Here is a 72,089-nt window from a genome sequence, read left to right as displayed (position 1 = left end):
TTGGTACCGCAGTCTTTGTCAGGAGGACGAAGTCAAGGACATGCAACTCTGCGTAGTCTGCGGGAATTTCTACCATGAAGAGTGTGTTGGCCTCACTGCTGCTGACAGAGCATTTTTTTTATTTGTCCAAATTGCGACCAGTAATTTGCTTTAACAATCTCATTTTTGTCTTGTACTCTTCTCTTCAATGATTTCACATTTTTGTTTTTTTTCAAATATGTAAATTGTAATGTCAACTTTGTAAATAACTTTTTAATGAAAAATCCTGTTTTAAATCCACTTTTGAATTACAAAAAGGATTATTTTGTATCATGCTTATTCCTTTTACACCAAAATTATTTAATTTTAGCTGAACTGCACTATGAAACTGAAACAAATCATGATTTGTATAACATAGAACAAGGATGGCCATATCATGTGCACACGTTCCTGATATGGCCACTAGGTAGACTTTTGAAATTTCGTTTTTTTTACCAGTAAAACTATTTTCATGGAGAATGTATTTTTTTTTTTGTGAAAGTCCATTAGCTTCAGAACGATTAAAAAATTGTTTTGTTTTCTTTTCCAAAATGGCGGCTAGAAAAATTCTCACACCTTAGCATGGCCATATCAGGGTCACCCACCTTACATCACGTATTGTAGTCAGCTAATTTTATGACTGGCTTGCAAAATATGTAGAGATTTTCAAATGTTACACTGCACAACTGTCAAAATACCCTCAATAAATAAAGTTAGGGGAGAATAACTGGATATTGTTATTTCTGAGAGGCCTCCCCGATGGCGTAGTAGTACCGTCGTCGCCTTGTAATCAAGGGGTCCCAGTTTCGATTCCCAGTGGATGTACAGTCATGGAAAAAAGTTCTTCCCCATAAGGCTTTAATAGGAGCAAGTAATGCAGGAGGGTAGGCAACACATATTGCACCCTTCGATGATCGGGTGATTTTGCCTGTCTTAACACCGAGAAATGTGTTCCACGCGAAGGTCAACATGACAGGAAAGCAAAGAGGGTCACGTGACTATTGGTTACGTGGAGTGTTGTGCTTCTCCACGTCCCCAGTTCTTGATCCACATTGCAGAAAAAGTAGAGCTGCATATAATATATGAAAATAGGTTTTTTTCAACTACACGCTTAATTATGATTTTCCCAATTGTAAATCTATCAGACGTGTCTCCCGATTTAGTCGGGACAGTCTTTTACTTTGAATTCCTGTTTGTCATAGGCGTAACTTGACGGGAGCAGAAAGGGCATTTGTAACCCCCCCCAAAAAAATCAGGTTTCTTAAAGCTGCTAAAACAGGAATTAAATACTATGATTTGACGCGTCCAAAAAAAGTATTATATTGAAAGATTTTTCCCAAATACGTAGATAGCAATTTAATACTTTGAAAGTGTCTCAGATTTGTTTATTGTCACAACTTAGTTTGGCACAGGTCTACTACAAAAGTGGAATTTCGTAACAGAAATATGAACCCACTCCTTTTATTTCGCAGCCGATTTCATCTTGAATCTGAAATTAAGAATATTAGTTAACAATGTCATTGGTAAACAATAAAAAAATGTGTTAGACCCAATTCTTTAATACCTTATCATAATCTTTATCGCAAGTTTAAATTTTGTTGTAAGTCCACTTTATGCAAAAAAAAAAAAAAAAAAGGTAAAGTTCTCACCTGTGCTTGGCGCTACGCCATGAAGGCGTATAGGCGGTGTGGGGGTAACGCCCCACACTTTCTTGATTCGTTCGTGAGTGGGGGTGATGTGATCAGCATCACGCCCCTGGCCGCCTTTACCCCCAGGTACCCATGTCATTCGACGCTGGGTGGGCGCTGGGGCCGCTTCCAACGTTAGAAAAGTTCCCGGGCTTGAACCGGCCGGGAATCGAACCCAGGGCCTATAGCATGGTAGTCAGACGCGTTACCGACTGAGTCACCGGCACAGATAGACTAATCTGAAGTGCATACAGTTTAAAGTGGGATCCGAACCACTATGTGCGATCACCTGGTATCGTACCCCAGACCCCTTGATTACAAGGCCTTCCACTACGCCATCAGTGAGGCGCACACAATCTTTGTATTTCGACCTTTTTAAACCTATAGGATGTATCATATAAGAGGTTGTTTAACGTTGCTATGCCTCTATGGATTATATTTAGCCAGTATTCGAGCACATAGCGTCAGATTTCATAGTATATAAGCTTCTCTTCCATGTTTATGGTTTCCTGTCTGCAGTAGAAAAACTGGCAGGTTCCCATAGCTTTTCTTTCAATAGTCTTACAACGGTTGCATATCATATCACTCAAAATTGATTCCTTCCTTTCGAACACAATCCCCGATGGAGCAGTGGGATCGTCGTCGCCTTGTAATTAAGGGATCCCGGGTTCGATACTCGGTGGAATAACATAGTGGTTCGGATCCCACTTTAAACTGTAGGTCCAGTCACGATTAACCTAACAGAACATAAAGTGGACTTAAGACACCAAATCAAGCAACCAACACAATCCCGTTATTGTCCAGATTATCGAATCCAGAACCTTCATCGCGAATAACATAAGCAGGAAGACAACGTGAAATAACCGAACAGAAACAGAACCTAAAACCTACATCGGATAGATTGGATTAAGTCGACGATATAGCACGGGTTCTGAAATGAAAAAGAATACGAAAGTTGAATGACCTCTATACGCACCCACTTTTCCTCCCCTCAATGGGGAAGATATCCTTCTAGCTGAGAAGCCTTTACGTAGGAGTGCCCTGAGGGAACTTCAAGGCCACGACGATAAAGTGCAATGACGGGACCAAAACATACGTCAGATAGCTGTGTTCCTCCTTATTTCGTACGCCATTGATAACTGGAACACGTGACCTCGTCTTTGGTAGAGCAGAAGCCTGTTTGCTTGCCACCACCCTTTAGTTCAGTGACCTTCGCCCATAGTCAGCAAGAGTGAATGACTCACCATATACTTGTTGTCTGTGAGGCTACACAAGAATAGATATTTCGTCAGTGGCTGTAAGTATTGTTTCATCTGCAGTTATATCAGTTAACATTTCAATAGTTTCCTTCCTAATGGTTACGTTAGTGATAAACATGTAAATTAGTTCTCGAGAGTGAACGTTTTATCTATTTGAAGGGGGGATTTTTATACAGCCTGCATGTATTATTTTTCCTGAAACAAGAAGAAATTCGAAGACGCAAAAAGAGTTGTATAAGAGTAGTTAACAAAAGGAAAAAAGAAGAAGAAAACGAAAATGTAAATGCTGAAATAAATTATGGTAGAGATAGAGTGAATAACATTTTGTCATGGGGCCTCCTCGATGGCGTAGTGATAACGTCGTCGCCTTGTAATCAGTGGATCCCGGGTTTGATACACGGTGGATGCACATAGTGGTTAGTATCCCACTTTAAACTGAAGGTCGAGTCCAGATTAGCATATCTGTGCACCAAACCAAAACTAAGAAAGAAATTGTCACAGTGTAAGAAAATTTCATGTTCAACCACATACGAAACAAAAGGGAATAATATATTGCAGGTTGGGGTTCCATCTGTAGCATCCAACCAGCACAATTATGAATCGCAACATATCGTATCAGATCCATTTTTATTATACATGTATGATAATATAAGAGAAGTAGAGGAAAGAGAAAACCAAGCGAAACACGGACGCCTTCTCCAGAATTTCAAATCTCGTTACATAAGGTTCTGGGTTGGAGTCCCGAACAGGCATGACTTTCTTATTCTTGCCCTCTTATCTGCTTCATTTCATCATAATTCATCGTTATGGTTTACCTGCAGGGGAAGAATAATGACAATAATTGCCAATACAAAGCCAATGACAAACAGAACAACTCGATTACGGAGTTGTCAAGAAGAAATGAGACTTGACAGTGTCTCATTCTCTCGGTTTGTCGAATTGAAAATTGCTCTCCCGTTCTCGGTCTCGACTATAGTTAAATATAGAAATCGAAAACGTATGTGAATGAATATACATGTATTTTATATATTCCGGTTTTGTAGGAGATTTCGTGAGAGATGAAATAAGTACTCTTCCATCGTATTTATTTTTATAATTTTTATTCCCTGTTCGATGATCTTGACGATAAGTACGAGTGACCATTACATGAAATTGATGACGAAATAGTCAAACACCCCCGACAAGGACGGTACTCAAACCCGGGAACTTTGGCGACGATATCGAATGTCAATCACTTAATGAGCTTGACCACCGAGCCTGCTTAATGTTGTTTCTGTCAGGTAATTCGTAATAATATCCCACATTCACTATCATTTGCTTCATAATTTATCTTATTGTTGTGATTAACCTGAATTCAAAGAATTAGTTGAAAGGCAAAAATGCAAGATTGAATGTCTCTGATGTTACTTCGTGCCGAATAATATGACGTGGTATTATGATATGAATTTTTTAATCATATAATATGCCTATTCATTCCATTGATTGATCCCAATTGCACACACAAAATATGGTATAATGTCCACTCCATGGAGGAGTGGTTAGCACAGCGCGCTACGATGCCATGGGTCCCAGGTTAGAATCTCGACTTGGGCGTGGGTGTCCTTGGTAAGTGTCCCTTCATCAATTTCATCATAGCATCACTCATCTTCATCGTCGCTATTTGCCAAAAGTGAAAGAATAGCAAATCTAAATAACAAACATCCAATCAAATCGAACATCTCTACCGATTTAATGCTATACGGTACCGAATTCCCACTTTATTACTGCATCTTAAGTCATTTTACAGCATCTCAATTGTTTTCCGATTCGAAAACATTTGGAATGTTGTTTTGTGCAGTTGATTGTGCATTGTTTCGTTGTTTGGATTGTTTTATTAACGTCGCATTAATTAGTTTTAGACCAATCGTGACGGGGGAAGCAAGAGCACAAAGAAAGCGAAAAAGACAAGGAAGAGACCACGGCTTTCTTTAAACATAGCATCCCGTGAATACAATTCAAGTGGCTGCAGAATATTATGAATAAAATTTATTTCGCTTTTTCCTTTTATTCCTGTTTCAGTTATTTTACTTCGCTTTTCTTCTACCACTCGCGTTACTCGAGTCGGTGAGGAAGAATTATAAACTCGTGAAATGGACGATGGTACAAAAAAATATATGCCTCTCCCACGGTTCGATTTGGTTTGGTTTGATTTGGTGTTTTAAGTCCACTTTATGCGCAGTAAGGCTAATCGGGACTGGACCTACAGTTTAAAGTGGGATCCGAACCACTTGTGCCTCCACCGGGTATCGAACCCGGGACTCCCACGGTTCGAAACTGTCAGTACAAAATATTGTCTTATTTTTAAAATTTACGGGCAAATATGGTTTGTCACGTAGCAATTTTCGCTTATATCTTTCTCAAGGGGTTCCATTGCCTCTCTGATGTCGTAGTGGTAACGTCTTCGCCATGTAATTTGGTTCGGATCCCATTTTAATCTGTAGGTCCAGTGCATGAACTGGACTTAAACAATTAACGTGTGGCATGTGGTCTGTGATGAGAACCATTATTTAAGCGAACCTTCTTGACAATGACTCTAATATCACTTGAAAGAATAGTATTTCCTTACGAGTAGCTCTTGTCAAGAAACCAGTTCCTGAAATTTTCTTCTGGAGGCATCGTAGCACCCAGCTGTTTGTTGTGGCTGGGGCACGAGTCATGTGACTCATGCTATCAAAGCTCAATCCTTCCCGAGAACTCGGAATCACCAGGCAAACTTAAGCGAATATTTTGTTATTTGGGTTGCATAAACAACAGGCTTTAACACGTTACGAAATTCTACGTCCCGTGGCCCAGGTATTTTTTTCTAAGACTGTACATAGTGGTTCGGATCCCCCTTTAAACTGTAGGTCCAGTCCCGACCAGCCTTACTGAGCATAAAGTGGACTTAAAAGAACAAATCAATCAATCTTATTTCTGAGAAAACGTACATCTTAAATGATGTGCCACATGACCCCCTTTCCTACCCCTGGAGGTAATTCCAATATGGTAGCTTTCAAAATGTCTGCCGTGATGCATACTGGTGTACCCCCATTACCCATATCCGAAGTTTGATCGTCCTCCGTCAAGCCATTTTCAAATTAAAAGGTGGTGTTGGGCTTTTGGCTCACCCTGTAGATTGTCAGCATATATAAAGAGTACGTATTTATTTATTTCGTCTTGGTTTTCATGACGACGTTAAGGCTATGGATCCTTTTCTTCCACTTAACCATGCTTACATCTACATTTTTATGTATGAAATTGAGAAGTCTGCAATGAAGTCATTGCATAAAGGGAAATATTAAAGAGATAAGAATATAATAGAATTACAAAGAAAAGATACAAACAAGTCCAACCTAAACAACGGACACCCCCCCCCCCCACACACACACACACACTCACGGCACACATGCTCACGTATTCTTGACAATAATTTGGAAATTGGAATATTATGTTGATTAATGGGTTTCAGTGTTTTCCTCCTATTTAAGCGAATTCAATTTGTGCCCAACGTAAGCTTGCACTCACGCATTAACCATTTGTGCCTATAAGAAAATGTTTTTCTTGCTTCTTAAAAAAAAAACAGATTTTGAAGACGAGAAATGAAAGATTTCCAATATAAATTTGAATTATGCACGACAATGAGTTGACGAGATTTCTCGTACTTTGTATCCGTCCGGGAAAATATATGCAACGAGAATTGGCGATTTAAGTTTTTTTTTGTATTGTCCTTAATTTACGTCTTTTCTGTCTCGTTACACTTTTCGCGACGATGAATGTTGATTAGATGAAATTTACGAGGGAACACACACACACACCAGTAGTCGAACCTAGAACCGTCCGTGGCTAGATAATGAGTCCGCCGATGCGACGAGGATTGAGGTAAACAGGGGGACCCCCCTTAATCTGCATAAATCCCACCTTGAGTGTGTGTGGGGGGGGGGGGGAGGTGTGCATGTGCATGTCAGGCTTAGTATAAAATTACTTTTGAAATCCTTAATATTAGATGCATCTGAAAAACGTGAATTATCCAATTTTCAAAAGCTTAGAAGCTTAAGTAGGTAAAATGCTGACAGTATTTATTATATTGTGTGACTTGCATTGCAGGACTAATGGGCCTGGTGTTCTCCAGGCTACAGTCGAGGATCCCAGCGGTGACCAAACAGAGAATGTCGCTGATACGGGACTTTTTGGTTAGGATGAAACTGACCAAAATGAACTCTTGTGAAAGCTTATTCGAGAGAAAGGTCAGAGGTGTGAGAAAGTAAGTTTAGTATAAAGCAGGGAATGTGTAACTAAGGTCGTGTCCAAATTCAATAGAGCTCCGCGTAAGGAGAGAAACTGCGAGTTTATTTATTTATTTATTTGCTTTATTATACTTCGCCTTTTGTGCCACTTTTGGCTAATTTGCAAAGATGGGGATGAGTGATGGCATGATGAAATTGATGAAAGGAAACTCTTAAACATCCGTGCCCAAGCCGGGATTCGATCTCGGGACCCCTGGCGTCGTAGCGCGGTGTGCTAACCACTCCGACAAGGGGGAGGGGGGGGGGGTGCGGCAGACTGCGAGTTTCAAACAAGTAAATTATGTTTTGCCTAAAATTGCCTATTTCGATTATTAGCTCCTAAAATGTTTTAAAATTAGAGCAGAGGATACAGTACAGTGGAATGCATAAGTATTGCCGGCCAAATTGTTCATCACTATTTTATTTTTCTCTTTCATCTTACGTTGATTGATTGATTTGCTTTATTTTACTTCGCTTTTTGTGCCACTTTTGGCTAATTTACGAAGACGGGGATGAGTGATGATATGATGAAATTGATGAATGGACATTCACAAACATCCATGCCCAGACCAGAATTCGTAGCGCGATGTGCTAACCACTCCGCCACAGGGTCCGGCTCTTCTGTCTTACGTGTTGTTAAATAATGGAATTGTATTGATACCGCTTCTCTGCGTTTAGTTTAAATTTGTAAACCTGAGATTTCCCAAAGAAAGCGAAAGAACATGGGGATGGACAATTTGCTTGGTGATATAATACTTATCCATGTAATGTACTTATGTAATATAAATGTTGTTATTAAACACGAAGGAAGAAGACACGAGATTTTGTGATGCAAAGTAACTTGCAGATATTGTTGCAGTACAACTGTTCTATTAGACATAATTCAGAAGGTTATAGAGCAGAGGATTTGAAACATATTTTACAGTTTTGAAAGCCAATAATATACAACTACACAATGCTGGTTGTTTCTGTTAATGCAAAAATGTATAACCTTCTGCGCAATTTGGAAATGTTATGTTATGTTATGGCACCTATAAATATTTTAAATGTGAGGTTCACAATGTTTGACTTTTCATTACTCACAATATTACAAGTTACAGATTGATTGATTTATTTGGTTTATTTTACTTCACTTTTGGTTAGTCACGAGGATGAGGATGAGTGATGATATGATGAAATTGATGAATGGACAACCATAAAGAAGACCCATACCCAAGCCGGGATCCTGGCGTCGTAGCACACTGTGATAATTTACTAATACCTACTTACGAGTATGTGCATTTCCTCCAGATTTTAGTGCCAATTATCGTGCATTTTTGCCCGCCTATTTCGGTAGTTTTAAGGGTCTACAAATTCGCCTGATTCTGGCAGTTGCATGCAGAAAGCAACTATGTAGTGACCACGCCAAGGGGGTGAAGGGAGATGACAAATGTTCCCTGAACAACTAGTCTGCCCCAAACCACACTCCAGTAAATGTGTTCAAATTTGAAGACAGTTTAATAGTTTTTTTTTGGATTAACAATTAGTCAACTGAGAAAAATGACTTCTTTAAGCCCATTAGGCACCCTCTTTAACTCACGGAAAATATCTTATTTCAAACGAAGCGGATAAGAAAAATGTTTAGGTGTATTTCTTGAACAAGTGACAATAATGTTAATTTTAATAGGGCGCCAATACTTTCAGGGGATACTTTCCATTTTTTGTTTCTTTTTAGGCGCCAGGGACCTTCCTTTCCCTTAGATACAGTTCTCTTTCTTCTGAGTTAGCAAAGGAAGTTCATTTCAGAGAAATTATATTTTGAAGTATAAATTTTCAGACAAGAAGTGCAGCTCATTCACCAAGTGGGATACTGGAGAGCCGTGAACCGCAGCGTGTCCTTGAGCCACGCCAAGATAGTTCTTCTGCTGACTTTCTTCACCTACTCAACCAGCGGGAAGATGTTCGATGCGAGGAAGGTAGAGTATCAAGTATAGGGTTACCAGATCGCTGTAAGGGAAATGTAGGACATGCTGTCCCAAAATGTAGGACATTAAGTCAAAATGTAGGACACAAAACATTCTCAATAAATAATACGCATTTCTATAGAGCACGTTAGAAAGTAGTTGAAAAATTACACTTTTCAGTTTAAATAAATGAATTCCTAATGAATTTTTGAATGCAAAATTTCAAGACTTGCAATCATACTAATCAATGCACCTCTTACTACATGATTTAAGTGGTACTTCTCTGAGGAGACAATTTTTATCAAAATTTCAGGTTTAGTCAAACTATATTTATGTTAGAGTGGACAGTCAAACTCTTTGAAATTATAGGGACCATAACAGACATTTTACAGACTTTATGAAAAAATAATTTCTCTCGTTAGTCTGTTAAGCTGATGGTAATAAAAGTACTCTCTGAACATTTGAATTATGACCTGTAATGTTAATCAAATATTCAGCAATTACCGTAATTTAAAATTCGAGAAGTTTCATTTTGGGTAGTCTTTAGTTCAATAACAGGGTGTCTACCAAAATAACACATCCAGAATTATTGACTTTTTCTGGACTTTTCTAGACCTTTTCCCCGTCTTTCTTAACGTTTATTTATCCGACCCCTACTTAGGTAAAATTGGAAATTAGTAATTAAGAAAATAAATATTTATTTAATGAAAACCCCTACCAAAGGGCCAGTTAAGATGAAAACTGAAGCTGAATTTAAGAAGAGAATGAGATCTTCTGTCTCGTATTACTGCATCCTGAACTGTGTTTTTCAGACAAGCAAAGGCTTTGGCGTCTGGACTCAAGCCAGTATAATCTTATGTGGGGCTTGTGTCGGTTGTCCCTATATGTTTGTTACTGTCCCTTCATCCATCTTACCTTACCGCCATTCATTATCATTTTCGCGATTAACCAAACGGACAGAAAAATGTGAAGTAAAATAAACTAAATCAACCAATCAGTCATTATGATAGCAAAAATTCTTGACCACAAGAATAATTTATTGCCTTTGTATTGACTTCTTGACCTATTTGTTGATTTCTTTACTTCTTCTTGACTACCATGACTTTCTTGACTACCATGACTTTCTTGACTGGCAGACACCCTGAATAACTTTGTTCTCTATACCCCTGCTTTACAATCAAATTATATTGAATAGTGAATAAGAATGGGCAACACCTTGTTCCATCAGTATAAACCCTAAGGCAAGAAATTCTGCTCAGGCATTGAACAGTGACGTTATCAGAAAGTGGTCCCAAAACTTTGTTTATTAATTGCTTCCGTTTTCCCGTTTGTTTAATAGCAGGACAAACTTTTTCTTTCTTTTTGGGCAATGACTGAATCAAAATAAATTTCACTATTAAGTTTGGAAGCGCAGTCCATAGACTTGTAACTTGCATGTTTTTTTTTCTGTTACGTATTTTCCTAATTAATATTATGTGACGCTCAAAATGTAGGACATTTATGATATTTTTCAAATTCCTCCCGGACGCCGGACATAAGGCTAAAATGTAGGACATGTCCGGGAAAATCCGGACGTCTGGTAACCCTAATCAAGTATGAATTCTCAAGGTTTCGTATATCTATTGCTGCAGAGCCTAGGTGGTTGCAGGGCCTGGAAGATGCAACATGCAGCTCGTCTGCGTTATGGCCAAATTATACGGAGCTAGATTTCTTACTTGAATGCCCATGTTGGCGCTGGACTGGCTACCAGGTGGGAAATGATGATTGTCAGACTGGCAGGCTAATTTTGCCGACCAAACCGTGTTTTAATTGCAACTTGCTTCTCTGCTCGACAGTGGAAGCACATAGTGGGTCGGATCCCACTTCAACGAAAAACACAAGTCTCTGCTCGGTGCTGTGGTAACAACCAATTCGAGCGAACGTTTGGTGATGTTAAGATAATCTGTGGGTTTGATGAAAAAAGAAAAGCTATTTTTTCTGTGGCTCTTGAGTGTGCGTTGTGCAATTTCTGTTGTTTGTTTGTTGCTTATGCCAAGGTCAAAGTGGTGTAAAGTATTGATAATTTAAGAATTCATCCATAGCAATGAGATTTTTACACAACAGGTGTGATTACCCAACAACATTTTTATTATTACAATTGTATTAAATGTTTGGCATACAGGGTCCGGCGGAATGAATAGCCTGATTTGAGTCACGTAGTACGGCGTCGCTGTTGCGCCTGCGCAACGACGTGTGTGCGCGCTGCATTGAGGAAGGACTGCCATCAGTGATGCCAAAAGCAGGGAAATTTCCCTCGGCACAGGGAAATTTGAGGGTGAAAAGGGAAAAGGGAAAAGGGAAATTTAATGAAAAATAGCCAAAAAAAAGGGAAATTTAAACTCACATTGTCGTTTCATTCTTTTAAAAAGTTCGAAAATATTTTCTTTTTCAGCGTGTACTTTTTCCAAATGAATAGTTAGCAACAGTGACACTTTTCAGTAAGCTTTCTTTCTCCCTGTTATAGTTGACCTTGACCGGTCAGTCTTATATTTGTCGCGTTTGCTAGAAAGGCCTCAAGGCACTGCACCTGGAAAGAATTTGGGACGCGATTTTCAACTTCTTTCCTTGTTCCATCCATCATTTCAGAACGTGTCTTAGTGGCTGTGTGTGTGACTTTGTGTGTCCTGTGTCGTTCCAAGGAGAATGGAAGAAGTGACTGATAGGAAGCTACCTGCAACTCCCAAAAAAGTTAGAAAACGTCGTGGGGATTTATCTGCGGATGAAAAAATATCTGTGAAACACGTGAAAAAATTTCGTATTGAGTGGCAGGAAGACCCGCAGTTCAAAGGCTGGTGCATAGCATGCGATGTTGTTTTAAATTGCGGAAAAAGTGATCTGGAAAAGCATGCGAAAGGACAAAAACACAATGTCAACGCGAAAATGCTGAGAAGTACACGCTCAGTGAAAAGTTTTATCGTCAAGTCCACAACCAATAATCATGATGATGATGTGAAGAAGGCAGAAGTTAAAATTTCTGCATTTTTCGCAGAACATAATGTGGCATTTCAAGTTGTGGATCATCTCGTTCCAATGTTGAAAGATGTATTATGGGACTCCAAAATTGCCGCGGACTTGTCCTTAAAAAGAACGAAGTGCACATCTCTTGTGAAAAATGTGGTGGCTCGTATTGAAACGGAGAAACTTACAGACATTTTAAAGCAAATTCCGTTTTCGGTTTTAGTTGACGAAACCACAGATATTTCATGCGAGAAGACAATGTGTGTTATGGCACATTACGTGTCACCTTTTAATGGTCGTGTCAAAACACAACTTTTAGAACTTGTGCAACTTGATGCTACGAATTGCTCTGCAGAAAGTATTTACAGTGCCTTCAAGAACTGTCTTGAAAAAAATGACATTCCTATTAGGAATGTAATAGGATTAGCATGTGACGGGGCAAGTGTTATGGTTGGCTCGAAGAAATCGTTTTCAACTCCGCTGGAAAAAGATTGTTCGAAGCTAGTTCTTATGCGTTGCATTTGTCATTCATCCACACTCGTGGCAAGTAAAGCATGCGCAAAACTCCCACGAGCTCCAGAAGATTTACTTCGTGCAATAAGCTCATATTTTTCTGCCAGTGCCAAGCGTTGTGCTGAACTTGTCGCGTTTCAGGAATACATGGAATGCGAGAAAAAAACAATTTTGAAATTCTCTGGAACGCGTTGGCTATCTTTGCAACAGTGTGTTTCCAGAATTTTGGAAAACTGGACTGTTCTTCAGAACTATTTTCGTGTTGCAGTTTTTGAAGACAAACTGAAAACAGCAGAATTTATTTTAACATAACTGAATAATAAATACACGCAAGCTTATTTCCTGTTCCTAAAGTATGTTTTGAATTATTTCAATCGATTTAATGCACTTTTCCAATCCAGAAAAGTTCTTGTTCCCCTTTTGGCTGACAATTCAAAAAAACTGTTCGGCACTTTGACGCAAAACTTTTTGAAGAACCAATTTACGAGTGACTATGGAGGCAATGTTGCGGACCCTAGGCGTTTTCTGCCATTAAATGAGGTATTCGTGGGACAAGAATGTCAAGATTTTTTAAAAAATCTTCCTCAGGATGGGGTACAGCAAATTCGTGTACGCTGCTTGGACTTCTACATTGTGGCAGCGACAGAAATCCAGGCCCGGCTACCCATAACCAACCCACTTTTTAATGAGATGGAATTTCTGCAGTCACGTGTCGCCTTCAACGCTAAAAGAGGTTCTGAAGATTTGTCACACCTGCGCAGTCACTTTTGTGAGTACATTGATACTAACGACGTGGTAACTGAATGGAAGGATTTTCCTCATTCTTTTAATGAAGAAGAAAAAACAATTTATGTGCGATGGAAATTGACGAAATGTGGAACTACATACAGGCCCGTAGCTAGAATTTATCTCTAGGGGGGGCTCACGGTTTATCAGGGGGGGCTCACGGTTTATCAGGTGACTTTAAAAAAAAAACGTTTCACATTAAATAAAGGTAAGCTGTTTTGTGTGTGTTAAGGGGGTCATTAAGTTAATATAAAACATTAAAGAAATAGAAATACAATACAAATAATATCCTCTTTTTCAATATCTTCTAAAACACGGTCATTTCTCGAAGTGTTAATTGAATGCTACTGACCTCATTCCTTACTAAACACTTCATACACTTTTGATTACACAAATATTTGTATCCCATATGAAAAATGCATGTTACTTCTCTCTTCATAAACTTTTGTCTTCTCGTTTTATATCTAAGAAACTAAAAGTTAAAATATACAAAACAGTAATTTTGCCTGTAGTATTATATGGATGTGAAACTTGGTCCTTTACATTGAAAGAGGAATATAAATTGAGAGTATTTGAAAATAAGATCCTTAGGAAAATCTTTGGACCTAAAAGGGATGAGGAGACAGGTGAGTGGAGAAGGTTACATAATTTAGAACTACATAATTTGTATTCATGTCCAGATATTATTAGAATGATTAAATCAAGAAGACTTAGGTGGGCAGGCCATGTGGCACGAATGGGAGAGGAAAGAGGAGTTTACGGGATTCTTGTTGGGAAACCTGATGGTAAGAGACCTGTAGGAAGGCCAAGACGAAGATGGAGGGACAACGTTGAGATGGAAAAGACACTTATGCTCTACTTGCTGGCATAAGAACTTTTGCATGCAGTACAGCGTTGTGTGAATCCACTTTCTCTGTGTTAACCCGCATCAATAGCCCTCAGAGACTGTCAATGTGCAGGGATGGAAAAGAGTATATGGATCTTGCTCAAGATAGGGAAAGATGGAAGGCCTGTGTTGCTGCAGCCATGAACCTTCGGGTTTAAGAAGGCTAGAGAGTTAGTTAGTTAGTTAGTTAGCATATGAAAAATGCACAATATTCAATAATAGTGACTACAGTACATACCTCTGCCTTAAAAAAGTTGGAGTCGGCGATTCTTCATGTTGTTGAACCTGTGAAGCAGTCTCGACATATCTATGTTCGATGCTCGTTTCTTCTCAAATGCCAGAAAAACAAGATTTGCCAGGCGCTTGCTGCACATTGACAGTCTCTGAGGGCTATTGATGCGGGTTAACACAGAGAAAGTGGATTCACACAACGCTGTACTGCATGCAAAAGTTCTTATGCCAGCAAGTAGAGCATAAGTGTCTTCGTAGGCCATTCTAGTTTTGTACAGTTCTTTAAAAGTATCAGGGGAATCCAGTTTCTTGAGATATGCATTGGCAACAGTTAGTTCCTCTTTTGACGGAATGGTGATTCCAAAGGCTGATAAATATTCAATGTTGCTAAATTGAAGGGACTCAGCCGATGATATAGCCTCCAATAAGTCGTCGTTATTGGTAAAACGTCTATTTATTTCTGTTAGCACAAGATCTAAACATTCGTAGAATATTTGTGTGAGAGATGTGAGCTTTTCCTCTCCTAGGACGTCAGTGATAACGAAGTCTTGCAACTGTGTATTTCGTTTTCTCTTTCTTGTGGGGTGCTCAACAATATCTTCATGAATTCCATCCTCTTCTAGCAGTACATTACTTTCTTGCAGAATGCCTTCGTACACATCTTCCTGACGCATGCTCCTTAATGTTTCTGTGGCAGCTTCAATCATCTTTCTACCAGCATCCAAATGAACATTACGTGCTTGAAGCATTTTATCAACTGGGCTTAATATTTCAAGGATATTTTTCATGAACACTAAGCAAAACCGAAACTGAGGTTTGCTAATGACTACAAGCAAACCAACACTTGCTGCTACGTCATCCCCGTTAAAATTTCCATTTTTCACCAACTGCAAAACATGAATTATATCTGTGTAGTTTTCAAATATTGTTCTCGCCATTTTTAAATGTCCTGACCAACGTTGTTCTAAAAGTCGCGAAAGACTTCTCCCCTCGTATAAAATGGCAACTTTTCCCTTTTTTAGAAAATTGTGCAACATGGAACTCTGTTCGAAAAAGTGTTTAATTGGAGAAAATTCATCCACACATTTAACAATTACCAGATGTAACCGATGGTTAAAACAATGAACGTAAGGAATTAGACGCCCAAGCCGTTGCTGGATTAAAGCTTGCACACCACCTTTCTTCCCACTCATAACTGAAGCCCCGTCAAAACACTGGCTGAGCAATTTCGCACTATCCAAACCATATTTCTGCAAAATATTTAGTGTCAGATCTGCAAAAGACTCTGCATCAAAAGCTGACAGTGTTTCTATGCACAGAATTGATTCCATGACTGTCCCATTCTTTACATAGCGGATTCCTATGGCTACGTTTTCTCTGTTGTTTTTATCTCGTGTACCGTCTTCAAGCAAAGTATACAAAGGAACATCTGCACTATTAATGTCACTAACAATGTTTTCACGTACGATGTCAGCCATTATTTCAATAATGTCATTTTGAATTTCAGGGGACAAGTAAGATGCGTTTTTAGGCACCTGCTTAAAACAGTCTGCCAGTTTCTCATCTTTTCGAAGCGTGAACTCGAAAAGATTTCGAAACAGGCTTTGTTCCTCATGTTCTTCTAAGTGGTACGTTCCCCTAAGAGGCAATTCGTTTATTGCAAGGAACTGAATAACTTCAGCAATGCTCTTGATATAATATTGATTCTTTTCAAGAACATTCTGGTTGACTAGTGTAGAAATAGATTTTCCCACCAACGAACGGTTTTGCTTTTCTGCCCACCTTGACATTGCTTCTATGTGTGTAAGTGTCGCATCATGTTTCACTAGCCCTGCTTTGGTTTTATCGAGAGCTGCCTTCCAGTTCTTAAAACCTTTAGATGTAAAGGCCACTTCTTTGCATCCGAAAGGTCGATATTGTCTACAAGCATAGCAGAATGCTGCATCTAAAAATTGCGAATACTCTAACCATTTGAACCTTTTAAACCAGTCACTTTGAAAACACCGTCCATCAGCATTTCGGGGGTAATGTTTGAGTTTTAGCTGTTTAATTTCCTCACCTGGTTTGGAAATGTCCTTTACTTCTGTAGGCAAGAAATCCTCTTCTTGATTGGAGGCAGCCGTAGATGGGGAAAGAGTAGGTACGGTGGTCGCCGTGGTCAAAGATTCAGACGTTTTTTTACGAATTATGAATTTATCCATGGTGCTGGGGAATCGTTAAAATATCACAATACTACACACCAAGGACGAAACATGGTTATATTATTCGTCACTAAAACCACTCACTATCACAGGAATCAGTTTTACGAAGATACGAAACACAATAACACCCGCGCAAACGCAAAACCTTCTTTACACGAATGAAGAACTCAACAAAGTGTCTTTGTCAATGTTTTTCCCCGACAGGGCATGGGCAAGCCCTTATATTCCACCCCCGACCGGGCAATAAAACTTCCCTTCGCAAAACTTGGGAGCCGATGACCTTTGATGCAGATGGAAAGGACCTGCTACAAGGGAAAGCCGAAAGAGGGGGAGCGAAGGTGCATAGATCCCCTGTGGAAGAACTTTAGAGAACCTTCTAAATACTTCCCGTTACTTAAACTTCGGTTTATAAACAAGATGAACAAATGTGATAGCTGCTCTTCATGTACTGTGAATTTATCCTTCTATCAAGTTATGAGCAAATAATATCCACACTCTACATTTTCACTTCTCACGGCTAACAAATTATGCAATAGTTTTACCTAATACCAGGGGGCTGACGACAACGCCAGGGGGGGCTGACGACAACGCCAGGGGGGGCTCAGCCCCCCCTGGCCCCTGCCTAGCTACGGGCCTGACTACATATCAAACCTAAAGGATTTCGAGGACAATGTGAGGTTTCCCAATCTTTCGAAGCTATCATCACTTGTACTTAGTCTACCTCATTCCAATGCAGAAGCAGAGAGGATTTTTAGCATAGTAACTGATGTTAAATAAAAAAAAAAGAAACCGAATTGGAACTGAAGCGCTCTCTGCAGTGCCGATTGTGCGAACATCGTTCCAGGCTAACGGTGTGGACTGTACCAACTTCAAAGTAACACCTGAACATTTAAAGGCAAATACTTGGAGCGAAAAGGAGGGTTGAAATGGTGACACATTCATCTATGTAATATTGTACATATTGACAGCTACAGTGTATGTGATTTTTGTGTATTTAATCTGGTGTATTATTTTGCGCGCGCGTGCGCGTTTGTGAGAGAATTATTATTAGTTAATGGACAGCAGAGGGAAAGTGAAAGTATGTAACTATTGTAGCCAGTTTGTGCTATGCTGAAGACATTCTCTGTGTTATAAGACATCAAAAGGACATCAGTATTTCAGGTATGTACATGCCTTCTACAAAGTATATTCTTTATTTACATTTTTCTGTTTTATTTAAATTTTTGAAGAAACTAAATAATATTTTTGCCTTAGAACATAGTTTTGTAGTCTTTTAATACATATTCTATCCTAGTATTATCTTCAACATCCATACCCATGATTTTTATAAGAGGGAGTCAACAGACGAAACATAATCATGAAACAGCTCTCGTTTGTATGTGTGCCTAAATTATGGTTTTAACAATCGTTTACTAAATTGTAATTGTCAGAGAGTTACTGTTTTTCTTTTATTTTTACAGAAAAATGGAGAAACTTCGTAAGAAATTTAAATATGTGTGTGTTACATAAATGCTTTTTAGTTATGAAAATCAAATTAGCAACATAAAGCTAACATTGTTTCCTGAACTTGTGATTGTCTCAGAAATATTTGCACGGTGACCGAAGCGAGTAAATTTTTTTCCCTTTGAAAACTAGCAACATATTGGGTAATAATAATTGTTTCCTAAATCCTTGAATATCACAGAAATGTTTGTATCCCAAGTGAGGCGAGTGAGAAGATTTTCTCTTTCTTTTTCCCCAGGAAAATTTGAAAAATGTAGAGTACCCGACCCCACTTTGGTGCGCCCCTGTTATCTTCTGTTGTTCGAGAATATCTGCCCATTACTTCACACTTTTATGATTTTCATAAATATTTAATAATAATAATAATAAAGTTTGTTCCTCAAGCAAAACAGGCGTCAAAAGAAATATATTAACAGCAGGCTCCTAGCTAAGCTTTGACAATGGGTGGGTTTCAAAGTCCGACAATCATTGCGCCGCAGACGATTTTTTATTTTTTTTGGTTTGGGGATTTTTTTAATACATTAGTGTTTTATTTTAACATTCAAATGTTTATTTTAGGATAATTATATTATGAAACTATGATCAGCTTCTAGTATTTTATTCAATGGGGGGTTTGAACCCACTAAACTCCCTTATATACGGTCCTGATTAACAGTTATAGTAATACAAAGATACAGCTTCAGATGTGTTTTGAAAATCGAGGGAAATTTAGGTCGAAAAAGGGAAATTTTACACTGGTAAAAGGGAAATCCTGCATTCGGAGATCGGCAACACTGACTGCCATTTGTAAGTATGGCCTTGTGGAGTTCGGAACATCGATCATTCGCCGTTGAGGCGTATTTAAAAAATAACGAGAAACTAACCGAACAAGATAAACATGCCCGACGAACCTTTGCGTTGTGTTGCGTTGCTTGGAACTTTTAGCAGCCGAGCCGCAGATGCGAAACAACATACTGATGTCGGATGAGGCTCATTTTGATCTGCACGGTGGTGTCAATAAACAGAATTACAGATACTGGGCGCCATTTAATCCTCGTTGGCTGCATGAGCAACCCCTGCCCAGTGCACGTGTGACGGTGTGGTGCGGTGTGGCATCGTTTGGCATCATCGGTCCATATTTTTTTGAGGATCTTCATGGACGTGCGGTAACGGTTAATAGCGATCGCTATGTCCAAATGTTACGTGACTTTCTCCTTCCAAGGGTGAACAGAGACATACGGTTCCAACAGGACGGGGCAACAGCCCACACGGCCCGCCGGTCCATGACTGTCTTGCGGCGTCATTTTCCTCGTCGATTGATTTCCCGATTTGGGGACAATCATTGGCCATCACGGTCGGCCGATTTGTTGGTCCCTGATTTCTTCTTGTGGGGCTACCAGAAAAGTCAAGTGTACGCTACACGTCCTCATACCGTGGCTGAACTGAAAGCAAGGATACGTACAGCTGTGGAGGCGATCCCATTGGACATGGTGGAGCGGGTGATCCGAGCTTTCGTTCGCCGCCTGGAAAATGCGCTGAACGTGATGGCGACCATCTGTCGGGCGTTATCTTCAAAACCAAGTAAAATGGCATATATGGTATGTAATGGCATCTATTATTCTTTGTTTTCAATGTGTGTTTCAATAAATTATTCGATTTGTTTCGACGTTCTGTCCTTTTTATATCCTACTTTTCATTCTGCCGGACCCTGTATTTCGTTGAACAAGAATCCTTTTTAATGAACGAATTCTACGAATCTCATGTATACCCGAGTTCATTAAAAAGCATGTTTAGAACACCTTGATTACGATTTCTTATTTCGAATCAATTTCTTCTTAAACCTTTCATTTTGGAAATTCTAAGGAAATTAGTAGCAATAGCTGTTCTCCCACGATCTCCTTCCTCAAATCACTTGTCCGTCTTTTTAGCATGGCTTCTCTGCGCTATGCCCTGTAGGAACAAAAAGGTCTACCAACAAATAGGATAACAAGTATCGTGTGAGGTGAAAACTAGCGGATATGTCCAAATCCAAACAGGAATTCTAGCTTCCTGTGATTTATTATTTAGTCTTGCGATCAACGACGCAAGTGAGCATGCGCTAACTGGACTAGTCCATTGGTCAGATAGGGGTGACAGCTGCAAGTGGAACGCAAACAGGTAAGTGGGTTCCGCTTAAAAAATCGCCCTTGTTCAATTGTTCTGCGTTGTAAGGGCTTTCATAATCACAAACATTAAAAGAAAGCGAGTGATAATAAAGAACCGAATGCGCACAAGAGAAATACTACTCCCTCTTTCTCGTTTGTATTGGTTCACTTGAGCTAGGAGCGTTTCCTTGGTCTGTCAGTACATGTAACCTAGTAAGAGTTTGTTCAATAGTTTCAATATTTCGACTTCAGCATGTATGAAATTATCGTTTACCTCTATGTATTGCTCTCCTTGCAGCTCTTCATGGCTATAGTCATGTATAACAACATCCGATCAAGTCTCAATCAACAATTCTCCTTGGGATGTGCCGACAGAGGAGAGGTCTTTAATAGGATCAACAATATTCAGGTATTATTGTATGTAGTACAAAAGGACTCGTTTTATGAAATAATATTCAGATATTGTTTATTAGAGTGGAAGCACATTTATTTACTTACTACTTGTTGACGGTGGCGGCATCAGAGGAGAGGCGGGGGGCAGACATACTCCAGATGACCCTACCACCTCCCTCCCCTCCAACAAGCAAGGATACACTCGATAGTAAATGCTCTTTTTATCCCAAATATGGATTTTTTGATCATATTAATGCTACGTCAAGTGTGACTTCACCCAGGTAACATTCCCACTCCCTCCGCATCCTCAACTTAGGAACAGTGACGCATTTAAAGATTGACTCTCAGCTTGGTTCCTACTACGATTTATAAGAGACCAATTTTACTACTTCACAAACTATATGTTGTAAACAGATGGAACAGACTACTTTGTACCCTTTAAAATTTTTAGGAGAGGCTACATACAGCACCTCAATACAGTCACCGTTCCTCATTCTACCTCCTGAAAATTTATCCGGCAAGTTAAAATACATATAGTTACACTTGAAAGAAATGGATTTTGGTAATGTAAAACTTTTTGCCAAGATTATCTCAAAAGCAAGTAATTCCTATTAGGAAATCTTATTCACGTTTAAAATTAATTCTGACAGATTTTGAATCTTTTGTGTAAAAGTTTTCAAGACATGTTAATTTACAAGATACAGGAGCTTTGAAAGAGAAATGGAAATATCAAATGAACCTGGAACATGTTCTTTATCTTTAATTAGTTTCAAGGTAACACCAGGATTTTGAAAAATAGCTTTTAAAAAATGTGCATGGTGTTCTGCTGGTGAAAGAAAACAGATTTTGTAAATATCGTAAATATCTCAACAAGAGTGTGATACTGCCGGTAAACCAACTTTTTTTTTCATATATAGGAATTGCCTGAAAACTTGAAGATATAGGACTTTTTTTGTTTTACTTGCATGCCTGCATTGATGTTTTATTTCTATTAAATCTAATTAACATATAATTAATATACACAATAAATTAGAATTGTTGCGGTAAACCAGGTCAAATTCTTCCGAATACGCCACACACAGTTCACTTAAAAAAATCTCATTATTGATTTTTAAGTCAACTTTTTAAACCCTCAAATAAGAAACGTTCCAATGCCACTGGTTGCTATCGTACCTTTTGCTCATCTTAGTGTTACACTTAAATAACATAAAACAATACATTATTTATAAGTTCTTGATAGACGCATGATAAGAGGAAGAAGAAGAATTTGTATTCTATAGCATGTTATTGATTGGTTGTTATAGTAACCGTGTGTAAGATGTACGAAAATGGCTTCCATGTATTAAAGTTATATTGTTAATTTGAACCTACGTGTTTGTATGTCTTGTAAAAGTATAGATAAGAAATCACACACATAACAAACAACAAGGCTTACATCTATGGCGCAGTCGTACAGGATATTCTTGGTGATTCTTCGTAAGAAGAAGTATGGATGAAGACGTCACGAAGAGTACGCGACGATCATCATTCCAGCATAGGTTTATGCAAGGAGAAATTGTGTCAGCTTGATCAATTTCTACGGTAAGAAACCAAGATTGCACGGTTTGTATATTATTTACAATAATTGTACAAGGCAAATTCAAATCAGTGCGATACAAATTGTGTCTACGGCGTAGATTACAATAATTGTACAAGAACAAAGTTTAAATCAGTGTGATACGGATTGTGTTTACGAAATTGTGATATTTAGTTGACCACAATTATGAATATGTTCGGTTTGAATTTATTCTCTGAGTTCCGGCCAGATTCGGAAGAAATAGAAGATTATTTAACGAGGTTTGAACAGTCTTGCTTGGCTCATGATGTTAATGAAGCCAGGAAGGTACCCATACTGATTGCAGTTATAGGATCTGAAACTTTCAAAGTGCTAAAGAACATCCTTGCACTTGAACCAGTCGATCGTCAAACGTATTCGATCCTCAAGGACAATCTGCTTAATCATTATGGCCAGAAAATAAACAAATATGTGGAACGTTTTAGGTTCAGGCAATGCATGCAGGAAAGCGGCGAGGATGCAACAAGATTTATGGTACGTGTTAAGCAACAAGCACTTAAATGTAGTTTTGGCCAGTACTTACAAGAAGCCATTGTAGAGCAAATAATTGTAGGCGTTCGGTCTGACTCCATTAGAAAGAAATTACTGTCTGAACCTACATTGACTCCAGCAAAATGTCAAGATATTGTGCTTCAAATGGAATTAATTGAACGGGAAACACAAATGTTCGCACATCGTGAAAAGGAATGTAGTTCTAATGTAGTTGCATTTGCTGGGACACAGAAATTTAAACCATGTTTCCAGTCCTCGCAAGCGCACAAAAAGGACTTCGTTAATCCTCAGAATAGAAGTTATAAAAGCACTAAAGAATGTGATAGATGCTCCAGAAGGCATTATCTTGGACATTGTCCAGCAAAATATTCGATATGTTCATTTTGCAAAAAGAAAGGTCATTGTCATGTAAAATGCAAGTTTAGGAAAAATAATGGTGGAGTTGCGAGTAAGACAATTACAAGTGATCAAATAGCTACGTCTAATATTAAACCTTTAGACGCTATTGTTGAACAAAACATACATAACGAATTTCATGGTTTGTCTTTATTGCACGTTGAGGTTAGTGATTTTCATCCGCCAGAAGATAGTACTTGCACTATTTCGTCGAACACAGAAAATACACAAGTGGAAGATGCAGCACTCAATCGTTCAAAAGCAAGGAGTGTTAGTTTCAAGCCAAGAGCACAAGCTATAGATGGCACTAATGTTCTTGTGTCAGCAGAACCGTGCGTAGTTGATTTGTGTATTGATAAGCGAATTGTACAATGTGAACTAGATACTGGATCTACGGTTACTCTGTTTAATAACAAGTCTTTCAAACAATTATTTCCACATCGGCGAACACAATTTACTTCACTAACGTTACGAGGCGTGAATAATGATACGTTAAAGTTGAAAGGTCAAACCTTAGTGGATTTATCATTGAATGATGTATTGTATAAATTGCCGGTTATATTGTGTGAAGAAGAACTGCGTTATCCGTTGATTGGACGTTCATGGCTCGACAGTATTCATCCGGGTTGGAGAAAACTGTTAACACAATGTGACACTGTGTTGACAAACACGGGATCTGAACGAAAGAATAACGGAGATATTAATACTAAAATACCGGAAAGTGAAGGTTTGAGAACAGCTAATTTATTATCTAGCAAATATGCTAAAGTTTTTGATGGTGATCTATCAAAGCCCATTACACCGTTTAAAGTTGATATACCTTTGAGAAGGAATGCTTCGCCTGTTTTTAAACGACACTATGAAGTTCCATATGGACTACGAGATAAAGTGGAAAGTGAAATAGCGAAGTTGGTCGAAATAGGACTCTGGGAGCCTATTATGTACTCTGACTGGGCATCACCTCTAGTCGTAGTTAAGAAAAAAGATGGTTCATTACGCCTTTGCGTTGACTTTTCTGGTACTGTCAATAAAATGACTGAAAATGTGAAATTTAACATAGCCAAGCCAGAAGACATCTTTGTAAAATTAAGGGATTGTACACATTATAGTATTATAGACCTTCAGATGGCTTATTGTCAGTTAATGTTGACTGAAGAGGCGCAGCACATCACAGTCGTCAATACTCATGTTGGATTATTCCGGATAAAGCGACTCTGCTTTGGAATCTCTATTAGCGGTGACATATTCCAGATGTGTCTTGCAAAGATATTAGGAGATACTCCTGGCGTTTCCTTTTATTTTGATGATGTAATCATCGGTGGAACTTCGGAACGTGAGTGTTACAATAGAACATGTGCTGTACTGTCAAAGTTAGACGCACATAACGTAAAAGCAAGTTTAACAAAATGTGTATTTGTTGCCTCTCAAGTTGAGTATCTCGGATACACTATTAGTAAAGATGGAATTATTCCATCTGAGAAGAATTGGGACGCAGTGGTTAATTGTCCAGTACCACAAAATTCTTCGCAACTACGTTCATACTTGGGAATGTTGAACACTTTTAGAAAGTTCATCCCTAATCTTTCATCCAAGATACGCCATATTACAGGACTTTTGAAGAAAAATGTAACTTGGGATTGGTCGAAAGAGTGCGTTCAAGAGTTTGCTGACATATCACAGGAACTTAAAGAACTACAACCTATAATACCTTATGATCTTTCAAAACCAGTAGTGTTAATTTGCGATGGATCACCTTACGGATGCGGAGCAAGACTTTGTCATCGAGTAAATGGGAAAATTCAAACAATTGCTTGCGCATCTACAACGTTGTCAGAAGCCGAGCAGCGTTATGCTCAAATTGAACGTGAAGCATTGAGTGTAATTTTTGGAATTAAGAAATTCCATAAGTTTTTGCAGGGTCAACAGTTTGAAATTGTGTCAGATGCCAGTGCTATTAAGTATATATTTAATCCTGATAAAGGTATCTCGAAACACACATCGAACCGACTGTTAAGATGGTCATTATTCTTATCGGGGTATAATTACCGTGTAGTTTCTTCATCGCATGTACCTGTGGCAGACATGTTGAGTCGGTTACCACAACAAAGTGATACTCCAATAGACATAGACGCGACAACTTGCAACAGCGTTGACACATGTGATTCAAAAATCTCTTTGAAGGAATTTAATAAAGCCACATTAGAAGACCCACTGTTAAACAAGGTAATTTTGTTTGTCAAACATGGTTGGCCAAGTAGATTATCTGTAGAAGATATTCAATCCGGATTGGGTGTTTTCTTCGAGCGACGACGCCTTTTATCTGTGGAGAGCGATTATCTTAGCTGGATGGGAAAAATTGTTGTACCATCCATATTACGCGAAAAGGTATTAAAATTACTACATTGTAATCATGCAGCATCCCGTGTTATGAAAGATGCAGCTTCGTCAATATACTGGTGGCCAAAGATGCTCAAGGACGTAGACAAATATGTTGATAATTGCAATATTTGTCAATCAGAACGGAGGAAAGTAAGAAAAGGCCCTACAAATAAGTGGCCAGAAGCTTCACGCGTAGCAGAGAGAATACACATAGACCACTTTTTCTTCGGAGGAAAGAAATTTCTTATTCTAGTCGACGCATTCAGTAAATGGGTTGACATATGGCCAGTTCATTCTCTAGATTCGGCGGAAACCATACGTTGGATATTACAATCTTGTTCTTACTTAGGTCTACCAGACAATATTGTGTCAGATAATGGTCCTGCGTTCAGTAGCCTAACTTTCCAGAACTTCTGTTCACAATACGGAATAAGGCACATAACCATACCTCCGTACCATAGTCCGAGTAACGGAATGGCCGAGAGATACATTCGGACCGTTAAAGACCACTTGAGAAAATTGGTATTGGAACACCCCAATTTAAGTTCATTACAAATGGACGCGAGGATCGCGGAAATTCTTCTGTTTTTGAGAAATTCCAGATTAGGAGAAACTCAAAGTTTGCCTTCTGCTTCCGTGTTGCGATTTCAACCAAGACTCTGGTGGATGGTAACAGATATGACTGAGCGGGAAAGGCGAATGGATCGCCCGCCATTTCTTGGATCACGGCGGGGCCGAGTAGAGAGGAAGAGACTTGACAAAACTTATCTTGCATATCTTCCGAATGATCCAGTCTGGGTGCAGACCCCGAAAGTAAATTCTCCGAAGCATGTACCAGGGATGGTATTGTCTAGAGTTGGCAACAGCCTGATATATAAAGTGCAGTTGTTCGACGGATCGACACGAACGGTACACGTCAGGTGGCTACGAAAACGTGAGTGTGAACCAAACCCCTCATCAACAGATCTACCTGATCCAAACCATGAATCGATACCAGAAGGACAGCCGGAGGATGCAGAGGGAAGAGATAACCAAAACCAACCATATACAGACGCTGGGCACACCCCAATCAGAAGATCGAATAGACTTAGGAGACCTCCTGATAGATACGGTGAGACCAGCACTTAAAACAAAAAAAAGAGACTCCAGGAGGAGATGATAGACGCATTATAAGAGGAAGAAGAAGAATTTGTATTCTATAGCATGTTATTGATTGGTTGTTATAGTAACCGTGTGTAAGATGTACGAAAATGGCTTCCATGTATTAAAGTTATATTGTTAATTTGAACCTACGTGTTTGTATGTCTTGTAAAAGTATAGATAAGAAATCACACACATAACAAACAACAAGGCTTACAGTTCTACTATGATGCGATAGTTAAAAGTGTTGAAACTGCACTATGATATATTATTTCTATCAAGTAGAGTACCGTTCTTACCTCGCTTGTCCTTCTTAGGACAACTCTTATGGTTTCCTAAAGGTTTGTACTTATTTATTGGCAGAAATTTTTACTTGATGCCGAAGGAGAGAGCAAGGGAACGGAAGACAAGATGGTTGTGACGGCAGGGCTGAGTGTCAGAAGTTTTTCTCTGCTTCTGAGGCCTGGCCAACTCATAATTATAACAGGACCGCCAGGTTCTGGAAAGGTGAGTGAGTATGCATTTTGCACCATTAAATATATCGCTTCCAAATTCAGTAATTGTTACAATTCGTTACATTTAATGTTCTTATGGATGTAATGGTAGTTGAAATAGAACATAATAATTTCAAAGTATTTGAACTTCAAAATTGCAAAATACAGTGGAACCTGGATTTTACGTTCTCGAATTTTACATTTTTCCGCATTTTAAAGTTTCTTACCTTCATGCTCTGAAAAACGTAAAATCGAGGTTCCATTATTCATTAAGAATATCCAACACTTGTATCACAATATGCACCATTAAGGAACCAAAGACTCGAGGTCTTCCCCATTGGCGCAGTGGCTCTGGCCTTTTATTTCAGTAGTTCGATCCTTCGTGGAGGCAAATTCCACAGTTGCTCAGATCCCACCAGAGCCAGACACAGAGTTATGGTAATGTGATACGAATTAGATACCATTTAGGTACTGAGTAAAATGTCCATACCAAATATCCAAACATCTGGATTATTTGAGGTTTCCGTATCTTGGAACAAATTATATGTCACGTAAAATAACGATATATGTCGAGACTTACCATTAGATGAGTTGCTACATTCAATCTTCTCCTTCTAACCAAAGTGTAATTAAAATTTTCAGGTTACAAGTCATAATAAGTATACGAAAACGCATGTTATCATTTCATTGCGGTCTTCTTCCATTTTCTACCTCCTCCAATCTCGCAATCAACATATAAAGGACAAACAGTTTCCTAAAGCATACAACGCAGCATCGGGATTCATTTGTTCGTATTTTTACGAGGGTAACTATTTATATTTTGAGCCGAACAATGAAAAAACAGGAATTTGGCATTGAAAACTGCTTTGTTGTTTTTCGAAGTATTCTCCTTTATGGTCAATGCACTTTTGCATTCGTTCGAACCATTTGTCAAAGCAGTTTTTCCAGTCTTCTTGAGACACCTCCATAATATGGTTTTTGAACGTATCAACGGCGTCTTCCGCCGACGAAAATCGTTGTCCACGCAATTTATTCTTGACATTCGGGAACAAGAAGAAGTCATTGGGTGCCAAATCAGGACTGTACGGCGGATGACCCATCAATTCGATTTTTTGACTGTTCATAAAGTCGGTTGTTAGACGATATGTGTGACAGCTGGCATTGTCTTGATGAAGAATGATCCGACGGCGTTTGTTTGTTTTCCGTATTTGACCGAATACCTCTGGCAAACAAATTGTTGTGTACCATTCAGAGTTGACCGTTCTACGTTCCTCTAAAGGCACAATTGCCACATGACCAGTTTTCCCGAAAAAACAGGCGACCATTTGTTTCGATGTGCTTCGAGCGCGAACAACTTTTGTTGGATTGGGTTAATCTTGAAACACCCATACAGTCGACTGCTGTTTACGTTCCGGCTCATATGCATATATCCATGATTCGTCACCTGTTACAATCTTATATACGTCTTTTGAAGCACCACGATTGTATTTATTGAGCATTTGTTTGCACCAATTGACGCGAGCGTCTTTTTGAGTTTTAGTCAAATTGTGTGGGATCCAACGAGAACATACCTTTCTCACAGCTAAATGATCATGTAATATTTTATATATGCTGGTGGAACTAATGCCTATGGTTGCCTCAATCTCACAGTATGTCACATGACGATCTTGCAGTATTAGGTTTTGCACAGCATCAATGTTTTCTTGAACAACAACTGATTTTGGACGACCTTCGCGAATCTGGTCGGTGAGCGAATGGCGGCCACGATTAAATTCGTTATACCAGCGTTTCACAGTGGCAAAGGATGGGGCTTCATCGCCAAATGTGGAAGTAAGTTGATCGATGCACTCTTGTCTTGATAATCCACGTCGAAAATCGTAAAAAATCATCGCACGAAAATGTTCACGAGTTAATTCCATTTTATTGTTGTCGCGCAATCTCCAAGGCAACATAAACAACACAAATCAAGCTATTGACAAAACATTTGAAGTACGTTATGGTCAATAATGCCAGACGATTCCGTGCAAACGTCAAATCGCGCCTAACTTCAATCAGTGTTGCCAAGGCTCAAAATATAAATAGTGGCCCTCGTATCTGTAAATCGTGTTAGGCGCTGCAGTCAAACTGTAATGGGCCTGGTGAAAGCAAACTATTGTAGGTGGCAGCACCCCTGTTGCGTACCCACGCTTTTAAGCGCAATTGTTCTCCCATTTAAATACATGGGGAATTTGATGCTGAACGTGCTGCTATTACATTAAGTTGCAAGTTAAATATCATCTTAACCTCAGAAATGATGTCTAAACATGATAGTTGAATAATCAGTGCTGTAGAGTAAGACTTTTGAAAAGACGAACGTCAACAACAGAAAGGATATCGGAACTCAAAGAAGCCTTAAAATTTGCACAGCACTTTTTTATGTCACTTGCAATTTTCACAATTTAAGTGATCTATTGTTGAGAATCCGGTCAAGAATAATGCATAATAATTCCGCGCGACTGTACTTTTATTTTACAGTTGTTTTTAATAACTGACTTCTTTTTTCCACGTGATATAATACTTTTCCACGTAGCTAGTAAATATGGTCCTTTGTTTTATCTCGTACACACATATATCATCAAGAATAGTTATTACATAAAATATTTTTTCTTCTGTTTCATGTCTCGCAAGCTCTAGGGATATCTTATTTACATGTATTATAATTTAAAAATTGTTGTTACCAAGAGAAAGAAGGACGAAAATACGAGGGGAGAATATCTGCTTAATACAATGAAAACATACTTTAATATTAAATTATCGGATAGGGCATGATGCCAGTCATAGTGTATAATAATATATATCATGCATTTACGCACTTAATACATTTTATCTTTATAATGTTGGGAGTTTCTTCGATTCCTACCCGCCGTTGAATTACATACACATGCTCGCAACCAGAAAAAAAGCAAAGCATAGTGTAAAAATCTAAATTTTTGTGTTATCGACCCATGGCAGCCAGAGACGACCCAAATGACGTCAGGTTTAGTGTTCTTCGTGCATAAACGTACGTACTATACTTAGCTCGTTTTCGCAACCATTCCGTTCCGCTTTAATACGTATATATTAATTCTTAGATTCAGGAGAATGTAATTTTCGGAAACTTATGACTGGCTACATTACCTTAAAGCTTTGCTAAACCCATTTTTATTATCGAATTACGCGACAAATTCTTACCTTCATTGAAAATAACGTTTGAATAGCCATCCCATCGAGCTCCAATGTAAAGCTTAGGGCAACCAAATGACGAACGAAATTATTTAGGGATGCAACGGGGGTGGCGCCGCCACCGGAAAGTTTGGCAATGAACAGCCCCATTCTACAGATTTGCGCCCACAGTCCAGGCTTCAAGATCATTCTCGAAGGATGTTCCCTTTGGCAAGGTCTTGCACCTTTCGGACACGACCTAAATTAAGGCCGAAAACCACGGAACTGGATTTACAGTAGGAATGCCGTAGTTGGCGCTGGACTGGCTACCTGTCTGGAAATGATGGCTGCCACGCTGGCTGCTAGACTGGTTTTGGTGACTAGACCGTGTTCTGATTGCAACTGGCTTATCTTCTAATGCTGCGGTAACAGCCAATCAGAGCGAAAGTTTGGTTATGTGAAGATAATTCAGTGAGTTTGACAAGGAAAAGGCTTTTTTTGTCTGTAGTTTCCGAGTGTTCGTTGCTTTCGCTGCTCGATGAAACTAAAAAAGTTGTGGTCATTAACGTTTAGGACTTTATCCACAGCAATGAGATTTTTACGACAGATGTGATTAGCCGATAATGAATCTTTATTATTACCAGTGTATTAAATGTGTGACATATTCTGTTGAACAAAATATTTTCCTTGTGAATGAATCCTGTGAATCTCATGTCTAGTTCATTGAAAAGCATATTGAATACACTTTCATTATCATATTCTCTTTCGAACCAATGCTTTTATTTTTCTTCTTAAACCTTTAATTTTGGCAATTGTAAGGAAAATAACAGCAGTAGCTATTCTTTTGCAACGTTCTACCTCAAGTCGCTCGTCTGCGCAATGCCTTGTGGGAACAAAGGTCTACCAACAAGTACGGCGAAAACTATAGCAGGCGAGAAAGTACAACACCTCTAGTCTAGCAGAAATCTAGCCTCGTGTGATTCAGCCTTTATTCATTTGTGAAATTTTTTTAACTGCGATGTCGTGGGAAACTTGAAAGAGTGTGTATAAATACTTCATTTTTCTTTTCTTCCATAGAGCCACTTGTTGCAAGCGATGGCTTTGGAGTTATGTTCAGTGTCTGCCGAGGACACCCGAAACCAGCGCGCAGTGTCTCTGGCCCCTCAAACGCCTTGGATCTTCCCCGGATCGGTGTGGCAGAACGTGGTGATGAGCAGAGGCCAAGCGGTAGGGGTGGACAGGGCAAGGCTGGATAAGGTGCTGAGGATAAGCGGTCTTGATAAGGACATAGCGCAGCTTATCGGTGGAGAGGAAGCAGAAGTGGGAGGCCCAGAGTTGGAGCTCACGACTGACCAGAGGGCAAGGGTTAGTTTGGCAAGGTAAGGAGTCTTTTTTTTTTTCTCTTAAGGTTCATAGGGAAGAAATATTGACGGGACCGCAAGCTAGTCTCATATGTAAAGGCCTGCACAAGACCTGGAGCAGACCCGTTCGCGAGACATCGCTCCTGAAATGCCATGCAACCTGCGCAACACCCTCGCTTGAGCAGCTTGTATGCCCACCTGCACAGATCGTTCCTGGCAGGCATTGTAGACCCGCCGGGTACCCGCAGTCTTACGATACCTAGTAGGTCTCAGTTCGTTCTTTCCATCAACTGCAGACCCCTCCCTCTGCATGACGTAGTTGCTTCGAGTAGAAACTGCACCTGGCCCACACCGTTCTGCAGTGTTGCCAACTGCAATAGATTTTCACTACTTAAAAAAGGGAACTCGAAGCTTCGTAAGCCACATCACCAATGAAATGAGATTTACGTATGTTGCTACCCCCCCCCCACACACAGATTGAAATAGGTTTGCCGTGGCACAGGATCCATAAGTATATGTCGTAAACAACCAATATACGTATATATAGTGATATAGGACAGGACTGAAACATGTCACGTTCGACGCTGAGGTCGCGAGTCGAACAACACACTGTTCTACTGCGAACACCAGGGCCGTAGCCAGCCAGGGCCATTGCCGTTACCCTCGTTTGGGGGGTAGGGCCAAGTACTTGGATAAACGTGCCAACAAGAACAATCACAATAATAGTAATAAAGTAGCATGAAAGGCATTATAATCCTCATAAATCACGCAAAAAGGGGGTAGAAGTCGGTTCTCACGCGCATTTGTGTTGAAACAGAGGATTAGAAATATTTTTTTTCAACACGTCAATTTCACATTAGCTAATAATGGAAAACAAGCACACAAACTGTTTTTGAAAGAAAGAAAGTGCATGATAAATGCATTCCGAATGTACAGACATATGGCATGTAAAATTTCCATCTACAATATTTTCTTTTCACATGGAGCGACGTATTACATAATCAATTCATCCAACTCGTAACAAACCAACATTAATAGCAAATAATATCACGGGCCGCCATAGCATTCTCTGTTTTAAAACTTTTCTCACTTAGATCGTTCGGCGCTCAGGGCCGACTCCCGCTACCCCTTTGCTACGGCATTGAACTTGATGAGACTGGATAATATTTTATAATATATTTCTACTTTCATAAAATTTGAAATCAAGGGGTTGCAATTACCCCTCCATTCCCCCTCTGCAGGTGCCCTTGGCCGTCTGGAAGGAAAATGCAAGAAAAATATGAAAATTAATTCCATCTTGAGTACCCTTTAGCCCTGCTACTCTTAAATTCTGCTAGTCTGTTTTTTCTTGTACTTTAATGTTTGACCCCCACCCTGACCCTTCCGCTAGACTTAATTTCCGTCCAAGGTTGTGAGCAATGCACCCTACCCCCTCTGGTTGCGCCACTGCGTGCCTGGTTAAGGCACCATGCAATGAAAAGCAATTAGTTTTCAGTGAGGAGATTTTTGTTTGCTCGATCATTCATTTAAATAAATGAAGCTGTAATACTGCGTGCATTTCCTGGCAATAAGATAAAAACTGCTTACGCTGAACTGAAATCGCTAAGTATATAAATTCTCCTTGGAGGAGAGAGCTCCTCCTAGGACCTCGTAGGATTTACGAGCTACGTAAGTAGGCAACACTGGCTGAAGCTGTCCACGTGGTGATGAAACACCTGGAGCGACACGCTGCCGGAGGGCTGTTTCCTTCCAGCAGGTTTTGCAGGCGCCCGGGTCTTGTTGAATGCCCAGTTACCTTGTAAGCGCAGAGCGCCTGGAAGACGAAGAACCCGGGTAAAGACGCAAGTCGACTCGTTGCCGTGGGCAGGCGAGCAGGTATACCTGTCCTCGCGGCAAGCGGGCAGTGGGTAGGTAAAATGCAGAATATGCTGGCCTCTGCTCATATGTAAAGTAAACTCCATGAGACGTTTGGGGTCCAGGTCTTACCAGGCGTGGTCAGCGAATCTGGTCCCATCGCTGCTGTTTTCTGTTTTTTCAAGACCGGAGTCCGATACTACTGCTTTCAAGTAGATTCACAATTCTCCTCCCTCACGATGCTGGGTCGACACTGAAATTTTGGAGCTCCCCCCGGGAGTCAAACCACTCTCACGGAAGGGAAGAGAGATAAATATTCGGCTAAGCATGAGCTCATATTTTTTATATTCAATCGTTCTGAAGAAATAAAAAAAATACACACAGCGAAAACTTTGCATATGCATCGCATCAGGAAAGTGTCTGGCGCTTCTAATGGTTTTCTTTCTGTATTTTACTTCGCTTTTGTGCCACTTATGGCTAATTTGCGAAGATGGGGATGAGTGATGATATTGATGAATGGACACTCACAAACATCCATGCCCAGACCTAGATTCGAACCCGGGACCCTGGATCTGTGGCGTCGTAGAGCGGTGTGCTAACCACTCCGCCACGGAAGCTGGCTTGGCGCTTCTGTGTGGAGATATTTGTTTTGATAATGAACGCAGCCCTGCATAAATGTGATTGGGGCGAGTACCTTGAAATCGCAAAAAGTTTCTTCATAGCAACTCTTGTACTACTAGGCATAATAGCGATATAAAATAAGAGAAGTGCACATCAAATGAAAGTGTGGAAATATAAGTTTAAAACGGACTGTGTCTTTATTATTACTATTATTTTTATTTTTAAGGTATACCAAAATTGGTTAAGAAGTTGGTATGTAAGATTTGTTATTGATGTCAAAGTTCGGATTCATAATTGTCCTCTTATTTCAATCTATAGAAATAGTAATATACAAGGTGTTGCAGTAACAAGGGAACTGTAAGTATTCACAACACACAATGTTCGGGTACCTTCTTCTTGCAACACATCCTGTACATTCTTACATGTTCATTTTCGTCCCTTACATGACTACCACTGATATTTTGCTTCATACATTTTTTTTATGAATAGGGCTCTGTACAAGGATGCAGATATCTACTTGCTGGATGAACCCTTTGCTTTGATGGACACGCAGGCAGCTTCTGAAATGTACGAGGACTGCATCGTTCGTTATCTACGGGCTAGAACTCGAGTTGTTGTCACTACTCAGTACAGATATCTGAAGAGTGCAGACTTGATCGTACTAGTTTCTCAGGCAAGTATATCTGTTGTGTTTATTTTGCATAATTTTTATATTGTTTCATTTATGTAATTATCTATTTATTGGAATATCCAATATAGCAGAAGTAATTTTAAACCGAAAAACAACATTAAGACATTAGTGGCACACTTTTGGATTCTCTTCCTCTTTTTTTTTAGGCATACAGGTGCAGAATAGAACTTGAGGCTTGATTTGGGGGCAGAATTGAAAAGTTTTCCATCCCATGAAAATAGTGTCCAGTATTATTTCCAAAAATACTGTTACATTTGCGCAATCAAAAATGTTACTCTTTGTTACTTGCTACTCAATTCCTAAGTTCGTGTGGTTCCCTCTCGATGTTGTCTAGATATCTGTAATAGTTTGATGGCACGTAAAGATATTTCTCAACGCAGAGATCTACAGGGTAGCCAGAAAGTGAACAAAATTAGAAACGTAATTCCCGTATCCGCCACCAGTCTCAACACATTCCCTCAAACATTTCAGCATGCTTCTTTGAATTCTGTTCAAAATGTTAGGATCGAGAGCTGCAATTCAAGTGGTTATCCTTTCCTGGAGATATTAGATCAGCTGTGTTGCCCATTCCACAGATCCTCTTCTCTCAATCCAATTTTCCCCACCGCATCATATTTCCTTAATGCCATAGCTCACCTGTAATCAAGATAGAAATATCGCCACTGGTTCTAACTTTATGGCTACTCTGTAGATATGTGTGGCAAGTAAACTATACTAAAATTAGCTTGAAGAATGTGGGTTGAAAGTCTAAAATAGATGTATTTTTTTAGAATTTTAGAATATCATAGCGTTGTTTTCGGAAACGACTTTGGTTCAGACCAACTATCCAGCGCTAGTCAATGCATATTATACAAGGGTTCATCCAGAACTTTCCATCTGGGGCTTGTGAGTGGTAGGTTCGTATTTGTGGATATAAGAGTATATTTAGAGCCAAAATGACCATGAATTGGTCCCTTGTGAAAAATTTTAGAGGGTGTTGAGAATATTTTAAAGGGTGTTTAAAATGTGTGTATAAATTACTTATAGGCTATGTTCCAGGCCGCGCAACCCCCTTCTACTGTTTCTGCTAAACATGATAGCATCCAACTGAAATTTGACTCCTAGATACCGTTCGATATTCGCATTGACCATGACATTATGGACGTCTCTTTTCAGGGCCGAGTGTTGGCTACTGGTAAATTCAAGGATCTCCTGAAGCGACACGGGAAGGTTCTCTCCCTGCTGGCAACAGAGGAGGACGCCCAGGAAGATGAAGATGAGGGAGGGGAGGTTCTGGACCTTAAACCTCGTAAAGAGAGGAGAGGAGTGAGTTCACACATCCTTTACCCGTTAGCATTAATGTGCAATTGGTAATTTTATCAATTTGGTTCATTCTACGTGAGCTCAGACACCAAATGAGGCACCGTGGGAGGCGTAATTGGCTCGAGTGCAACAATCCTAACGGGAAAGAGGGTACCGGGAAAGTAGGTGTTGATATTGAAAAATATAGAGAAAAGTTAGAAATTGTAAAATGAATAGGAAAAATAGAGCGCGTTATGTTCTGGACTTATGTTTTCACCAGCAAGGTTCCAGGTTTGAGTGTTGATCTAGGTGTGTATGTTTCTTTGCTACTGTCGTTTCATGAATTTCGTCTCATCGCCATTCGTTTTCATCATCACGATTATAGTTAAGAGTGGCAGATAAGCGACTCATAATAAGAAAATAACACAAATTAAAGTAGCCTGTGGTGCAACTAGTGAAAGCCACTTTTGTAGCAAGAGAAAAAGTAAAAGTAGCAAGAGTAAAAAATAGTTTTATTTTTATTTAATTTGAAAACGACTTGACGGAGGGCGATGAAATTTCGGATATGGGTAATTGGGGTGGGGGCACACAAGATGGGGCTAGTGTGCCTTCTTGAAAGCCGCCATCTTGGAATTACATCCAGATTTTCAAATGGGAAGGGGGTCATGTAGCATATCATTTTACATGTGCGTTTTCTCAGAAATAAAGAATGTGCAGTTATCTTTCCCCTAACTTCATTTGGTGGATATTTTCACGGTGGTGCCGGACTTTTGCCTCAGCCTGCAGTTTTCACTAGAAAAAACTATATTTCACTCTAGCCATTCCTTAGAATTAATTGCAACTAGTACTTAAAACCAATTTCACCTACAGACATTCGATAAAACTTGTTTTAGCGGTAGCGCGCGTGTGTGTGAGTGTGTAAATACTGTAGTACGTATGTATGTATATGCTTCTCACTGTATTACGGCTTACCAGCGTTTACGGTCGTATGTAGAAAGATTGGGCGGAACATAGGCGTGCGCACTGGGGACAAGAGGGGGCAATTGCTTCCCCTAATCATGGATATCCGCAGATTTTTACGGTGAGGGGCAAGCAAGGTATTTTTTTCAGGGAGTAAACGAGGCAAATATTGCCCTTATTATAGTGTTGCCCTATCATGAAAACACCATTTGAGTTTGAAATTGTCACGTTCCTGCATCCTAATAATGTAAATTACTGTGACTGAAATCAAATTATGTGTGTGAAATATGTACTTTTAAGGTTGACATTCATTTTCCAGAGGGGAGCTCCTTGAACCCCCTGTTCCGGACGTCCATGCCCTATATATGTACTTTCACCTAGAAATTTAGTGTAGAGGAATGTTATAGCCGTTATTAAACGATATTATACTCTTAAATAAAATGAAGTATTTTGAAGCCTATGAAAGTTCCAAGCAACTACGGGGAAGGGGTATTATTACCCACGTAATTGAACTATAATACGCCTAAGAGGATTTTCGGTGGACGCGGGCAGGCACTATACACCCCTGTTTTGCACCCATCAATTCAGAAAAACAGTAGGTGGAATCAGGTTTTTTCTTTCCTGGCTGAACTTTCATCAAAATTTTTGCCCAGAAGCTGCAACTTCATGTAAATGTTTGAAGAGGGAGGAGTGGGGCAGGATTGACTTTTTTTTTACGTATAACGCATATACTTCTTGAAGAATTGGGGGGGGGGGGCAGAAATTGCTTTGCCGGTCCTCTAAGTAGGCGCCTATGTTTTTGTTCCCCCTAATGAGAGAGTCTGCGCACGCCTATTGGGAGGAGTAAACTTTCGAGTGCCCAAGCATAGTAAAATTTAATAGTTATAGACCGTTGCTTGATGTGAATGATTATATTTGTCAAAGGGCTACTGATTATTATTATTATTATTATTATTATTATTATTATTATCATTGAACAGTTTAAAATTAGTCAATAAAATATTTCATTTAAAACAAACTCATTATGCATACATATCAACGTGCACCTAGTGGATGGATTGATTTGGTTCATCTTACTTCGCATTTCTGCCACTTTTGGCTAATCGCGAAGATGAGAATGAATGATCATATGGTAAGGATACTTACAAAGAACATCCTTGCCTAGGCTGCGATTCGAACCCAGGACCCCTGACGTCATAGCGCGCTGTGCTAACCACTCCGCCGCGGAGGTCGGTGAGAACTTAAGATATTAACAACTATATTATTATTATTCATTATATTTATTGTAGAAGTACATGGAAATTTATTTTTTCAACTTTTGAAATCTGTCAAAATGTGTTCGAATTTTCACTATTTGAAACTACAATTGCCAATTATAGTATATCTGTTCCGTAACAAATTATGAAACACAGGTTGTCAAGAAAATAATATTGTTGCAATTTCATATAATATGTGACCATCCGTCATAAAGAAACCAGTATAAAATTTTCAAAATTCTTCCAAGTAATATGTACAATGATTTTTTTTAAGTGTTGATATGTAATTAATGCAAAATGTTTATTAAACCAGTGGGGATGGGTTGAACCCGTTGAACCCTCTCCTTATATACGGCCATGACAGCGTTAATATTTGCTTTTTTCCTAGACTTTCACAAAAGTGCAACCGTCTTCTGTGAAAAAGAAGAAGAAGAAAGACAGGATGAACGTCAAGATTCGTTACGCAAGGGAGAGCTGCTTGAAATTTTACGCTGCCTACTTCCGTTGTGGAGCGAACCGCTTTCTTCTCAGCTTGATGTCGTTTCTTCTGATTCTCACCCATGTCCTGTACTATGGATCCGATTATTGGCTGGCTTTATGGTGAGAATGTATCCGTTGTTATTTGTACCCTTAGCTAAGCAGATATTCACGCTTACAATATAACAAATCTAAAGATATCAAAAGTATTTTATAATTTTAATCGTATTTTAATATGACGCTTAAGTTACATGAAGTCTTTGTGCCTCATTAGGTTATTTGCCACTTTGTCTACTAGATGGCAGTATAGGAGCAAGCAACGCGATTTCCCTGCGTTTGTATTATCCATATGCTCAAACGAAAGAAAATGACGTGTTTCTTCTTCTGTAATATGCTGCCACCTAGAGTGCGCGTCAAATCTCCTGCATATGGCCTTGAACGACTGGACAGCACCAGCGAATCACGGACGTGCGGCGTTGCCTAGTTCAGAAGCTGTTTCACCTCGCTACTAAATCGTGTACCTGGCGCTCGGATATAAATAGATTATTTCAAGTGTCAGTAGTTCAACAGATGGAAAGATAATGAATTTGCGAGTATGTACGAAAAACAAGCGTGATTGTAGCTTGTACCGTTCCCTCTGTAGAAGCAATGTTATTATAAACGTATTTGCATTGTATCCTTTTTGCTCTCCCTTCGTTCCTGTTGCATTCTGAAACTTTCCGATTAGCTAAGGGAACAGGGCACGTTCGTTCCCAGTGATGGTAGAAGAAGTTGACGAAGAGGATACCGTCATTGATCGTTTTCTCCTTGTGTTTAGTGTGTGTGTGCAGCATGTCGTTGAGTAAACCAAGTGGTAGTGATGGCGAGAGAAGAGAGAAAAATACAGTTTTGTACGAAGCCTGGCACGACAGGTGATTTTTCAGGTGTACAATTTTTTTTTTAAAAAAAAGTGTTCGAGTGACGAACAGAGAAGTAAAATTGCCTTAAGAAGTGCCAGGATCTAACAGCTCAAGCGTGTGGTGTGAATCAAGCTACCGTTTCTCGGATATGTTCGGGGGCAAAACAATGTGGATCGGGGCCTGCTCCAATGTTCCAATAACCTAGACTAGAAAGCACATTAATATACCGAAAAGAACGACAACTTTAGATGACTTTGAAAAAAGACGTAGTTCGTAGAACAGTCCTTGAAATTTACGTACGATCGTGGCGAATTTTCTACTGCCAAAAAGATAACGTACTCTTTACGGGACAAAATATCTTACAAAGGCTCTACAACTTCCACCTTGAGAATATTGAAAGAATTATGCAGTCCCTAATCAGGTATGTTCTTTTCTCCCATTAAGTTTATTATATGTTATATTATCTAATGACAAGGCGTTTCGCTCGACCACGCTGTCTCTTTTCCGTGTGAGATTTCGACATGGCACCGCTGCAGTGCGCTGCTATTGGCTATCGCCATATGCAGGAGATTTGACGCGCACTATAGTAGAGAAATTGGCGTTTATTGCTAAAGCGCAGCTATTTTAAAATCTTCTGCCCTTCCTTAATTTCAAATAACCCTTTGTACTATAGTTCAATGGAATATCCAACTGTGTATATGTGGCTGAGTATTTGCATATTTGAAGACAAGTATTGTTTCTTTAAATTTTATGTAAGTCTTCTGTGTTTCCATTCGAGGTAATATGTATTGAACTTGCATTTTTAGAAAATTATCCCATAAGGGATTAGAACACAAGACTGAAGGCTGTGTTGTTTGAGGCTAATCTGATTATTTCACCAGTTGTGATTGAAAATTGTTGAATTAAGTGAATAACAAATAAAAAAGTTGGAGAAATTTGGCCATAAATGGTAAACAATGGTTATGAAATTATTGCTGATTAGTTACTGTACTTGATGGAGCAGAGAAGAGATGATGAGAAATCCGGAACAAATAGTCCAGGATGCCGTCGTTAGGTTAAAAAAAAATTGAATATTGATTCGGAATACACTTTTACAATTGAATTGTTTAAAACTGTGGTTCTTACAAATGACCATTGGCCATTTGGCTCCTATGAAAGGTTCAAAGTTCAAGAAATTAGAATTATAGGTTCTTTTTTTTTAAAATTCGAACTTGGATAATTCGAATTTGTCTGCAATTCTAACAGAAGTGTATTCCCTTGAAATTCTTTTTGATACCAATGTTAAAAATTCACATGCAATTCGAATTTTCTAACCTTTTATTTGAATCATTCGAAGGCAGTTATCCAGAGACAGCCATATGGAAGAAAAAAAAAATGGTTTGCTGGTATGCAGCCTCCAACAGTTGTATGATGCAGGGTGGCATTCCATGAGGAAAAAGTAGAATATTTAGGTTTGCATATTATAAGGTAAACTATAGGAAGCTACAAATACACAAAATATGAATGAAAACTGTGATTTAGCATTGGAGAGCCCAATAACTTGTCATGGGTACAATTTTGTGATGCTGATAAATGTAATACAAACCAGTGTAGTTCATAGACTGTTCTGTGGCAGTGACCTCTATAAGCAGAAGCTTCAGGAAAGAAAAGGAAGTATTTCGACCAACCCATTCTGAGAAAGGATGTAAGGGCTTACCCTTTCTGAAGACACCGATGGGTCAAACTCACTTTTATGTAGTACACTCTAGACTACATTTAGCAGACTAACAGGGTTTCTTCATCTGCCGCATCATATCACCATTCATTCCAGTCAGCACAATTAGCCAAAAGTGGCAGAAAATAACTATTTATATCCATCAAAACAATTCTAAGAATACTTAGATGCAAAATAATCTAACACAGTTATTTTAGTGGTTTTTTATTTTATTTTATCTGCGAGGTTTTGTTCTGGTTTCACAGAACATTTTCAAGCTACACCAAAATATACATGCAACAACACAGTATATATATTTTGGTGCATCTTGAAAAAGTTCTGGGAAACCAGATCGAAACGTCGCAGATAAAATAAAATTTAAAAAAAAAACACTAAAACTAGCTGTGTTTGATTATTTTGCATCTACAAAAAGTGGTTATGCGAACCTTTAAGAACATAAGGATACTTATTCCTAATTGAAATTCCAACAGATATAAAGGAAGGGTTGATAAGATTCACAAAACTGAGCCTGGTCTTTTGAAATGCATTCTAAGGGATTGCAAATTATTGAAGAATCTACTTGAACAAGTACTAGATATTATTAGCTTTTTATGAATTGCATACAAAGTGTTGTCATATGATGTTTCACTTAAAGCAGCAAGGAGAGGGGTAGCTCTAGAGAAAAATATGCCAGCTTGTAGTATTTCAAACAATACAGGGGCTCTGACATAGCTAAATGGTCAGCTCTTTCGCCTTTGGTGTGAGCGGTCCCAGGTTCGATTCCTGGTGGGAGCTTTGACCCAGCGTCGTGAGGACAATTGGGGAGCTACTTGCAAAGAAGTAGTAGTCAGGCCAGCCGCACACCGGATCCGACACGTTGCGACGAGTCATTTTTGTTGCAAAATGACTTGGGGGAACGTTTAACATGGAGCTCTTATGGGCGTCCGGACACCGGATGAAACATTTCAATCTAGTGACATTGCGACGGCTTGCAACAAAACAGTGAAGGTCCCGGGAATTTGGTCTCGCAGGAGCACGATGCGACAAAACGCTCTGCACATGTGTGAATCTTTTCTCCTCAGCGCACCACCTGCACGTGACTCATCACTGTATGGCTGTATTGTTTAACAGCACATATTATCTGTAGGTTTGACTGTGCAATCAAGGTTAAAGATGAGTTTCATCCAGAGAAGCTAATCGTTCTTGTCCAAACAAGGCCTCCGTTTTACGATTACTCCTCGACTGGTTGCCATAATAAGAAAAAAATTGATGCCCTAATGAATGGAGTGGCACAATTACATTACCTGAAGAAGAAAATAAATATTTTGGGAATTATCTTGTATTTGAACATGGAATGTAGTGTACAAAATGTATTGTAAATTATAGAGGAAAACAATCTTTAGGCCAGTTTTATATTTTTTGCGCGAATAACAATCAGTTTGCAGTTTGCGAATTGAACTTTTTCCTTTTTTGCAAGGGGGGGGGCATCTATTGCTGGATTCATGTGTAATCAAGAAATATATTTACAAGGAAATCTTAATCTTTTTTGAGAGGAGATAAATTACAATAATGAAAAATAATTGTGGCCGCGGTGGCTCAGTCGGTAACGCATCTGACTACCATGATAAAAGGTCCCGGGTTCGATCCCCGCCCGGTTCAAATTCGGGAACTTTTCTAACGATGGAAGCGGCCCCGGTGCCCACCCAGCGTCGAATAACATGGGTACCTGGGGGAAACCCTGGGGGGTAAAGGTGGTCAGGGGCGTGATGCTGATCACATCACCCCCAGTCACGACCGGATCAAGAAAGTGTGGGGCATTACCCCCACACCCCCTATACGCCTTCATGGCGTTGTGCTAAGCACAGGGGAGCACTTTTACCGTCTCTCCTCTATAAGCTGCGATTGCCCGCCCAGCCCTTTTGTATGCAGGTGTTTTGTCATTGAACCCCCTCCCCCAATAGACAAATGATTTGTGAAAGTCTTATCTGCCCTCAGTTGTCAGTTGTGATTAGTATGTCTAGGTACGTTGTTACACCTGCATGTGATTTTGTGTGTTAATACAACAATCCAGTACTTACTTGAACGTATTTTCCATTTACTGGTAGCTTAATTACTATTGCGAGAGGAATTGTTTTTGGCTTACACTATAGGATAACACACTAAATACGGTAAGGTCCACCCCACGTTCATGTTTTTTATACTGCGCGTTTTCGTTAATTCGAATTTTTTCATGTCCCCTTGGATTTCGAATTAAAAAGAGTCCACTGTATTTCCTAATCTAACGATTTAAGTGTTGTCATTGGTAAAAACAGATTTGATAATAATCAGTACAGTACTGAATATATGAAGAAAACAAAGCAATATAATTAATTCGCCAATGCCTCCTATTAATGATTGCACTTATTTACTCCTAATTTGTCCAGTCTTCTGAGCATTTCTTCGGCTGTCTTTCAGGGCCGATGTGAACGAGATGCAATCGTTGAGAGTTCTGAACGTTTCCAGCCGCTTCAGCCCTCTTTACACAGAGTCCAGGAAGTTCAGTGATTTCGCAGAGGGCTCCCGGGAGAACGAGGCCCTGTTCGTGTACGCTGGGATGGTCCTCATGCTGATCCTCTCGTCCACCATCTCCTACTCCTTCCTGTTCAAGGTGGGCGTCAGGGCTTCCTACAGGCTCCACAAGAGGATGCTTAAAGCCGTGCTGGCCGCGCCGCTCTCCATGCTCACGCGCCAAACTATAGGTGGGTCGATTATTAGATCAATTATTTTTCCTGATGGTGTAGCGGTAAAGTCGTCGCCTTGTAATCAAGAGGCCTAAGGTTCCAGATCAGGTGGAGGCACATAGTGGTTCGGATCTCACTTTAAACTGTAGGACAGTCCCGATTATCTTATCTGTGCATAATCCATCACCTCCTTCACTACAATCCCTGATTATACCATCAATTTTAAACAGCGGGGTAGAAAAATACAGGGTGCCCAGTCGCCATGGCTCTTGAAAATATTTACCTGGCACCTGAATTTCCGAATTTAGTTCTAAAAGCATTTTTATTAATATTTCGAGTTTGCTTTTAGAAATCGTCATTACTTTTTTTAATATATATATATATATATATATATATATATATATATATATATTGCTTTGATTTGATTTACTTTGCTTTGGTTTTTTGCCACATTTGACTAATCGCAAAGCTGAAGATGAGTGATGAATTATGATATGCTGAAGAGATGCTCACAAAGAACACTCACGCCCAGGTCAGTATTCGAGCCCGGAACCCCTGGCGGAGTACAGTGTATGTTTTTGTTGTTTGCGTATTTTCAGTATTTTGTTGGAAAATCAAATACACACACACAATGTAGTTTCGTAAGGATGAGTGATGGCTATTTGGATAAGTGTCTCATACAATGGATTACTCCCAATCCAATATTGTATTAATTTATAAATTAAGGTCTTATTTCAAGCTCAATCTTAGTGTGATTCATGGTTTTTCTTAGACCGTATTTTAAGAAAAACTGGATCCTGAAGGAAAAGGCAGGCGCCTGAATTATTTTTAGTTTCTTTCTATGCTTGATTTTAACAATGTATTGAGGAAATTTGTCAGAATTTGAAAACTCACCCACAATTCCGCTTTGTTAAATCTCAAGTGTCTTTATTAATTTATTTGTTTTACTATAGTGTATTGTTTTGATTTTGACTTTATGCACTGTGTTTTATATTACAGTGGTATTATGTTTCAGGAGAACTGTTCAATTCCTTTCGCATCGATATTCGACAACTGGATGAAGTCATCCCTGCCATAATTTCGGACACCATTGAGGTAAGCTACTCGAATTTTCATTCCGAAATCTTGGTTAGACTTTTTCAATTGCTTCACAAAGACTTAAAAAACTAGCACTGTTGTTGTTTCATTTGAAACCTTAGGAAATTATGAGAAGACTATAGACACATATTTGAATCAAAATTTGTGGCTACATTCACCATTTCAGCTTCGTAGATTATCTTATGAATTGCCAGAAGGGTTTTTCTTCTCCCTTTGCTCGCTTTGAGGGTATGGGCGAATACGATCCGTGATGATGAGGGTGTGTGAGGATGAGGGCAAAGGCACATCGGGAGGGTGAGGGTGTGGTTTTTGTTTCCAAAGTAAAGAAAGTAAAAGTACTGCACAGTGTAGCAAGCCATGAAGACGTACAGGAAGATGTGAATGTAGGACCTCATCAAATTCACAAGCTCAGCCGTTTGTGAAGGTGATGTGATCAGCACCGCGCCACGGCCACCTTTAGAAACCCAGGAGCACCTATTAATTTGAACCGCTTCGTGTATGGACATTGCTGAAATCACTCACTCTGGGAATAGAATCCCGTGTCTCTCGCGTTTCAGTCGAACGACATATAGACTTTTTTTAAAAAAACAAAGAAATATAGCCTATATATAATTTTTCTGTTTTTTATCATGAATCGGGATTCGAACCTAGGATCCCTGGTGTCTTACTGTGCTGGGTTGACCACTGCAACACTGTTTTCGATACTAACTAGGCCACTGCCGCTCCAATTTCGTTACTATGTACTTACTTGAATAAAGCATTTGAGTTACAGTTAGTGACTAATTTCCAAAAGTAACTAATTGCTCCTAAAAGAAACAGTTACAGTTACTTTCAAAGACTGCCTTGAAAACTAATATCAGCCTATTTTATTGCTACTGTTATATTACTTGCAGACACTACTTGGTATCTTTGGAGTTATGCTGCTGGTGGTACTGACCAACTATTGGCTGGCTTCTGCTATTGTCATCTTCGTTGTCATCTTTTTCTGGATCAGTGGACGCTGTCTGAGGACGCTTAGGGATTTGAGGAAACTAGAAGAAAACGGTAATACAACATTTTCCTTCTATTTTGTCTCAGTACTTTATTTTTTATCATAATCAAGTTTGTGTTAAATCTTACAATACATCACTTGCATCGGTTCAAGTTGCATTGAAATTTCACCTGTTTCTTGTGAAATTCTAGTCCATTCTGATATGTCACATGACCACCTTTCCATTAAAGAAAATGAAGCTGGATCCAACATGGCGGACTTCAAGGTGGGCTCTATTTTGGTAATAAATCCTAAGAAATGTTCCCCCTTATCTATATAATGTATCAGGCCATTTATTCGTGTTTGTTTTAAACAAATGTTTCCGCACGTGTGGACCATCTTGTATCATATAATATTATATATTGTTTCACAGGAAGTCATTAGAATTTCTCTTACACAGTGAAAAGTTTTCAAACACTACACTAGATGTGAAGCATCGTGGTTAACTAGAGTTCTTTCTATTTCTGCAGCCAGAACGTCAGTCTATGAACATTTCAAAACCACGCTCCAAGAAGTTCTAGCCATCAAAGCCTTCCAGGTGGAACAGATGTTCGAGAACAATTTCGAAGCTTGCCAGGTAATTAGCAATCTAGACAAACTGTTGCGTACGAGTATAGTGAAGCTATACTCGTCTCTGTAGCCGCCTCGATTCGGCTCAACATCTCGTCTCTTAAAGTTATTATTTTGTGAACATAATTTCATCAGTTTCATGTAACGATCAATTATCGTCATCGTCGCGATCGGTAAACAGGCAGAAAAGGGAGATTGGTCATCTGTAGACAATTACTTCTCAGTTCAGTACGAGCTCTGGTTTGATGTTATCCGAGACAGCACTCCACTGATGTTACATTTGTGTTCTACGGCGTGGCATACATTTTTGTGATGCTTTCAGACCGAAGCGACAGACGACCAGCGTCCTCGGCCTCTTTAGACTATAAGTAAACATTCACGGTACATGCAAAACCAACAAACCGAGGCGACACGATGCACACTGTTGAGAAAAGACCCAGTTCGAGCGACAGGGGTTAGATGATGACGTTGACTTAATGTGTGATCTCTGTAGGAAATATTACATGAAAATTCTCGCCAAGTCCAATGAAGCTAAATGTGTTTTATTATTTAATTTGTAAATTAATGTTTTACTGTTCTATAGTGGAACCACAAGCAAAACAACCTGCGCAGACCCGCAACTTCTGTGCACCGTACTCACGCGTGGAGGGGAGGGGGACAGTGGACCATGCTTCCTTATGGCCCGAGCTGAAGGGAAGAGGGGAAAGCTGCGCGGGGACTTTTCGTCCAAGGTTTTTTTCCTTGTGGTCGATCTAAACTTTTTGACAAGGCATTTACGTTGTTGTAATACACCTAAAAGGCAGTGCATCATATTGCTCCGTAACCCCGGGGCAAAATGATCATTTGCACCATGTTTCCTTTTACTCTGTGTTGCATTTTTGATTTAAAATTTCCAAACCAATTCTCGATAATGCAGATGAGCACCAAATCAGAAGGCTAATCATCTTGATTGTATTGCGATGTTTATGTACTTTAAAGTACGTTAGAGCAGTGGGGTGGCGTGGCTAGCTTACAAAGCCGCCACGAAATGTTACAAAATCTTCACTGAAATGATATGATTGTTCCAAATATGTGCTTATTTAGTACTAATTACGCATAAAATATTTCTGAATTTGAAATATGTGTTTATTTTTTAAAAACTTATGGCAGCAACCGAACCATACTACGTGAGCGTTGAAATGATTAAATAGGCCTACATTCTGACTTTGGCGCCGCGGGAAAATCTTGAAACACTATGGGCGCCGCGAAACGAAAAAGTTTCGGAACCCCTGCCTTAGAGGGATCATTTTGCCCTGGTCTCCCCTACGTGTCACTTGTCTCAGCTCTCTCGCATCCGTTCTGAATCATAGGAAAGGAACTATTTGATGCTTTGATCTGCTGCACAGGCCCAGAGTAATGCCATTTACAATCATTGATCTACAAAAATTACAGAATATTGAAATTTTACAACAATGCACTAAACAGATGCAGGAAACCTCCCTGATCATCTTGTAAAGTCATCGTCTTGCAATCAAGGGGTCCCGGGTGGAGACACACAGTGAATCGGATCCCACTTTAAACTGTAGGTCTAGTCCCGATTAGCATTCTGTAGTAGATTTAAAAACTCACACTCATAGCTCTGCTTTCTATACACTCATGAATACGGTCGCATGCTCAGGATATATCTAGTGTAGCGCAACCACAGGGGGGCAGCGTGGACATTCCCCCCCCCCCCCACCAACCTTGGACGGAATTTGATTCTAGGGAGGCAAGGGGGCGGGGCAAACATTGAAGTAAGAAAGACTAGAAGAATCTAAGAGTAGCTGGACAAAAGGATACTCAATATGGAATTAGTTTGCACGTATTTCTTTCATTTTTCTCCCACATGGCCAAGGGCACACCTGGCCCCTTCCCCTAAATTTCGCTTCGCACGCAATATCATTATTTTATGTAAATGATTGTAAATTTCCAGAGAGAGAAGTGAGACCAACTACGTACTTCAACTGTTGCTACTAAACAGCTTTGTTTTGAATGCATGAACAATTGTTTTGAGGAAAAGGTGCGCGTACATTTCAGAGACAATTTATATCATTTTTGCTCTTGGTTTGTTATGAGGCGCATGAATATATTATGCAATGTATTTAAATAATATGTTATGTAAAGAAACTTTAAATACGTAAACAATTTAGTGTTAACATGTTGCACATGTATTTTCCTATTTTACGTCGCTCCATGCTACATGTGTGTAAAACGCAACTTGTAGGCCTACATGAAAGTTACACATGTCATGTGTATAAAAAGAATTACATTCTAAATTCATTTTCTGTCTTTCAAAAATACAATTTGTGTGCTTGTTTTTCATTATTAGTTCATGTGAAATTGAACTTGTTGAGAAGATATTTCAAATTGTTTGTTCCTACGCAAATACTTTAGCACAGACCTCTACCATCATTTTGTGTGATTGACGAGGATAATAACGTCTTTGATACTACTACTACTACTGCCACCACTAACATTATTATCATAATTATTATTATTGGTACGTTTATCCTGGTACTTCTCACCCCCCCCCCCCACACACACAGACAAAATTTCGTGGTTGCGCCTCTGGCTTAACGTCTGCTACCTAATACGTATATCATTAGACTGGATTGTACTGCCATATACTTGTTGAGTCTTCTTTAAAGTACTAACGACCATTATCAGCTATTCCATAACTGTGACCTGATCACTGATTTGTCCTCGTATTTTTCTGTTTTCAGGACATGCACTCGTCAGCTTGGTTTCTGCTTCATGCGACTCAAAGTGGAATCGCCGTGTGGTTCGATCTGGTATGCGCCTTCAACCTAGGAATCGTCGTTCTTGGATTCTTCCTCCTGCCACAAGGTAGGTTAAATTACAACAGACGACTCTACTGTAGTGGATTAGCCAAAATTTTCAGTTTGTAATGTGGGAATGCAGGGATCTCGCTTCCTTTCTGCCATCCCCAAATCCCGGGATTATGAGATTCATAGTCCCGGATATTACAGATTATATTTGCATCACGCATTCCAAAATATTTTCCATCGATATCCATCCACGCTTAGCGTAAGCTATATTCCTATCCGTGGTGTTGCTTCCTTAAATAAATATGCATTTTATTGTATTCCCTTCTCTCGCCAAAACTCCACTTATTACAACTATAGCGCGATTAACTTTTCCAATGCGGGACAACAATGCGCCCACTATACATGCTTTAATCCAGACCAATTTCAGATAAATGGGTGGGCAGAGTATTTATTTTCATTTGTCAGTTATTTTGTTTTGTATTTCCAATAAAAATGGAAGAAGGCACAATGATGTATTTATAACAATAATAATATTATTGCATATAGCTTTAAGACTCCCAGCCCTTGAAAATTTGCTCTTTTCTTCTCTTCCATTACATATGTTTAATGGCAGCCTATGCATTCGAAATGCATTGACCTGGAATGATTAAAACCGAAAAAGAAGGGGAGAGTAGGGAACAAATGATTTGTCAATATCAAAGATCCCGGAATTAAGAGTCCCTAGTCCAGAAATTCCAGGATTATCCAATATACACTGGATTACATTCCCTACTCTTGGAGGGAGCCTAAAGACAAATTCGGCATAACATGCTAGGAATGCTCGAATCACATTACCACCATCATACTTGACTCTGTTTTGGATTTTTTAGAAAATATTTTTTTTGTCTGACTTGCGCCACATCCTCCTTCTAAGAGATTCTGCAAAGTGAAATTTACTCTCATCCGTGGGAAAAAACTTTCTCACTTCTTTTCTTCCTTTCCCTGATGTTCTTCCTTGAACTGTTGTCTTTCCTTCCATTTCACAACACTCTGATGTGACGTCTGGGCGCTACTGAAATTTCTACGGATCAAGATAAATAAAAGATAAGGAAGAAAATAAAAATATTTTGTCAAAATATAAATTAGCAAGAAAATCTTGAACTTAAAGATTATATGATCTTCTGCGAAATGAAATATATCTATGTTTAGACAGTACATCTCCTGTGTGTTCCAAATCTTAGCGTAATACTAACGACTCTTCCTTTGTTTCAGCTCCCTTGGCGGGGAATATTGCCCTGGCGCTCTCCTCCGCTTTGACTCTGTCGGGGCTCTGCGAGAAGGCCATGAGGCTGTTGCCCGAAGTCCTAAGTCACTCGGACGCAATTTCAACGGTCATCAGCAAAGGTCTCTTGAAACCTGAGGATGAAGTCGAAATATCAGGTAAAAAAATAATAACACACGCCAGCTTTAAAGGGTATCTTAACCCTCGAACTGTAGTGGGTGGGGGTGGGGGGAGAATCCCCTGAAAGAGCCCGCTTCCACCCGCATAGGTATCAGTGGCGTAGCATGAGCATTTCGAATGGGAACGCCAAGTTAGAAGGAAGGGTAGGCCTTTTTTTTTTTTTGCTTAAGAGTTTACTTATGGAATTAGCCGACATATTTATTGTCTATTTAAAATCACAATCTCATTGTGTTTATTACATTAAGTCAGCCGGGTTCCGATAAAACATGATCCATGCTTGTTTTATGTAGAAAATAAGACGCCTGAGTGTGCAATAAATGCTTGGAGCACTGGTGTTTTATACCATTTTTAATTAGATTGCACAAGTCAGAAACACCGTACACCATTCGGAGCATTTTGCTCCACACCTAACACATGTGTAGCAAAACAGTATTTTATAATCAAGGAAACCTTTCGGCATGACGCAAGTAATTAAAAAACCTACCTGAATCACAAGCGCCTCTAGAACAACAGTAGACTTCATTGTTATGGATGATACAACCATGGACATCCGCAGGATTTTTTCCAGTGAGGGGCAAGAAAGGTATTTTTTTCCAGGGGGCGTAAACAAGTCTCATTTTCCCCCAAAAGAGTGTTGTTCCCTAAATAAACTTTGCTTAAATTTGAATTTATGGTGTTCATGCAATAATTAACACATATTATTGTGGTTAAAATGAAATTTCATGTGTGAAGTACATAATATTTGGTTGACTTTCATTTTCCAGGAGGGGGGGGGGGGGCACGGCCCCCCTTCCGGACGCCCATGGATACAACTATTGATTGATTTGGTTTATTTTACTTCGCTTTCTACCACTTTTGGCTAATCGCAAATATGAATATGAGTGATGATATTGATGAAGTTGATGAAGAGACACTCACAAAGAACAAACATGCGTAGGCCGGGATTTGAACCGGAAACTTCTGGCGTCTTAGCGCGCTGTGCAAAACACTCTGACACGAAGGTGGGTGGATTATCCAACAATCGTACACTCTACTGACGTAACAGTGCCTATTAGTAGTAATTCAGAGTTTCAGACCACTGTCTATTGTATCTTGAGAATGCTGATAAACATTTTAAAATAATTTTGTCAAGAGATCATACGATGTTAAGAGTTTTGAAACGAATGCTAAACATTTCCACTGGCACAATATTAGGCAGTTAGATACTAACGAAAAAATATTTTTTTAAATAAATAGTTTTGTGGGTTAGGTGGTAGAGCAGCCACAGGCTGAACTTCTACCACGAGGACTTTATCAACTTGTTTGACAAAAACTTTCTTGTTCTTTTAGTTTTTAATGCACTTCACTGTTCTTGCAATAAATTACACGATGCAGTGGTCATTAAAGATACGTCAGTCAATATTGCGTATTGTAGCATCACACAGCACGAGCAGAGGCACAAGCGCGAAAAACCGGGTAGGAATTCTACTTCTGTCGTCTGCATCGGAAGTACAGCGCCTTGAATCGGAAGGCGGGAAAGGTCACATGGCCCCTAGAACCAATCAGGTGCTCCGTACGCCCGCATATGGCGAGAGCATTTCGCCCGTGCTGTAGCGATCCAAGCCACAAGCTTTCCCTCCTTCTCTCTGCCTACAGGCAGGCATGGTCCTGTACGCCAAACCTAGCCGGCGTCCGGCAAGAAAAGACACTAGAGAAATGTAACAACGAGAGCTGTTAGTGAAGCGTTGTAGACGGATCGCGAAAAATAGCATTTAAAATGCCATTATGCTCAAACATGTATATAATTAGTCACGTTTTACTTTATATTTACAGCATTTACGCATTTTTAAAATTTTAAATCAGGGAACGCCGGGCGTATGGGCGTATTAGGACGCTACGCCACTGATATGTATATGCGCTTGATGCCCTGGTGCCTATAAATGCATACCAAGGCGTGAGTTTCCTCTGAATTTGGTTCCCCCGTTTTTTTTATGTGATCAATTTATATAAATATTAGTTACGATATAATCCAATAATATAATGTAATACAATGATATAATTTGAAAACATAATATAATCTGTGTAGTATGAGATGTTAAACATGCATAATTACGATTGTTCTGGTATTCAGAACAATGGATAGTGGATAATAAAGTTCTTTCGTAGAGGGTGGGTAACTTTTATTTTAGATCAGTGGGGGGTGCTACTCCCAGTTTAAGAAAAAAATCATGAAGCATCCCCTCAGCTAGGATAACTACTGCATTGGCTCCATGTTGATACATACAATCATCCCTTACCTATCCCCAAACTGGCTCATCTCCCCAGCTATGAATTTCCACTTTGACTGCTGTTTATTATTAGGTTTAGACGTCTCCTATGGGGAGTTCATTTATTTATAGACATCGGGGAGGGGGGATACTATTTATTTTTGTAATTTCTTAGTAAGATATAATGGTATCTTTGGATGTCTATAGAGAGATCATCGACCTCTAAATTCGACCAGTATTTTTTTTCCAGAGCAATGCGATTTAATTGGAAGTTAGGAATAGAGCTATGGTCTCTGAGTGGTTACGGAGTTGAAATCAAATTGGTTGGTTCTACCAGCTCAGGCTCGAATATTATCCACAGCGATACAAGTTCTTTCTTCCAATTCAAAGCCAAATATAGGTTCCAATACTGTCGGAGAGACAATATTGACTTTTTCCTAATATTAAAGTGTCCGAAAATCGTTTTAATTGGAACCTTAGTAATAGTAAAAGAACTGTGAGGTTCATGTGATAGTGTAGCGCGAGACGAAGCAGTGTATCCTTTTCCTTGTGCGAACGAGGCGTGAATCAGTCTTTGTCCATAGCCTTACGAAAAGAGAGAAAAATGGTTCCACCAAGAACAAATACCTTGCAGTTGAGTTTTAATACGGCAGTGCGTAAACCATGTACGTACAATAGGGTGGACCGATTTTTTTTTTTTTTTAAATTCAACTATGGCTATATTGGAAAAGTTGTGACTAGTATCACTTACATTCCTCACCAAATAAGAAGATTTTTAAACAAAAATTAGCCGGGCCCCTGGGAAGTTGAAATTTCAATTTTTCCAAACGTTCACCGGGATAGTAAGGAAAGGCTAGTAAACTAGCCCAGTAATACTTAAAAATATTTTTTCACTATTCTAACCCTGTTAACAAAATATAATTTTATTATATTGCCTGTAATACTAACAGAATTTACATACAAGCTGGCAACAGCGCACACAGTCAAGTTAAGACACGTTTACGTCTATGAATGCGTTACCTTTAAATATTCACGAATCAGTTGATGTTTGTCAGCACTGCTGTTCGGATGTCTTGTGTTCTAACTAGTGTGCGTTCGTTCATACTGCATAATAAGTAAGTTTGTGTGTTTAATTGAAATGTCATGACTTTGAACTAATTAACAATGTCAAAGAAAACACGTGCAAATGTTAGTATGTACTTATTCGGAACCGAAAAAGACATTTTACCGGAAAAAAACTAATGTGTTGCCAACTTTTGAAGACATGATGCGATGTTTTCAAAGTGTTCGTTTGGAGCTGAAAGGCGAAGGAAGCAAGCAGCCAGAAACAAGATCGGTTGCTGACATTGTTGCCACAAAACTTGAAAATATTTGGAATAGAGAATCTCTTCCAATTGTTTCCCATAAAAGAATAGTGGATACGATTGTACAGTACATTAATGAATATCAAACAGTTATTAAGCCACTCAAAAGTAAAAAGACGACATTTTTAAATAAATAAATAAATACAAATATTCATAGATGTCGCCAAACAATTATTTTATATTTGTTCTTGTAAATGTTTGAACAGATTAACCTGCAACTGCGAGAAGACAAAGAAGATACCTGAATTAGAATGGAGATTCATAGAAGATCAGAGAAGTGAAAGAAAGATGGCAATTGGTAACATAGACAGGTAACGGGTGAGCTGAAAAATAAAATGGACAGAGAATTTAAAGAGTGTCAGCCAAAATTTGAAAACGTGATTAACGAACCTGTAGCAGGTCCCAGTGGATTCTGTGATGACAAAGTCTCTAATATAACTTTGGTATCTAGTTACAATGACAGTGAGAGGTCTTTGAGTACAGTTTCAAATGATAAAGATTTCATGTGGTCTTATTCCCTTGAAAAGCGACCAAAACTGACAGATAATAATTCTCAAAAAAGACTTTCTCTGGCCCATACGGCAAAAGCCACCGTTTTGACAGGTCGCGCTGCAGCTAAAATAGCAAATGCCGTCTTGGAAAAAGTAATTCTTATTTCAAAAGACGATGCAGCCTTAGTCGTGGATAAAAATAAAATTCAATGAGAAGTGAATAAAATAGATGTCAATTTCAAGAAGTTAAAAAGGATGGGATAGCTTCTATTAAAGGTCTCTACTTGGACGGGAGAAAAGATCAAACCATGTTCCTGGAAAATGGTAGCCGGAGTATTAAACAGAAAATCCCTCAGAGAATCTACAAATACTCACAGAATTTGTAGTGAAAGTTTACTCGCGTATGTGGTTTGAAATAAAGGCTCAGCCAGGACTAGAAAATGGGGCAAGACATTTATGGAATGCAATTAAAATTTCAAGGGAACTTCCTAATAACGTGAATGTTATTACTGAATAAGTATTACAAGACAATGGTTATTTCGGACATCCGGAAAATCTTCTTATAGCAATGTTAACAGATTCACGTCAACACATTAGGGAGTTAGCTGCCAAAAGGATCCTTAATGCCAGAAAAAAATGTAAATAACAGACTTATCAAAATACCCAAAATTAATTTTGACGCTGAAGATTATGTCGACCTCATAGACTGGTTTAATTGTACAGTGACAGAACCCCCCTTAACAAAACATTTGTCTGAAGAACAACTGTTGGACGTAGTAACAAAAGGTCCAATATCGTTTGACCACTTTCCTTGCCACACTCAAGCAGTGGAAAGGTGTGTTAAGCTAATAACAGATGCATCATCAAAAGTGTGAGGTGAAAAATCTAGGGATGGTTATATACGTGGCAAGTTGGACGTAAGAGAAAAACTTACCAAAATTTGAAAATAAAAAAGCAATACTTCGCTGCAAGGCATTAGTAAGTGAAATTTGACTTGGAGGGTGGAACTCGAGGTGCAGCCACCTCTCCGTGGTGAGTTCTGGGTTGATTCAGTATTCAATGCATTTGAATAAGTCAATGATTTCCTATAAGTTTTTTTTTTTTATTTCGAATATTGATTCAAGTGAAGAGTTGAATGTACTTAATTTCGAAAGTACATACACATTATAAGCCAACAAATGATCATCTAATGACTAGTCTGCGACAATTCAAAAAATATATTTTTTTTCTTCAAAAAATGCTATTCCCCAAGGGCCTGGCTAATTATATGTTTTTTCAACTATTTTTCACCCAAGCATAGCAGCCATAGACACAACTTTTCCATACTAGAACCACTTGAATATATATAAAAAAAAATCTGCCATTTTTGGCCCACCCTAACGTACAATAAAACTGCAATATTGATAAGTATAGAGATCGATCGGTTTAAAATGTATGTGTACTTAAACTTGGTGTTAAAAGTATTATGTCAACAACTAGGCTACTATTGAACTCAAGTGGTGTATATAATTTTCAAAATGAAGACGGTGAACACAATATAGTGAAGAGGGCGAATACTGAATATGTATTAATACGAGTGCATGTCGTTCGCGGAGAACTGAACGAAGCCCTCATACCAGTATCGGTGCAATATTGAAATATTGTACGTTCAGGTTGAGTTTGTGTTTTAAGACCACTTTATGTACAGCAAGGCTAATTGGGACTGGACCTACAGTTTAAAGTGAGATCCGAACCAGTATGTGCCTCCACCGGGTATCGAACCCAGGACCACTTTGAAATAGTGTAATACTATTGTTTGACAAAATGTAATCTGATGACAACATCTACAAAGTTAGAACAGGTAGAATATTAGCTTGGCTGGAGCCTACCAACTGCCCATCGACAGGAGACAAATTTAGTACAACCTTCTCTTTTCCTCTTCATCTATTGTTTGCAAGAAGTTGATGTTGTCCCATACGGTAAAAGTAATCCCAGCAATGAACGCCAGCCTCCATCTGTTTCCCCCCGCTCCCTCAAAGAGAACCTGATTCAGTGCATACAAAATCTGCTGCACGGAAACGTGGAATTGGACACGAAGCGAAAATGAGCCGACGATGTCAACAAAAGTTTCGCAATAACTTCAGTCAAATTATGTCGGAACCAAGAAATAATGTGGAGAACTAGCATGAAGAAAAGGGGGAAGGTCACACAGAAAAAGGATGAGATCAGAAACACTTGCAAAAAATAAATAGCAGCCAGTTTAGTTTACAAAATGACAAAATCATAATATGGTCCACACAATTTCAATAACGATTGGTAACCATTTATTTGAATTTCTCATTAGTATTTTGGAATGTGTCGAAATCCAGCATAAACAGAAATTCTAATATCTGAATTTCGGAAAACCCGTTCCTCAACTGACTTTTCATGTGTGTCAATAATCCCACAGGGTGATTGTAAAGTCTCTATACATTTTAATGATATCGTGACAAAATATATTTATTTTGCATGTTATGTGCTAACCATAGAAGAAAGAACAGCCGTTGTTTGTGTTCGGAATGATGTTTGAGCAGTTGCGGACGGAGTTCGTCCGAAAATTCTGAAAACCAGGACCCACCAGCCTGACTATCAATAACTTGGTCAACAGTTCAAGCGAACTGGTAGTGTTGTGGAGGAAGAACGTCCTGGTAGGACAGTCATAACACCACAAATTTCTACAGTTATGGAAACAAGCTCTTCCCCATAAGGCTTTAATAGGAGCAAGTAATGCAGGAGGGTAGGCAACACACATTGCATCCTTCGATGATCGGATGATTTTGCCTGTCTTAACACCGAGAAACGTCTTCCACGCGAAGGTCAGCATGACAGGAAGGCAAAGAGGGTCACGTGACTATTGGTTACGCGGAGTGTTGTGCTTCTCCACGTCTCCAGTTCTTGATCCACATTGCAGAAAAAGTAGAGCTGCATGCAATATATGAAAATAGGTTGTTTTCAACTACACGCTTAATTATGATTTTCCCAATTGTAAATCTATCAGACGTGTCTCCCGATTTAGTCGGGACAGTCTTTTACTTTGAATTCCTGTTTTTTCATAGGCGTAACTTGACGGGAGCAGAAAGGGCATTTGTAACCCCCCCAAATCAGGTTTCTTAAAGCTGCTAAAACGCGTCCAAAATGTATTATACTTGTATTTGAAAGATGGTTCCCAAATGGATATCAATTTAATACTTTGAAAGTGTGTCAGATTTGTTTATTACGTCACATCTTAATGTGGCAAATGTCGACTACAAAAGTGGGATTTCGTAACAGAAAAATGAACCTACTCCTTTTATTTCGTAGCCGATTTCATCTTGAAACTGAAAATAAGAATATTAGTTAACAATGTAATTGGTAACCAATAAAAAATGAATTATTGTGTTAGACCCAATTCTTTAATACCTTAACACAATCTTTTTTGCAAGTTTAAATTTTGTTGTAAGTCCACTTTATACACAGATAGACTAATCTGAACTGCATACAGTTTAAAGTGGCATCCGAACCACTATGTGCTATCACCTGGTATCGTACCCGAGACAGCTTGATTTCAAGACCTTACCACTACGCCATCAGGGAGGCGCACACAATCTTTTTATTTCAACCTTTTTAAACCTATATATGTATCATAATAGGTTGTTTAACGTTGCTACGCCACTATGGATTATTTAGCCAGTATTCAAGCACATAGCGTCAGGTTTCATAGTATATAAGCTTCTCTTCCATGTTTATGGTTTCCTGTCTGCAGTAGAAAAACTGGCAGGTTCCCATAGCTTTTCTTTCAATAGTCTTACAACGGTTGCATATCATATCACTCAAAATTGATTCCTTCCTTTCGAACACAATCCCCGATGGAGCCGTGGGATCGTCGTCGCCTTGTAATTAAGGGATCCCGGGTTCCATACTCGGTGGAGGAACATAGTGGTTCGGATCCCACTTTAAACTGTAGGTCCAGTCACGATTAACCTAACAGAACATAAAGTGGACTTGAAACACAAAATCAACCAACCAACACAATACCGTTATTGTCCAGATTATCGCATCCAGAACCTTCATCGCGAATAACATAATCAGGAAGACAATGTGAAATAACCGAATAGAAGCAGAACTTAAAACCTACAACGGATAGATTGGATTAAGTCGACGATACAGCACGCGTTCTCAAGTGAACAAGAATACGAAAGTTGAAGGACCTCTATACGCATCCACTTTTCCTCCCCTCAATGGGGAAGATATCCTTCTTGCCGAGAAGCCTTTACGTAGGAGTGCCCTGAGGGTACTTCAAGGTCACGACGATAAAGTGTTCTACATGCAATGACGGGACCAAAACATACGTCTGACAGCTGTGTTCCTCCTTATTTCGTACGCCATTGATAACAGGAACACCACATGACCTCGTCTTTGGTAGAACAGACGCCTGCTTGCTTGCCACCACCCTTTAGTTCAGTGACCTTCGCCCGTAGTTAGCAAGAGTGAATGACTCATCAGATACTTGTTGTCTGTGGGGCTACACAAGAATAGATATTTCGTTAGTGGCTGTAAGTATTGTTTCATCTGCAGTTATATCAGTGAACATTTGAATATTTTCCTAGTGGTCACTATACAGCCTGCATGTATTATTTTTTTCTGAAACAAGAAAAAATTCGAAGACGCAAAAAGAGTCGTATAAGAGTAGTTAACAAAAGGAAAGAAGAAGAAGAAAATGAAAATGTAAATGCTGAAATAAATTATGGTAGAGATGAAGTGAATAACATTTTGTCACTGGGCCTCCTCGATGGCGTAGTGATGACGTCGTCGCCTTGTATTCAGGCGATCCAGGGTTTGATACACTGTGGATGCACTTAGTGGTTCGTATCCCACTTTAAACTGAAGGTCCAGTCCAGATTAGCATATCTGTGCACCAAACAAAAACTAAGAAAGAAATTTTTACAGTGTAAGAAAATTTCATGTTCAACCACATACGAAACAAAAGGGAATAATATATTCCAGGTTGGAGTTCACATCTGTAGCATCTAACCAGCACAATTATGACTCGCAACATATCGTATCAGATCCATTCTAATTATACATGTATGATAATATAAGAGAAGTAGAGGGGGGGAACCAAGCGAAACACGGACGCCTTCTCCAGAATTTTAAATCTCGTTACATAAAGTTCTGGGTTGGAGTCCCAGACAGGCATGACTTTCTTGTTCTTGCTCTTATATCTGCTTCATTTCATCATAAATCATCGTTCTGGTTTACCTACAGGGAAAGAATAATGACAATGATTGCCAATACGAAGCCAATAACAAACATATCAACTCGATTACGAAGATGTCAAGAAGAAATGAGACTTGACAGTGTCTCCGTCTCTCGGTTTGTCGAATTGAAAATTTGCTCTTCCGTTCTCGGTCTCGACTAGTTAAATATAGACATCGATTGATGGATTTGGTGTTTTAAGTCCACTTTATGCACAGGAAGGCTAATCGTGACTGAACCTACAGTTTAAAGTGGGATCCGAACCACTATGAGCCTCCACCGGGTATCGAACCCGAGACCCCTTCATTACAAGACGACGACGCTACCACTGCGCCATCGGGGAGGCCCTATATAGAAATCGAAAACGTATCTGAATGAATATACATGTATTTTATATATTCCGGTTTCGTAGGAGATTTCGTGAGAGATGAAATAAGTACTGTTCCATCGTATTTATTTTTATAATGTTTGTTCCCTGTTCGCTGATCGCGACGATAAGGACGAATGACCATTACATGAAATTGATGACGAAATAGTTAAACACCCCCGACAAGGACGATACTCAAAGCCTGGAACTTTGGCGACCATATCGAATGTCAAGCAGTTAATGAGCTTGCCCACCGAGCCTGCTTAATGTTGTTTGTGTCAGGTAATTTGTAATAACTATCAATATCCCACATTCACTATCATTTGCTTCATAATTTATCTTATTGTTGTGATTAACCTGAATTCGAAGAATTAGTTGAAAGACAAAGATGCAAGATTGAATGTCTCTGATGTTACTTCGTGCCGAATATTATGATATGAATTTATTAATCATATACTATGCCTAGTCATTCCATTGATTGATAGTAGGTGAAACCGTACGTTCTGGGCCGGCCCTTTGACCTACTTTTTATTTTACGACGTTTTACGCACTAAACTAACCTACAATGAAAGAAAAAATGGACAGAAAAAGCTCTGGCATCACTTTTTAAGCTATTTTTTATGCCAACTCGTTTTTTTGACCTACATTTGAAATGACTTACGACATTTTCCTATAAGGCTACCCCCCTCTTACTGTAAGGCCCCCCTCAGTGTAATCTACTACGACCTGCTAATAGAGTAGGTGGAATGGGCGATCCTAGAACAGTCCTTTGACCTACTTTTCGCGCGCAGTGTTACCAGCTCCTCACTCGAAAAAATCACCAAGGTTTTTGTTTTTGGGTCTAACCTAACCTAAAGCAAGGAGCTGGCAACCTTGCTTGAGGTATTTTCTCGCAGGGTTGCCAACTCCTCACTCGAAAAAATCACCAAGGTTTTTTTTTCTTGGTCTAACCTAACCTAAAGCAGGGAGCTGGCAACCTTGCTTGAGGCTTGCCTTACAGTGCATAAAGCAAGGTTGCCAACCCACTGGTATTTTTGCCATAGCTTTTTACAAGAAAAAAAGAGAGAGGGAAGAGTTAAACAACCGACAGCTTACCCACAGCCTTTTTTGCTCTAACCTAACCTAAAGCAAGGAGTTGGCAACCTTGCTTGTGCAATCAACCCGGTTGACCGCCCTCAAGTGGAGATCAGCGTTGCCAACTCCTCACTCGAAAAAAAATCACCAAGATTTTTTTTGGTCTAACCTAACCTAAAGCAAGGAGCTGGCAATTTTGCTTGTGCAATCAACCCGGTTGACCGCCCTCAAGTGGAGATCAGCGTTGCCAACTCCTCACTCGAAAAAAAATCACCAAGGTTTTTTTTGGTCTAACCTAACTTAAAGCAAAGAGGTGGCAATTTTGCTTGAGGCTTGCCTTACAGTGCATAAAGCAATTTTTGCCAACCTACACACACTGGGCAAGGAGAGCCGGCACTGCCGTAAAAGAGAGAGAGATGGGTGGATGGCAACGCAGTATGTGTGTGCGTGTGTGTGTATAATATGTAGCATTATTAACTAGAGTGTGTTGGAAACCCACTTACAACTAAAAAAAATAGAGATGCCAACGTTGGTGTAAGATGAAGAGAGAGAGAGAGACCCATGGCTGGCAACAGTGGTGAGCGAATGCGCCATATCGTAATTTTCCAACTCCGTATATCGTGACCTTTGTAAACCTCTCTCGGGGGAACGATGTGCCACACACACGCGCGCACACACCTGTATTGTGACGCAAGCAAACAAACAAAATAATAATTGTTTTTTTTTTTAGGATACCTGGCCCCTATAACCTCGCGAGGGTGCGTGGTGCCCAACACAGTTCTAATGGCCGCGGCTAACAAAGTCATGCCTTTGTAGAGTTTCATGGTTTTTTTTTCTCAAACTTCTATGAAACTCTACAGAGGACCTCCATGTGTAATGTGTGTGTTTTATGATTGAAGAGAAGAAAAAAATTTGGTTAAGAATGGAATGTGTAAAAACTAAAAAAGTTTCCGTAGGGGGTGCAGCATCTGAAAGAAAAAAAATATCCTCAAAATAGTGTACATAATATGATAGAAAAATATAAAAAAAAGTGTGAATGCAAAAATTAGTGTGAATGATTGTTTTTTTTAAAAAAACGATAGAAAAATATAAAAAAGTGTGAATGCAAAAATATAAAAAAAGTGTGAATGCAAAAATTAGTGTGAATGATTTTTTTTTAAAAAAAAATAAAAAGTGGTGCAAGAAATAATACATACTTTTTTTGATGCGGAAGTCTAATGGTGCGAGCAGATTTCTTCCTCGTCATGACATCCCCATTCTCGGGTGTGGATGTTGCAGTCCAGTAGCCTCAATTTGGTGTCGTGGGGATCAAGCGCCACTTTATTAATCATGGATGTACGCAATTGGTCGATGGTGCTCGTGATCCGATGTTCGGTCATGCGTTTGATTTTTTTGTCGAACAAGCACGACTTGTAATCTTCTACGGTTAGTTTGTTTGTGCTCGAACGCCCCACCCCTTTTGCTTTTTTTATTTCGGTCTCATCCTGAACTTTGATGGCATACATTTTCGCTCGAAGACCCGCAAACTCTGTGATGATGCGGCCGTTGACTTCATCCTTCATCTTCCCGATCGTCATTTTCTGGCTGTCGTCGAAGAGAGGGTGATTTTTCGGATAATTAGAGAAGTCGAAATGCTGGCTCATGTTTTTCAGATCTTCGTATAGATCATCGGTGTGGATGTTGTACACGAAGCTGTCCGTGTCGGTGTACGCCACCTCAATCGCCTCTCCATAGCGTGGTTTCATGATGTCGTAGTGAAACTTGTACATGGCCAGCTTCGACAACTCGAGGATCGCGACTCCCGCGGCGATTGGTTTGTCGAATGTTATGTGGCGGAGAGCACGTTCGATCAATGCCAACGTGTCGCTCAGTATCGTGAAGTTTTTGTACGTGGGCTGAGTGACGTGCTTGTTTATTTTCTTTGGGTTGGAGACCAAGTTGATATTTCTTCTTTTCCTGGCATCTTCCATGCTCTTGCCGTAGATGCTGTTATTCATCAATTTGTATAGGTCTTTGTCTGCGGAAGAAGAAGCTGATGCTCGACGTTGAGTGTTGCCGTCGATATAGGGTGCTAGCCACCTGGTCTGTCTAAACTTCAATCCCGAGTGCACATGCTTCAAAACCAATCCATGCCGGAGGTAGAATTGTAGGAGACGATAATGCACCACGTAATTTTTTTTGCTCTTGAAGGTGAGCATCAGCTTCTTCTCCGGAGCCGTTTCCATCACAGGTGCCATCGCAAATCCATGGTGTTTTCGATGAAGCGATGCAGGATATTCCAAATCTACTTTCAGGAAACATCCATTTTCATGATCTTCGCTCCATTCCAAACAATCTTGAAGTTCCTGCTCGCTCATCCATTCGTATTCTCCGATGGGCAGAGGCTCGGACATGGCATAACCATACAGGTTGTTCATGTCCCAGTATGCCAAGAAGTTTGTCGGTTTTTTTGCATCGAAATCGGCAACATATGGATTGTTGGCCTTGACGTATCGAAGGGGACACTGGACGATTCCACCACGTTTTGCCTCTTCAACAAACAAAAGTTGATTGACGTCCTTGATGAGTTCTATCTTCATCTTCGTGGATTTTAACATCGCCTGCCAAGAATAACCCGGTGTGGTGTAGCTGAAAGCGGGGTCCAAACCATATGCTGCCATTCCTCTCGAGCGATGGAGATGAAAACGGTCGCTCAATAGCGTAACATCCAGTTTCAGATACAGATCGTGATAGTCGCCCATGGTTTGACAAGAGAATGTAGACCAGACGAGCTGAGCATGATGGTAGTCCTCTTCGGTGCAACAGGTGTCGCTAAGACGACTGTAGAATGCTTCTCTCGGTGGTAACGATGTTTCTGAGAATTTGGAAGCATCCGTCATGTATTCGTAGGGGTAAACACCCTTGCGTCTCAACAGTGCTAAATGTTGGTCGCCGAAACATTTCCTGGTGGCGACCAAATCATCGTCGGTGAGTTGAGACGCGAGTGTCGCCAAACTCGAAGACAGAAAGTTGTAGGAGTGCAAGAAGCGAATTTCTACGTGATTGCCATTTCCAACGTCCACCTTCTTGCTGAATGAAATGAATTTCTCGTTGGTGCGAGCTATGACGCTAATGGGTTGAGCGTCGCATCCCATCTCCTTTATGAAGATTTTGGCGTCGTAGCCCTCCAAATTGTGAATGAATACAGGAATAAAATTTGGTTTTTTGATTTGAAGATTACAGTTGTTACACACGGGGGCCACATATTTTCCCGTGTGATGATTGTGGTGGCGAACTTTGACATTTTCGAGGGTGAAGTTACTTTCGCACACACCACACTGAGAGGCAAGGTCGTATGCTTCCTTCTCTTCCTGGGTAAGAGACTCCATTGCTTTGTCTTCTCTGAGTAGAGGAGCGAATTGTATGGCCATCTGCTTCAGGGTTTGAATGAATTTTTGTGGAGCATCATTGCCGCGATGTAAAATAACATTGCCTGTGTCGTTGACCATCAATCCAAAAGCGCAGGCTTTGTGATGTAGAATTTCGGTAGTGCTCGATACGCTGGGATTTGGTTCGCATGTGGCGAGTGGAAGTTGGAAACTTTCAAAGTCGGCGCATATCACCACGGGATGCCAGAGTAATGCCTTGTAGTTGGAAAATGTCATGTCTTGAGAAGGCATTTTGATAGCCGTGGCCGGATGTTTACTACACATTTCATGATGATCTCGGAGTTCTTCATCAGCGTTCTTTTTTCCTTGACCGTAGAATATACTCAGGCATCTGTCGCATACTCGAATTTTATGGTGATTTGTGGTAATTTGACTTCTTATTAATTTTGGAAGATTCTGAATTAGACAGTAATGATAATTATCGTCATCTTCGATCAGGAGTAATCTGATGACACGATTACTTTTAATGTTGCTGTGTCTGAGAACGTAGATGGTGTTTTTTTTGTCTAATCCGAATATGTGTACTGCTATACTTTCGTTTTTATCTGTCTTGTACTGTGTCTCAAATTTACTAATGTCTCGTAGATTTACAGGGTAATTAATGCCAGCCATAGGTTTTTCAAATTCTGAGAGATATTCTGGCTTGTTGTAGTGGTATAAACGATGCTTATGATTATTGGCTGGGTGATGATCGGCAATGATGCACCACAAAAAGCATCTGTTATCTTCATTTTGAATGTTGATTATGGCTTTCTTACTGGCTATTTCCGGAGGCAAATTGATGTAGCTGGATGCTCCCATCGGGTTGTATCGTGCCACCTTCAAAGTTAAAGTGTGAGGCGAACCGCAAAGTGTCCAACCCGATCCACGTTTTTGGAAAGTCTCGTGCTTGTTCAACAAAGCGTCAAACATCTGGTTGCAAATGGCATCCACCTCATCGACGTCGGCGGCGTGGAGGCTCTTTACACCAGTGTAATGATGGAAAGTTTCTCGCTCTTTTTTCATGTTTTCGTAAATGACGGAAACGATGAGGTGGATTTTCAACGAGCATTGCAACAAAGCTTCGGTGATAGACGAAATTAACTTGCTTTTGACCGAGCGAAAAAAGTTGTTTAGATCAGATGTTTCTTCAGATCGGAAAGTCTCCTCGGTTAAAATATTTCGAATATTTTCGCCGGCACTCTTCTGCTTTTTTCGTGGCGCTTGATCGTCAACATCGAGCTCTCTCTTACTTGATCCTTCGCCATGCACATTCTTCCGATGTCTTCTCAAGTGAGAAATGGATATATATGTCCCACATTGGTCGCATGCACGTTTCGCTTCCTTCTTCTCCATTTTTTTTGCTAAGAAAAAAAAGATGAAGTTACTAAAAATTGCACATTTTTTTGTGGTGTTATTTATATTAGATACGACCTCAATTTTTTTCTTAAATAACCAACATGAATCTTTTTGGTTTCCGAAAGCAAACAATGGAGACTGTACACCGCACGACGACAGATCATGAATGTCTACCTTCCGCGTTAACTAAACTCAACGGTCTGTTGATTATTCACCTCAACAGCATTTGGACGAAATTGGATGAGGACGTGGGCAAGATGTTTAATGTTTTTAATAACAATTTACATTTCTATGAAATTCCGATCGACGGGAAACTTCGGATCACCCTGAATCCGGAGAACGTAGGCGAAATCAAAATATCTAGCGGCAAGAACATTTTTCGAATCAAGCACGACAAAATGCTTTCTAACATGGCATACGATGTTTCCGCAGGAGATTATTTTTACGTGGAACTCCTCGGAGATTATGACAAACTTATTCCTCTCTTCGTAGAATTACGAATCGTCTATTCTATTATAAATAACCGTTAACCAAAAATGCCTAACGACATTTTCGGCAACACCAAGCGTGTAGACCATGCAGAAGAGATTCTCATGCTGGACGTTCGAGTTAAGAAGTTGAGGACCGATTTGATTGCTTTGCAGGAGACCTTAAACAAAAGTTTAGAGTCTGAGATCGCTACGCTCCAAACGCAATGTCTCGATCCCATTCTGAAAATCGATTCCGAACTGAAAACACTGATAAAAAATTATGTTGACGTACCTTCTTACGACAACATTCAAAATATACAGTTGAGCATGGATTCGCTTCAAAATGATTTGGCCAAATTACAGCAATTTCAATCGAAAAATGAAGATTTGGAAAAATTGAAACTCGAAATCGAAGAGCGAACTTCCGCAATAGAAAAGAATTTCTCTGAACTTCAAACCGTCGTGAATGATATTGATGTAGAACGCTTGCAGGTTGTTGTTTCCAAATTACAAGAAGAATTCACCGGCACGTTGGAAGAAATCAAATCCAAGTTGCAGACTTTGGAAGATACAATGACGAACCTACCATCGTCGGACGAACTGCAGGTCATCGGTAAAAGCGTCGCGTACATAAAAATTCAACTGGAGGCTTATCGAGATTTCGAACACATTCAAACCACCATCGCTACGCTTCAGGCGTCCTTGGAATTGATCAACGAAGACATTAAAAATATTCACGCTGAAGCAAGTGTGTTGACGAGTATTCAGGACACGTTAAGCACGGTTCAGCAGAAGATCCAATATTTGGAAAACTTGAACGTCGAATCCAATCTTACTCATTTTCATCACGTACTGGACAACATACAGGGTGACTTGGAATTGTTACGAACGAGCGTGCCTTCGAGCGAAGATTTGGAAAAATTGAAAACGGCGGTGACGGCACTATCCGATTCGAGTGACATCAAAAGTTCGTTGAGCGATCTCGAGAGTAGGGTGGCCAATCTCCCCACCTCCAAAGAATTACACGCTTTGAAAAGGAACATATCACGTATGCTGAAACGATTGGAAACGGAAACGGCGAACGTGGAACAGATTCGAGACGAACTTGCTTCCCTGGTGTCGACGCTGCCCACTTCGCAGAGCGTCGCCGACCTTCACACGCAGTTTACAGAGATGCGAATCATCGTGAATGATCTTACCGAGAAGAGCTCGAAATTGAATCAAATCGAGAACCTTCAGAACATTGTGGTCAACATCAGAGATCAAGTTGGAGTGCTGGAATCAACGCAGGAATCGACGCTGGCCTCTTTCGGTGCCAAGTTGCAAGAACTCAACGAAAGCTACAAGCAGTTGAACGTGGAAGTGAAAATCAAACCGTCATTTTCTACCGTAACAGATACCATAGTCGAGCATTTGGTGCCCGTACAAAACACACTGGGTCAGCTTCACAGCAACCTTGTTAGCATCGATACTAAATTCGCTAAACTCCATTCTCTGCAAGCCATCGAAATTAACAGCGTACCCAATCAACAGAGAATCTCCACCTTCGTCGAAGGTAACAAACTGTACATGTTGCATCCTTATCATCCGTACTACAAGTTTCTCCTCGATGGCACGATTCAGATAAACGAATTTTCGTACTGGTCTCACGGTAGAAAAGCTAGCGTTCCCACCATGACTTTGATATCGAATCGTGGTGTCCAGAAAGCAGGAAACATTCCTCTGGCACGTTGGAACGAAACGCGCAACATATATGAAATACACGAAGACGAAGATCTCACCGTTTTCGACGTGAGTGCCGGCGATAAGCTGATCATTCAAAACACGAGCGAAGTGCCACCCTCTTTGAATCCCATCACGCTTGTGCTTCTCTTGAAACGTAATCTCTAAACAAAAAATGTCTAGGCAGGCCATCGTCGAAGAATTGCATAAACCTGCACGCCGCAACTACGAACGTTTGGCTGTGGTAACCAAGGGCATCGACAACCTCTGGCAAAGTGACCTCGTGGAGATGAGCAGCGGCAATTTGAAAAACGTACATAAATTGAACAAGGGCAACAAGTACCTCCTCACCGTCATAGACACATTTTCGAAATTCGCATGGGCTCTACCTTTGAAAGCCAAAACGGGGACGTGCGTCACGGAAGCATTCAAATTAATTTTTCGCGAAAGCGGTGGCAGACGACCTCGGTTTCTGCAAACGGACAAGGGGAAGGAATTTTACAACGCCGTATTCCAAAAGTTTATTCAAAAACATGAGATTCGACATTATTCGACTTTCAGTCACATCAAAGCCGGCATCGTGGAAAGATTCAATCGCACTCTGAAAACACACATGTGGAAACGATTCACGCTTCGGGGAAATTACAAATGGGTCGACATCCTGCCGGAACTCGTCGACACCTATAATGATACGGTACACAGAACGATAGGCATGAAGCCAGCTGACGTTACGAAATCTGACGAGCAGCGTTTAATTTCTACCGTTTACTGTCCAAAGTACACACCCGCGACAAAAAAAGCTAAATACAAAATTGGAGACCGGGTGAGGATCAGCAAATTCAAACGCACCTTCGAGAAGGGATTCACAAAAAATTGGAGCACGGAACTTTTTACCGTGGTTCGAGTTCTACCCGGAAACCGACACACGTATATAATAAAAGATAGTAGCGGCGAGATTTTGAAAGGAAGATTTTACGAAGAGGAACTCTCTAAAACGAAACACCCCGACACGTACCTCATCGAGAAAATATTGCGTAGGAAAGGTGACAAACTGTTTGTCAAATGGCTGGGACTTCCGGAAAAGAGTTGGATCGACGCGAACGAAGTGATCTTGTGAGTACGTGGAACGTGGTGAAGCGTCTACCGGATCCGAAAAGTCAAACGAGAAAAAAAAAGAACGGCGAGTTGCTTCCCGACAGCATCCGCTGTCTGATCGTAGGTCCTTCGGGGTGTGGGAAAACGACATTGCTCGTGGACAATTTTCTCCTCGCACCGAATTGGTTAGATTGGAAGAACAGGCACCTGTACGTGTTCTCGAAAAGTTTGGAGCAAACCAAATACCAGCAACTGATGAAAGTGTACCATGGTCTGGACATTGCAACGTTTGCCTCGGAAATAAAACCACTCGATGATTGTCGTGAAAATTCAGTCGTTGTGTTCGACGACGCCATCCTGGAAAATCAAAATGAAATTCGCAACTTTTTCACGCAAGGTCGTCACAAAGGAATGGATTGCTTTTACCTAGCTCAAACGTTTTCCAAAATTCCAAAACAGTTAGTACGCGACAACGCTAATTTCATATGTTTGTTTCGTCAAGATCACACCAACCTCAAGCACGCGTACGATGACTACGTAGGCGGAGACATGAACTACAATCAATTTTCGGAACGCTGCTGCTCTACTTGCTGGAACGGTGACGATTTCGGATTCGCGACGATCGACATGACGAGGAAACCCAACGACGGAAAATACAGAAACAAAATCAACGACTTTCTAAACGTTGCAACGTTGTGAGAAACGAGGTGTATAAATAACGTCATGACGAAACGAAAAATCGAGGACGAAAATCTCAAGCTTCGCGATTACCTCGCGAAACGCTTCAAAGGTTGGAAATCCGAGAATCACGGATTCTACGAAGAGAAGAAACGTCAGGATCAACCCGTGATCGATGCCATCAGCGGTCTAGGTAAAGAAATTAAAAGTGTCACGGAACAAAATAAAAATTTGATCAACGAACTCGTACCGCTCGCAGCTAAAAGTTACGCCGTACCCACGCCTATTTCGAGCATTCCTTCGACGCCGTTCGAACTGAAGGATGCACCGGCACGACGTCGAGCTATTGGTAGCACGTCGTCGTCTTCGGATAAAATCGAGTTGGGACCTTTGGCACGAGACTACCTGAGCACGGGGAAATTCGACAAGGATGAAGTGTTCGGATTGTATCCCAGCATGGAAACCAACGAAGGCGGTGGTGTGGTGTGGAAGATTGGGAAATCGAAGGTGACCTTCGAAGGCAACGACATTAAAGTCAATTTAGGCGACAGGGATAGTTGGAACAGGTATCCGGGTACGGTGGGACTGTGGGAACTCGTTGCCAAAAAGCAGCCGAAAGATTACACCGACGAAGATTACCAAAGTTACAAGGAAATTTTGATCATGACGGATGCCTTGTACCAGAACAACGACGCCTCGCAGAATAGGGTGAAATCGAGCAGCGGCGAGAAGTACAGGAATCTCATCAAACCGATTTGGAACCAGGTCAAAACAGGCAGCGGCGTCAAACGCTACAACACGTTACCCAAAGAATTTGTTTGGGTGGACGACGTGAGGAAGCTCGTGGACCGATTGTTGGTAATAGCCGGCGAAGAGAATGCAGGCAACCGTAATTTCTACAACGAGAAGGTTGGCATCGTGGACATGATCAGCACGAAACTTTCCAACTTCATCGTGAACGACGACAAGGGCATAGGTTACCTGATCAAAATCATCAACACGCTACCTCCGAAATTTTGGAACGTGGCCGAAGGAAAAGGACTCGTGAACGACATCATCAACAAGTTACCTTTCGAGATGCATCTACCTGGCTACCAGTACTGCGGACCGGGTACCAAACTCGAGAAAAGATTGGAGAGAGGAGACAAGGGTGTGAATCTGTTGGACGCGGCATGCAAAGATCACGACATCGCTTACAACACCACGCAGACAGATCTGGACGCACGTCACGAAGCAGACAGAAAATTGGAACATGCAGCTTTCGAA

At 39.9% G+C, this 72,089-nt stretch overlaps 2 protein-coding genes across 2 annotated transcripts in view; both read left to right on the top strand.

Annotated features, from left to right (window-relative positions):
• LOC145988070 (ATP-binding cassette sub-family C member 4-like) overlaps positions 1-9,239 on the top strand; it is an 85,300-nt gene extending 76,061 nt beyond the window's left edge. The window contains exons 6-7 of the mRNA XM_083122907.1: positions 7,088-7,244; positions 9,083-9,239. Coding sequence (XP_082979033.1) covers positions 7,088-7,244; positions 9,083-9,239 — 314 coding nt within the window. The remainder of the gene's footprint in view (positions 1-7,087; positions 7,245-9,082) is intronic.
• Positions 9,240-31,633: 22,394 nt separating this feature from the next.
• LOC145988069 (ATP-binding cassette sub-family C member 4-like) lies at positions 31,634-55,784 on the top strand. Its single transcript, XM_083122906.1, has 11 exons — positions 31,634-31,917; positions 34,864-35,047; positions 36,221-36,370; positions 38,951-39,162; positions 44,086-44,369; positions 45,367-45,446; positions 46,343-46,493; positions 46,950-47,056; positions 49,791-49,914; positions 51,108-51,275; positions 55,645-55,784. Exons 1-11 carry the CDS (start codon positions 31,634-31,636, stop codon positions 55,782-55,784), a joined length of 1,884 nt encoding a protein of 627 aa, XP_082979032.1.
• The last annotated feature ends 16,305 nt before the right edge of the window (positions 55,785-72,089 follow it).

The sequence above is a fragment of the Lepisma saccharinum genome, chromosome 5 (assembly GCF_977018435.1).
Source record: "Lepisma saccharinum chromosome 5, izLepSacc3.1, whole genome shotgun sequence".
NCBI classification, from domain to species: domain Eukaryota; kingdom Metazoa; phylum Arthropoda; class Insecta; order Zygentoma; family Lepismatidae; genus Lepisma; species Lepisma saccharinum.
Note: the sequence above shows the minus strand (reverse complement) of the source record. Positions and strands in the feature narration are given on the sequence as shown.

Excerpts from the sequence above, each read along its gene's own strand:
- LOC145988069 (XM_083122906.1), top strand. The coding sequence starts at position 31,634 with ATGGCTTTGGAGTTATGTTCAGTGTCTGCCGAGGACACCCGAAACCAG. Across the intron at positions 47,057-49,790 it reads ACAATTTCGAAGCTTGCCAG|GACATGCACTCGTCAGCTTG; the intron begins GTAATTAGCAAT and ends TTCTGTTTTCAG. Across the intron at positions 49,915-51,107 it reads ATTCTTCCTCCTGCCACAAG|CTCCCTTGGCGGGGAATATT; the intron begins GTAGGTTAAATT and ends CCTTTGTTTCAG.